Genomic DNA, 60948 nt, shown 5'->3' with positions numbered 1-60948 from the left:
CAAAAATGCGTGTGGTCACAGTGAGACGCGCTGTGTAAGGTCATGCCTTTTATTGGACCAACTTCTGTTGGTGAGAGAGCCATGCAGTGGACATAGTATTTGCTCTGGCCTGAGGGAGGGTGGAGATGAGGCCGGGGAGCTGCCAGCGCCACCCCCCGGCTGCTCTCTGGGGGATGGGTTTGGAGCCTGCCACGGGAGGGGGGGTGTCAGCAGGTCCTGTGGGGGTGACCCCGCGCTAGGCTTGCGGCCAATAGCGCCGCGTCTTCTTGCGGACTAAAATGGTTGGATTTGTCTTCTTCCGCTCGAAGCCTCACTTCAGCAGGTGGTATCCCTCCGCGTCTCCCCCTCCCCCTCGTGCTCCGATCAGATGTTCGGCTGCCCCATGCGATGTCCGTTCAACTGTCAGGGTAACCGCCACATAACAGGCGAGACGCCGTGGAAAGGCGGCGGCTCTGGGCCGGGACCCCGCAGGGAGAAGGAGAGGCGCTTGGGAAGTAGTTCCGGCGCGGAGCCGGAGAAGGGAAGCTACTGCCGCGCCGCCGCCGGGTGAGTAAAGGCGGCACGAGACAGGGGGCATCGCCGGTGGGTCGCGCTGCTGCAGCTCCTGCTCCTCCAGTTCCCTGCGCGCGGCGGGCACTGCGGGCGGCAGCGGCTCCTCCCAGGGGCGGGCTGGGGGCGGGGCGACTGCACTCGCGTTTCCTCCTTCGGCGCCATTTTGTAGCGCAGAGAATCCGCAAATAAAGAGCGGGCGGCAGAGCGGGGTGGGGGAGGCGGCGACCGCGGAGGCCCCGGGTCTGGGCGCTGAGGCGGGTGCGGAAGGTGCCGCCCTTGATGTGACGGGCCAGGCCCGGGCAGTCGGTGCGCGGGGACAGCGAGGCCTCCGCGCCGCAAGCGGGAGGTGAGTGACCGAGCGGCCTCCCCCTCTGCCGGGGTGCCGCCGCCTCCTCCTTCTCCTCCGCGCGGGATGTGGCCGCTGGAGCGGGGGCGGTGGGCACCAGGCACCAGGGTGTCCCCGCCCTGCTGCTCTTGGGGCTGGGGGCTCCGAGCCCGGCGGCTCCGGCCGTTACCTACGGGGGCAGGGGCAGCAGCACCTAGAGCCATTTTGTGTGAGGCGCAGGCGAGAGCCCGGCTGGGTGCGTGAGTCACGGCCCGGCCCCGGGGGCGTCCATTGTCCCCACCCGCCGGCTGGGGAGGCCCCGTTTTCTCTTGTAGGTTGCGGCGAAAGCGGTCAGGAAGGGGCGGGCGGAGCCCGGGCGGGATTAGGAGCCGTTCGAGGGCTCTGTCCCCCTTCCACCGGCAATGAGCCGTGTCCCCGCCGCAGGGAGAGGCCTGTGCGCTCCGCTGTCAAATGGCCCGTCTTGCTGCGGGGGCGCCTGCGGGAGAACTGAACGGTTTCCAAGGCCTGTTCAGTGTGGCGGCAGGGTTCGCTGGTTACATGTAGAGGCGCAGCTCACTTGCGTTCCCGGCCTGCGGAGGCTGATGCACATGCTTAGCTTTACGCACTGTGCGTGGGTTCCGGGAAGGCAGCGGGACTAGTCACCGTGCCTAAAGTTAAGTATGTGAAGAAATCTTTGCAGATCCGGGGCCTTGTTTTGTATTTTTTGTTTGTTTGGTTTTGGAGACACTGATACCTGTAGTGGTGGTTTCTACACAAACTATAACATAAAAATTAGCTGCCAGGTATTAAAAAAAAATGCCCGTAAAGCAATGTTTTAACTAAAACAATTGCAATTAACTGCATAATTTTATCTCTGTATCTTTTATATCCCGTAAAATATTACAGTACTGATGACATAATATTGTAAAGTGGCCTGTAAGATAAAATAGAACATGATGATCCTCCGGCATGAGCCTTTTAGTTCATGTGTCAAATATGGCAAAGTAACAGCTGCTATAATCAGCTTGTAATAATAAGTTTTAAGAATTTACATAGAAATTTAAATAAAAACCCATCCTGTGTTCCAACTATCTGTGTTAATGTGTTACAAATAGGTGAAATATTAAGGTATCTTGATATTACTGAGAGTAAAAGGTTGGAAACTTGACAAGCTACCATTTGTCTCCAGAATGAATTTTGGGGTTAAGATGTACATTTTAGTATGATAGCGAATAAATTATACCATATATAAACACTGAATTTGTGTTTATTTCAATAGGACATATTGAAGATTATTCTTTAAAAGAATGTTCATTGTTTATTCTTATAGAAAATGGCATATGGTCATGCTCTTACAGAAAATTACCATCACCTTAGCAGTGAGCTTGAATGTTCTTTCAGTTGAGAGCCAATTGAGGGGAGGCATCTTAGGTATTGCACAGTATTTAAAGTTGCTTATTCTTTGTGCTTTGCTTTTAAACAAAATAACTTATTTTTTAGTAATCATAGTCTATGTACTGTGGTCAGTGTCTTGGAGATGGTGGTCCATTATCCATCTTACTATTGGAATGTTAATGGCATTTAAAATAATAAAAATTGATAAAATAACAAACAAGACCCCTTAGGCCTTGAACTTGCAAATAATTAAGAATGCAATAACTTTACACATTGAGTAAGAGTACCTCATGCTTAAGTGTTTATAGGATTGTTGCTTTACTGATTTATTTATTTATTTTCCCCATATCCAGGTACATATACTGACAAAATAATAAGCAATTTAAAACAGCCAATCAGCATTCAAAGACATAAAACAAATTTAGGTTGGCTTCTGACACTCCTTCATGCTGCTGTAGAGGTGCCAGTAGTTTTGAGGAATTACTTAATGCATCTCAAAATGTTGACTAGTGGGGTACTGCTATCAATCTGCTCTGTATATCTAAACCTCTCAAGTTTAAATTGCTAAGTTACTGTGAAGTATTGCTGATGCAGAAAGTCTTCCATGTTTCAGTAATAGGGTGAAATATATATATAATGTGTACAAAAAAACTATTAAGAGAAAGTTAGCTATTTAGGTTGCAAAGTCAACCTCTAAGTTAAGAAATGCCGGATGTACAGTTGCTCATGCAACATGAATTCAGCCCCTTGTGCATCCATCCTGTGCACTGAATAATATTCCCCCCCGGGAGTAAGGGGGGGAATACACATGATCAGATTAAAGGTTATATCATTATGCATATACACAAGGGGGAGAATTAAGATTGCACAGGAAATTTAAATCTGGTATTTCCCAACGTTTGAGCCACGTGGCTTTGCAACCTAAATAACTGTTTTAATGTAGACTTTTAATATAATTTTTGTAGTCTTAAAGGAAAAAGTGTTAACATGATGCATATAGCATCATTGGCATGCATCATTATTCATATAGCAGCGTGGTTTGAACTCTGATCCTTCATTGCCTCAGGACTCTTACTACAGTAGTTGGCAGCAGGAGAAACAACTTGGTTGATTAGCTGCTGGTAGCTTTTGCTGGGGTGGAGGTGGCCTGGCCTGGCTCTGATCGGTACATTGCCCCTAAAGCAGAGGTGGGCCACATCCAGCCCGCGGGACCGTCCTGCCTGGCCCTTCAGCTCCCAGCCAGGGAGGCTAGCCCCCGGACCCTTCCCTGCTGTCCTCCCTTCCCCACAGCCACGCGGGCAGCGCTCTGGGCGGCGCATCTGGCTCCGGCTGAGCGGCACGGCTGCCAGACATGCTGCTCTGAGCGGCATGGTAAGGGGGCCGGGGGGTAGGATAAGGGGCAGGAGGTTCCGGGGGGCAGTCAGGGGACAGGGAGCAGGGGGGGTTGGATGGGGTGGAGGTTCTGGGGTGTGGTGGTCAAGGGATGGGGAATGGGGGGGTTGGATAGGTGTGGGAGTCCTGGGGGGGCCTGTTGGGGGCAGGGGTGTGAATAGGGGGCGGGGCAGTCAGGGGACAGGGAGCGGAGGGGTTGGATAGGGGGTGGGGTCCTGGGGGAGTGGTTAGGGTCGGGGGGGTCTCGGGAAGGGGGTGGTCAGGGGACAAGGAGCGGGGGGGGGGGAGGTTGGATGGGTCGGAGGTTCTGAGGGGGGGCAGTCAGGATGGAAAGTGGGAGGGTGTGGGGGTCAGGCCGTTTGGGGAGGCACAGCCTTCCTACCCGGCTCTCCATACAATTTTGCTACCCCACTGTGGCCCGAGGGCCAAAAAGTTTGCCCATCGCTGCCCTAAAGCCTTGTGCTTGGTCCAGAGAGAGATGGTTGTAGGAATGGAGCCCAGCTGTGCTTCCACCACTGCTTTTGCAGCTCCAAGGTGTATCTGCTACTGCAGCTTTGGTATAGCAACTAGGACCTGTTTTAGAATGTTCACGTTTTGTTGGTTTGGCATGCTGCTAAGATTTTCGTGAGGCAAACAAGTAGCGTATGGGAAAGAGTTGTCTAACAGATTGTAACTTCTCATGCATTTCATGAGACAAGCAAAAGGCACATCCCTATCCCCAAGGCTTTCGTCTTGCTGAATTTCAGACGTGCCAAACAATGCAGGTGTGTTAGAATTAATTACAAAAATAAATGAGCCTTTTATAATGGAGTGGTAGGCAACCTAAACATAGGGGGCCACTATCAGTTCCATCCTATGATGTAGAGTAACTTGAGGTCTTTCTGGATGACAACACCTGGAGCAAAAGCGATTAGTAAAACCAAGACTGAGTATTTCCATTACAATTCCATTTTCAGTTGCTTAGCTCTTTCCAAAATTTTCATCTATTGAACTGAAGTCTCAGAGCATGGTTTCTGCACACAAATGGATAGTTTTAGAAAGTTTGAGCAAAAAGGCTTTGGTGGCTTTTCAAAAGGGGGGGGGAGGGACGCAGTGGCAAATGCTTCCCTTTTTAAACGTTTGAATAGCAGTATCTCCACTTGTTCTGAGGAAAAGTGTCTTTATTTTACCAGGCGGAGAGGTTGGAAAATTGCACTTTGTACATGCACTGTACTTCAGGTGCAACTTTTAAGTACTTTTTGCCACTGTTCTATGCATGGCTAACATAGCAGTGTGGTGTATGTACAATTATGGAGCCCTCTTTCATTGAGCGAGTATAGCTTTGCACATCTGAAAACAGTACATCGCCAGTGCAGTTTTTAAAAATACGAAAAACGTTAAGCCCTTGCCTTACTCGGTGCTCATCTAGAACGTTTTGCAGTGTCTAGCCTATATGTTTGGTTTAAAAAAAATCATTTAAAAACTACATCTAGGAGTATTATGCTTGCAAATGGTGAATAAAAATCAGTTTAAAAAAAATTAATGGATTTTTTTTATTTAAATTAAGTACAGGCTTATTTAAAAAACCTGTTTAACATAAAATTTGAAATTGACCACCTATGTTAAGACCTAAACTTTCTATAATCTATTAATCACTTAAATTAAATACAGAACAGAACATTAAGCAGCACATGTCAGGTTGTAAAGAAAATGAAACCACTGAGCTAGTGAAAGTCAATAGCTAAGCACCTGGAACTAGAGTTTGATGAAATGCTAAACCAACTTTTGACATCAGTAGCCTCATCTGCAGAGAGAATATTCTGTTCATTTCAGTTTATTCAACTAGTTCAGTTTAATGACTAGCTCACTGAAAGTTAAGAAACCAATTGGGATTTGAAAAATACATTTTCCTCTTCCAATCTATGCATAAAAAGTAGGTGTGAGGATGAGATTATGATCTACTAGTTCTAAAATATTGAATGACATGGTGACTAGAAATGATCAGTTCAGTTCACTAACTACATATAATCAGTTTTAAATGCAAAGCATGTTTTGATAAATTTGCTAAATACATAACAAATTTAAGAATTTTATTTAATGAAAAACATTAAAATGCTCTTCATGCATTTTGATTTTTGGATTTCTATCCAAATAGAGCTTGACACGTCACAAGAAAAATTAAGCACCTAGTAAATAAGAAATGCATTATTCACCATTTTCTAAACATACATTTATTCAAATTCTTAATTTTTACTTAAGTTAAGCTATATAATTGCTTAAATGTGTATGGATCATGTATCCTAGTTAGCAAAGTGCCAAATTTAGCACAAAGGCTATATTTAGTTGCAAAACAACATGTTTTAATAGGTTGATTCTCCTTGACTGGTAACTTTCTTTAGGAAAATAACTGTAGTACAAATGCAAAACATGATTAAAATCAATGACTTAAATCAAGGTTTCCTGCTTGTCAATGTAAATCATGATTAAAATCAGTGATTTTTAATCAATCCACCCTGCTTGCAAACTAGGTAATGCCAAAGTTAAGGTTTGCTGCTTGTGTGTATACATCACACCATGGTCTTAAGATAGTTTCTCAAATTCTATATTACTACATTTTGTAATGTAAGGTATTTCAGAAGATTGGAGGGCTGTGCTGGATACTTGTATATCTTGTATGTTAATGACTTGAGGACTCTGTTGTTTGGCACTTCAGTGATTAAAAAATGCCACATCTGTTTAAGGTGTGGAAGTGTATACTGTAATTCAAGAAAGTGTAATCTAACCTAATGTAATTACTGTATTGTGACACATGCACAATGGAGCAGAATTTAGGCTGTGCAGGCACCCTAAACTTTGGTAATAACCATGCAACCTCCAGTGTTCTAAGTTGCTGCAGTATACTTCCCATCCATCCAAAACTTTAACTTCTTATTTCTGTACTCTTAAGAGAAGTCTCCAGCATTCATTGCCATCTTCACATCCCCTACAACACTGTCAGTAACACTCCCAAAGTTATTCACTTCCATCACCAATAGAAGCAAAAAGCAGTATGCATCCCAGATTATCAAACTTTGATTCTAAGGCAAAACATTAATAGTGATCTCTGCAGTGTGAAAGTAAAATAACATTACATAGGTGTGGTCTGGGACATAACTCTGACACATAATATCAATAATAAGGTTTATTTGGGAGTGTAGTTGGCCAAACAAGGCATTTGAACAACTGAAGAAACTCACATTAATTCCATTAAAAATAAACTATTAGTTTCTGATAGCCACTGTGGAAAACTTGACGACAAACAGAAAATTCCTTCATGACCTCTTTCTTAAATGTTCTGACTGAAACTCTTCAAAAATACAGTGTATTTCTGATGATCAGTGCAGATATTTTTGGCAGTTGTGTACCATAAATTCATTTTATTAGGAAGTGCACTTTCTGTATTTGAATTATATTTGTTCTTAAAAAATAGTGTGGAATGGAGGGAGAGAAGAAGCTTCATGATGATTTTGCAAGGCTTAATTAAGTATCTTGAAAATGTTCCACAAGGGTGCGTGATAACTGATTACTTGTCCGTCTTCTCTCCCCCCCCCCCCCCAAAAAAAATTTGCTCACGGCAAGTGGGTGGATACAGTTTAAAAACTCAATTTTTTGTAACTGATCACTCAAAAGAAGCATTTGCTCTTTGAAAGTCTGAGATTTTAAAAAAAAAATTAAACTTTCTCCTGTGAAACAAAACAAAAGGAAACTTATGGTTTTCTTTGCTGCTGTCTGGGAGAAAGGCATATCTTTTAGAGCACTAGAAAAGAAGTGAGATTTAAGCTCTTAAAAACACTAAAATCAACAGAATTAAATCTGTATTATATTATGAATTTAAAAATAGTCCATGCATTTGTAACTGTATAAAACCACATTACTGGAACTGGACTAGTATTTTACTTAAGTATATTTATTGGTAGGTATAACTTACCTATACACTTGACCACAGGACCACTTTCTTTTAAAGAAACAACCATTCATTACTTTTGGGCCAGGTCTACATTACAGACCTATATCGGTATAACTGTGTCGTTCAGGGGTGTGAAAAACCCACCCCCTGAGCGATGTAGTAATACCAACCTAAGCCCCAGCATAGACAGCGCCATGTTGGTATAGGTGGATTAACTATGTTGATAGGAGAGGTCTCCCGTCGGCTTAGTGCGTCTTCATTGAAGTGCTACCGTGGTGTAGCTGTGCCGATGCAGCATCTTAAGCATAGACTTGCCCTTAATGATCTTTTTGCCTTTTCTGAGTGTAAGTGTTCCTTATTGCTCATAACATGCTGATAAATCTGGTCCTGAGGACAGCTAAGAAGGCTGTTGCTTCTACCTCTTAGATGGAAACTAATCATTGGTACCTCTCTCGTGTGTGTGGGGGGGGGGGGGGGGAAGGTCAAAATCCAAGTTGCTCTTATCATAAGTTATGCCTTTGTTAGATGTGTTTTACGTATGTAGGTATACCAGTATGACACTGGCAGAGCTCTCCTGGTGTGGATTATAGTGGTAAAGGTGCGTTCCATAGTTTATTCTCTGGGCTTGTCTACACAGTACGTTAGTGAGCACCAATGGGGATGTAAATTCTTGTGTGCAGCAAGTGTGTCGTGAACTGTGCTGGTGCACTCTAAAAGTTCCCTAATTGGCGTTGCCATAGTACTGTTTGAAACTTAGTCTGTGTCAGCAAGGTTGCACACAGTGTGTGACACGCTGCTGCACATGAGAATTTACACTCTCGTGTGCACTAATGCACTGTGTAGACAAGCCCTCTCTACTTGTATAGCTTGATCTACTGGGGAAAAGTAGAGTTTAGCCAGGTAGGGATCATGTCTCAATACCCTGGACCAGTGGTTCTCAACCCATGGGCCGCTTACGGCCCAATCAGCAGACAGCTGCAGCCCATGTGACATCCTCGGGGCCATACAGGTAGTATATATAGTGTGTGGATACAGCCCACATAACACAGAGAGCTGTATTTTTGGCCCACAATGGTAAATAGGTTGAGAACTGCCTGGACTGACACAGCTATTTCAGCAAAAGTCTGTAGTACAGACATAGCCATAGACTTTATTTCATAATAGACTAGAGCCCATTTTAATGAATACCAGATTATAGGACAAACATGTTAACACTTCCAGTGTTATAATAAAATGCAATGATTAGAGAAACTGGGTGCCTTAGAGGTTCACCTTGGGCAAGTGATTTGATGACCCTCTTTCCTTAGCCATTCAACTCTAAAACTTTTAAAAGGCACATTATCTGTGAGAACTGAACTGTGCACCTGAGATGAATTACTATCTAAACAAGTTCCCTTTACTTCCCACCCTCCGCACTTAAAACAATAATACATACTAAAGAAATAAAAGTAAAATCAGATGAACATACTTTCTGGGAACCAAGCAATTTTTTTTAGTAAAACTCTCCGGTATCTATTAGATCAGTCTTGCAAAACTAATGAAAACCTATTAGCCAAAATATGGTTGCTTTTTCTGTGCATCAGTAGTATAATGGACAAGTTAATGATACTTACTGATGCAGTCTTGAAAAGTTTCCCTGGGAAAACAGAACTGTTGCACCATTATTTCCTTTTTATTAAACACTCTTGGGGAATGTTTTTCTGTTGCTGCCCTTTAACTAGGGGTCTTTGAGAACAGAATCTCAGTGTTTGGCAAAGGAGCTCTTGCACTCCACTTTTTTTTTTTTTTTTTTATAAACAAAGTAGAGCTGCTTCCAACTGCATAGCATCTTTCCTGCTCCACAAATGCTTTTCTGGTGGCTATACTTCTTTCCCTTCCATCTAAATCACAGCAGCTTTCTAGTTTTGAAGCTTTCCTTCAGAGGGAGGAGGGGATCAGTCTTTCTTTTTTGTTCTTTAAAAGACTTATTTGGCCTGTGGAAAGCTGGAGTCTCTCTCTGTCCCCTTTTCCCTGTCCCCCCAGGTTAGAATTGGTTAAAATTTCAACCTATTGTTAAAACTTGTGTCAAAAAAAATAATCATGGGAGGTACTTAGAGGTTATTTAATGTTGAAGTGTTGCAGAGAGGTTCGAGCATAACAGATTGGGGTATCCTAGTTAAATTGAAAATTTTAGTTTTGTTTTATCCTTCAACTGTGTGTGTGTTTGTTCATAAACTACTTCCCCTGAGTTGAGTCAGTGTGGAATTAGTGGCTTTTCTCCGGCAAATTGATTTGAAACAAAGGGAGTCTATAACCCTTTTAAATCATCAGCCACTTTCCAAACAGGCTAAGGCCTTGGCTACACTGGCGCTGTACAGCGCTGCAACTTGCTGCACTCAGGGGTGTGAAAACACCCTCCACCCCCCCCCCCCGAGCACAGCGAGTGCAGCGCTGTAAAGCGCCAGTGTGATCAGAGCCTGCAGCGCTGCACGCTCACTCGCAGCACTGCAAGCTACTCCCCTCGGAGAGGTGGCGTACTTACAGCGCTGCGAGAGAGCTCCTGCAGTGCTGGCGGCGCGACTACACTCACGCTTCACAGCGCTGCCGCGGCAGCGCTGTGAATTCCAGAGTGTAGCCAAGGCCTTAATGTTACTCAGGAGCTACTTCAGTGTTTCTCAGATGCAACCACCAGGGGCTTTTCGTGCAGCCACAGCCTCCTGGATGGTGATTGGGGTGGGAGGGAGGGAGACAAAACAGGGGCCTTTCCTCTGGCACTGTCAGCAGGGCTTGGGCCCTGCCCCCACCTGGAGCCATAAACACCTGAGAAGCAGGCAGCCAGTGTGAGTACCCCACCTTCCTGGGGGTGGTAGGGCACGGGCTTCTGGCTTTCAGCTTCAGCCCTGGGAGGAAGGCAGTGGGCTCCATCCCCTGGCTGCAGGGTTTCAGGCCTCAGCCACGTGGCAGCGGGTGCTGGCCCTGGGCCCACCCCTCCATCATTCCTGGTCCCTGCTGTGTCCTCCAGCCCTGCACTTTGGTGGCGCAGCTGCAGGCCTCTGGTCCCCAGGCTCCAGCTGCAGGCTCACCCCCCACCCCATTGCCCTAGCCTCTGCTGCCTCCCTTGGACCCCCATCCATTCCACCAAGCCCCTGCTGCCTCCCTTGGCTCCTTATACATCTCCCCAAAAACCAAGAACATGCAAGGCACCTTATTTGTTTCTATTCTGTTGAGGTCCAGTAAATAGAAACAACTACATTAATTTTTATTACTGAGTCTGCAAACAAACCTACATAAATAAATGGCAGTGAATTGGATATTCATATTTGACAATTTTTCCTAAAATCTTAATTTAACTTTCGAAAAACAAATAAAGTGGCCTCCAGCAAGAGGTGGTGGCCGCACTCTGAGGCCACCAAAATTTTTTTGTGATAAACCCTGTTTAACTAGATTGGCCTGTGACTGACTTACCATTGCAGTAGTAGACTGCCAAAGAAATTAATATTGTGCATAAATTAAAATATAAAAGACCTGAAACTGCTATCTTTGCTGTTTATGACCTTCTATTGAGCTCCTGTATTTCTTCTAAAACACTATAACCAACCAAAAAGTTTTAAGTAAGTGATCCTCTATTTTGGCAGTGGTTTTTCCATTGCCTCTTATGGTATTTGACCTTTGCCTATTAGGTTTTGTTATGCCTGTCATTACACCTGTCGCTACAAGGCATGACCCGTTAGAGAGAGAGAGACTTCTTCTGAGGACTTTGCATTTCATAAACATTGGTAGCAGTACTACAGAATAAAGTTGCAAACTGTCTCACTAGGAGAGTAAACTGTGCATATGTATGGCGGAAATAAGTATTAACCTCCAGAGAATACTCTTCCAGTTATCACCAGGGTTAATAGCAAAATTATAGATGTTTGCTTAAATATGTAAGCGTCTATGTAGAGTTTTCAAACTACACTTGTGAAAATAGAAATGAGAATAAACACAAGACAATTTCCAATTTTATCAGACCATTCTTTTGTTAGTCACAGTAAAAATAACTGTAATACCAGTATCAATAGTATCACCAAAATAAAATGTTACTTGAATTCTACCTCCTGATGTTTGTGCTGGAAGAGTGACCAGCATGGTTATGGTGGCTTGTTGTCAAACAGATGTTGTGTACTTCAGCATCTGACCTCACTGATGGTTTTTTTTTTTATATCAAGGCTGGGAATGCAAAGATGGGCTAACTTTCTGAACTCAGTAACTGGACCAAATCAGACTAAGTAATGTTTGTTTTTCTTCCTCAGTTCACAATGACTAATGAAGAACCTCTCCCAAAGAAGGTAAGTTTGAAATTTTTTCACGTTTTTTTCCCCTTGTTTTGTTGGTAGCAGTGACAGTTACATTGGTTTTTTTGTTTTTGTTTTTACTTTGCAGGTTCGCCTTAGTGAAACAGACTTTAAGGTTTTGGGTAGAGATGAACTGATCCTAAGGTAAAGTAATAAATGGGTTTCTACTGTATAAACAAACTTTTTTAAATGGGACTTCTCTCAAATCCTAATGGGAAATGTACCACTCTGTCCAAACTGCTTTTCATAAAGCCCACCATGTAGCAATACTTGTAATTTGATAGTTGACAGTGGCCAAGATTTTCAAAGTGATTTGATGTTTTTGTGTCCAACTCGAAACATATTAAAAGGGTTTGATTTCTCATATTGCTGCTCTCCACCCTCTGAAAATCAGGCCTCTTTAAAGGTGTCTCAGCTTAAATACCCAGAACTGAGGCACCTGAAATCACTAGTCACTCTTGAAAGCATTTGTCAGTATCTGTAAATATGTCCTTGAAGTTATCAGGGTTTAAAAAAAAAAATCCACTTTAATTGTAAATAGCATATTAGTATTGGTGAGTAGGGAGAGTTAAGCAGCTGGAAACTATGTAATTTAAGCTTTTTATTTAAAAACAAATTTCTGGCGGTCTTCACACCCCATAAGGATTTGTTGAATGTGGATCAAATATAAACTGATGCAGTGCTGTCTTCCTGAGCCTGCATACGTTTTTCTGTACCTCAGCTGCTTAATATTTTTCCCAAGTAGCAGCTGAGTGAGATTGGCAAAATTGATCCGTTTCACTACTGCTATTGGGAGTTCTTTAGCCAGCACTGAAACCAACAATCTTGTGTTTTTTCCTCTACTGTTATGGAAAGCTGTCTGAATAGTTTCAGTGTATTTGTTCCGAAGGAGGGAACATCAAAATCAGACTGGAGAGAGCAGAAGAGACTGACTATATGGGGAAGAGAAAGAAGTCCCTTTCCCCAGCCATTAAGTGGGAGTATTTCAGATTGGTCAGGTGTTCTCAGATTCTGGCTAATAGGTTTTTGTAATTGTAAAAGTTGCAACAGTTTAACTTAAATCTGTTCACTTATCCCAGTGTCAGGCCCTGTGATGAGCACAATCCAGTTGTAAACAAATTTAACTGTGTCCACACAGTTGGGATTTTGTGTCAATACAGGGATGAAGGTTGGTTTAAGTAAATAGATTTAAAAAACAATTTTAGTTAAATCATTGCAGATATTGTATGTAGATCAGCCCTAATGAAGGGAATTCACCCTGGGTTGGAATACCCTCCCCCCTTCAAGCAGCTGGAAGTCGTAGGGTTGGGTTTTTCACCAGGCTGTTACTGCTGAACCTTGCTGGTGACTGCACCCCACCACAACCACCTGGTGTATTGTATGGCCTTCATCCAGTGATTTTTTTTCAAGCCTGTATCTCACTGTTAGATGGCAAATGACTTCAGAGTTGTCTTTGGACACAGGAATATGCATAAGTGGTGTCTCACAACCTTGAAGTATGAATGTTTATATATGTTGGGACACCCCCCCCCCCCCTTTAAAATACTGGAATATTTATGGCAATATTCGTGTTTACATATCTCGTATGTAGGGATTGCATAGACTTACTTTCCTTGGTTATATATTTTGACAACTTAAAATGTTTCAGTATCTTCTGTGGTGTCTATGTGGGGAATCTTGCAGTCTATATATGTTGTGCACAGATAACACTGGTCTACAATTTTTGAGAAGTCGTCTGCTTCAGAGATAAAATGTGCTATTTATTATGTATTTTGATGTGCTGAATTCAAATATGACAAAACAACTGATTGGCTACTGTTTCTAAGATATTTAAGTTTTTACATTTTATGTCTATGTATATTGTGTAGATAGTAGAGTTTTAATCATAAATTGTAAACCTAGGTCTTTTCATGTGTTTATGGTTGCTTTACATGATATTTCACCTGTCCTGTTTATGTAACACTTTAAAAATCAGCAAAAGGGTTATATAAATAAAATTTATTATGAAACAAAAGGCAAAAAACTATTCTGTACATAGTTTAGTCCTATTCAGCGTCTACTCGGCGCTTCTTGGCTTGTCTCTTGTATTCATTAAATGGGGCATCTCTTGTCACTGTCCAGCAATAGTCTGCAAGCATTGATGGGCTTCATTTGCCCTGATAGCGTTTCTCCATTGATGCAATGTCCTGGTGAAATCGCTCGCCGTGCTCGTTGCTCACTGCTCCGCAGTTCGGTGGAAAAAAATCTAGATGAGAGTGCAAAAAATGTGTCTTTAGTGACATGTTGCAACCAAGGCTTTTGTATGCCTTGAGGAGGTTTTCCACCAACAACCTGTAGTTGTCTGCCTTGTTGTTTCCGAGAAAATTTATTGCCACTAACTGGAAGGCTTTCCATGCCGTCTTTTCCTTGCCACGCAGTGCATAGTCAAATGCATCATCTCGAAGAAGTTCACGAATCTGAGGACCAACAAAGACACCTTCCTTTATCTTAGCTTCACTTAACCTTGGAAATTTTCCACGGAGGTACTTGAAAGCTGCTTGTGTTTTGTCAATGGCCTTGACAAAGTTCTTCATCAGACCCAGCTTGATGTGTAAGGGTGGTAATAAAATCTTCCTTGATTGAACAAGTGGTGGATGCTGAACACTTTTCCTCCCAGGCTCCAATGACTGTCGGAGTGGCCAATCTTTCTTGATGTAGTGGGAATCTCTTGCACTACTATCCCATTCACAGAGAAAACAGCAGTACTTTGTGTATCCAGTCTGCAGACCAAGCAAGAGAGCAACAAGCTTCAAATCGCCACAAAGCTGCCACTGATGTTGGTCATAGTTTATGCACCTCAAAAGTTGTTTCATGTTGTCATAGGTTTCCTTCATATGGACTGCATGACCAACTGGAATTGATGGCAAAACATTGCCATTATGCAGTAAAACAGCTTTAAGACTAGTCTTCGATGAATCAATGAACAGTCTCCACTCATCTGGATCGTGAACGATGTTGAGGGCTGCCATCACACCATCGATCTTGTTGCAGGCTACAAGATCACCTTCCATGAAGAAGAATGGGACAAGATCCTTTTGCCGGTCACGGAACATGGAAACCCTAACATCACCTGCCAGGAGGTTCCACTGCTGTAGTCTGGAGCCCAACAGCTCTGCCTTACTCTTGGGTAGTTCCAAATCCCTGACAAGGTCATTCAGTTCACCTTGTGTTATGAGGTGTGGTTCAGAGGAGGAGGATGGGAGAAAATGTGGGTCCTGTGACATTGACGGTTCAGGACCAGAAGTTTCATCCTCTTCCTCTTCCTCGTCTGACTCAAGTGAGAATGATTCTGGTGCATCAGGAACCGGCAGTCCTTCTCCGTGGGGTACTGGGCGTAAAGCTGATGGAATGTTTGGATAATGCACAGTCCACTTTTTCTTCTTTGACACACCTTTCCCAACTGGAGGCACCATGCAGAAGTAACAATTGCTGGTATGATCTGTTGGCTCTCTCCAAATCATTGGCACTGCAAAAGGCATAGATTTCCTTTTCCTGTTCAACCACTGGCGAAGATTTGTTGCACAAGTGTCGCAGCATATGTGTGGGGCCCACCTCTTGTCCTGATCTCCAATTTTGCAGCCAAAATAAAGGTGATAGGCTTTCTTAACCATAGTGATTATACTGCGCTTTTGTGATGCAAAAGTCACTTCACCACAAACATAGCAGAAGTTATCTGCACTGTTCACACAAGTACGAGGCATCTCTGCTCACTTTGGCTAAACAGAAATGTGTCCCTTTGCAAAATCAAACACTGACAAATGAGAGCATGACACTGTATGATTTCTAGAGCTGATATAGGGCAATTTGTTCAGCAGAGTGATGTAAGCTTCGTTATGATTGCATCATCCATGACTTCTAGGAATAACATGATGCAATTCATATCATGTATGACGCAATACCAGCTTCAGATTGCATCACTCATTGTTTTGCCTAAAAAGCAAGTACTGTTCAAACCCAGTCATAGATTTATTCATAGATCCAGTCAAAGATGTATTTTAGTAATTTCTGGTTTAAATTGAGATCCCTTCCCTTTATAACTCACTTATCCTCCGCCATTCCCAAGTCAAGGGTCGTATATACTGACCCAATAGCATAGCTTGAAAACTAGAGCCAATCAACAATTTTAAGCATCATTTTTGTTCTCAGTGACCCAGAATTAGTAAAGTTTGACTACATTTATTTCAGAAGCATTTTGGCTGTAGAGCAGTGTAATCAGTGCGTTTGTGGGTAATTTTTGCTGTTTTCTAATGGGGTCTAAAAGATGTACACATTAAGTAGACAAACTTCACATCCTGGCACTGGTTACATCAGTGAGTAAACAAATATTAACTTGAAGTTCAACAAATACTGTCTCTTTCCAACTTTTTTCAAACTGGTTATGTGAGTACTTTTTTTAAATAGATATAGCTAAACCTAGGGGAACCCAAATTCATTATAGCTCTGCATGACAGCAGCTGCTGTCTTTCGCGCGCCCCCCCTCCCCCTTCTTCTTCCACTTTATCCAGTAGCTAACTACTATAGGAATGACATCCCCTTGCTTATACAGACTGCTCAAGAGAAGACTATGGTTCCAACATTTATCATGGAATCCTGCCTTTAAATCTGCTTTGCTTGCCCCCACACGTCATTCCTAACACTGTTGCCACTCTACAAATGGCTTCTGTAGAGCATGTATGTAAACCACTTGTGACCTGCATGAGGCTGCAAATGTGCTGTTTCACAGCAATCACGTGCTTATTCATTCTCACTCCTTTTGACTGTTCTGTACTAAATATAACTGGTAAAAAGAGAAACGTGAAGGTGAGCTACCAGAACAGACAAAATTATAAAGGGCTTCTGGGAATCTCATGGGCACACTGATCTGCAGCAGATTTTCATTTTTTTGGAATAGTATTTCACTGCAGTGAACTTCCACTTATCTCCTGCACCCACTCCTTTCCTTCTAGTAGTGTCATCTAGAGGTTTCAGATTTCTAACTTAAGCTTTTCAAAGATTGGAATTCTATTACAAGTCCCATTTCTAACCGCCTGTACTGATAAAACAATGAGGAGAAGCTGTGATAAAAAGGAGAGGAGTGACTGACAGAGTGGAAAGCATATTAAGTAACTAGTCAGTAAAAATTGAATAGGGGGTAAATAATCCAGAAAAACAATTATGCTCTAATGTTCACAAGATTAAAATGTTTGTTTACATTTGAAGTGACAATTTATAAGATTCTACTTCTAGCAAGGTTGTAAACTCATAACTTAAACGTGTGTTAACTTCAAATTCTAACAATCCCTTATTTCTCTCCTTGATCTTCCATTTTAACATCCCCACCCCCCGGAAAAGTTAATTTTTTTGCCAGCAGCTCAAAACAATCAAGATAACCCTTAGATGTCTCTTCCCCACAAATTGCAAAACAAAAAATCTGTCAATCTACCATTTCACTAGCCTGGACTACATGGTTTTTAATAGCGATACACACATTAACTTTATTCTCAATCATGCTTAGAGCAAACAAATTGTGTGAACTGATAACTTTTATAGTTTTGAAAGGCTGTGTCAGGATTGCCCAATTCTATTGCAGAAATTTCAACAAACAGATAAAGGCTTATAACCCCCAAGCTTGTGTGCCCAATACTTTGCCCACTTTAAAGGGCACTAACAATACCATTGCCTATATTGTGTCTGCTTGTGTCATGAAAAGGGATGGTCTGCTTGACTCGTTCACAAATGTTTTTAAATTGAATTTAACAGACATATGAAATTGTACTTTTGTCACTGAAGGGCCTTTTTGAAGATTGATGGAATCCTTTGGGCTTCTGAGGATGAATTTTGTGTGTGTATGTGTGGACAGAATTCTGTTGATGGTCTGGTAGGATATTATGTTAACCTTTTATCTACTGTTGATATAGTAGTTCCAAAACACTCCTTTCTTGACTTTATATTCACAGGTCACTGTGGTGTTCTAATTCACTTTACTAGTTATAAGTAATCTAGTTCACTTCCCTGTAGTAGTGGAAGGAGAGATTTACCTTGTACAGTAACTGGAGTATTTTTGAGGATGTCCCTATAGATACTCCACCTCAGGTGTGCATGTGTCTTTGGGAGATTTTTTTTTGTGGCAGTGTCTCTTCGGCATGTGCTCTAGACATCGTACCAAGGAGATACAGAACTGTTTGGGTGAAACACTCTTGGTTCCTTTTCTACCATAAAGTCCTGCAGAAGGAGGGTGGGTACTGGAGCAGCCATAGGGGGACCCATCTCTAAGAACTTAATGTACAAGGTACGTAACCTCTCTTTCTTTGAGTAGTGTCCCTATTGGTGCTTCACTCCAGAGCAGCATTCCTGGAAAGAGGAGCAAGCTTCAGAGCTTGATCTAAAACTGTAATAAGACTGCTGTGTCAACAGCAGCATCTGACTGCCTGGAGGTGTATACCAGAACAAAGTATTTGGAAACTGTGTGAACTGATGCTCAAGCTGCAGCTTTGCCAATTTCTGCAACTGGTACACTTTTCAACTATGTATGTGTCTCCCAGACAGTGGATGCACTGTGAATGTCATTTGCTATCTGCAGTAGATTCCAAGCATGTGAGGCAGTGCTTGAGTCCCATGGACCCTGGTATACCACACTGATAACAACCCTTGAGTAGAGTCTCCTGATGGGAGGCAGGCGTGGGGGGAAGAAGAGAAATGAGGTGTTTAATGGAGGAAAAAACCCTAAAACAAAATAGAGCTATAAAGTAAAAGGAAACAATGTCAACCTGAAGCAGGCATGCTAGATGCTCTGTTGCAGGACAGTTGAGAAGTAACGAAGGGTGGTGGTTTGCCCTCTTGGGCACAGCTCTGTATCACCTCCGTATGGGCATGAGGAAATCTAGTGTACACCCATGGGCCGAAGAGGCACTGCTACCAAAAATCTCAGATTAAAGGCACATGGAGTGCATGCATACCTGAAGTGGAACATACAAAGGGAGGCTACTCAGAGAAGTCCTATTGAAAACTCCTCACTGTATAGGAGAAGGTAGGTATCTTCATCATAGCATCTTCAAAGTTCTGATCAGCAGCACCTTTCCAGAAGATGAACAGCCTGGCTAACTGAGGATGTTTTTAGTCTAGCAACAGTCACAGGTTTATTATTTAGAATGATTTAAAATTACTTGCAGATAAAACCACTTGGATTTGGACTAAGCTGTCTTCGTAGTGACAAAACCGTGCATGATTGGCACCATCTTTCCTACTTGAGCTTTGACAGATTTGGACATAGATTCTGAGGGAGCTGCAGGGTACAAGCCTACAGGTTGGGTCCATAACTTGTCTAATAAAGGCAAGTGGGAATACGCTAGGCTATTGTTGAAGGGAAGGCATTGATGAGCAACTCCAAGAAGACTAGGATGTTGCTTAAGAAAGCTTCTTGTCATTATTCTCAACTGTTGCTCTGCCCAATTAATCTTTTTTGGGAATGGTGGTTAGAAGGTTGTGATGGAACAGTTCTGGCAGAACCAAAGGTAATGATCTCCTTGACCCCAGTCATTGTTTTTTAAAGTCGTGGGAATAGTGTCAGCTGTGGTGGTTCCACTCCTAGTAGTGGATTAAAATTAGATGTCAATGCTACTTTTTATGGAAATGTCAGTTAACAGTATTAAAGCCCATAAAGTGTGTGTTTGCCATTGGAGCCTACCAATGGGAAGGGAACGAGAGCCCCAGAGATTGTGTGGAACAAATTATTCCCCTACCTGGATGACTCTATTGTGCATAATTTTATTACCCCTCTTATTTTATGTATTAAAACCAGTAGGAAGCCTAGTGAGGAAGTATGGGCTGTAGTGTCAATCATTTAAGATAAGTTATGTTTGCAGGCTGTGGAAAGCAACAAGAAGAAATGCCAGAGATCTTTACAGTACACTTTTTTTTTAAAAAAGGAAGTTGAAAAATTGTGTTTAAAAAAAATGAAAAGGTTTCAGGTCTCGAAAACATGTCCTTCAATGAGAGACTGAGGTCCTTCAGTCTATTAACCTTCTTTAATAAAATCTACAATTCGATATCTCTGATTTAAGTCCAGAAAGGATCATTAAATCATCTAGTCCAGCAGTTCTCAAACTGTGGGTCAGGACCCCAAAGTGGCTCGTGACCCAATTTTAATGGGATCACCAGGCTGCATTAGAGTTGCTGGGGCTCAGGGCTGAAGCTGAAATCAGCCCTGCTGCCCAGTGCTGAAGCCTTCAAGCTGTGGCACCCCCCCCAGGATGGCAGGGCTTTGGCCCCCCTGCCTGGGGTGGTAGGGCTTGGCTTTGGTTCCCTTTCCTGGGGTCATGCAGTAATTTTGGTTGTCAGAAGGGGGTCGCGGTGCAATCAAGTTTGAGAAACCCTGATTTAGTCTGACCTCTTGTATAACAGGCCACAGAATTTCACCCAGTTACTCCTGTATTGAGCTCAGTAACATGTTTCACTAAAGCATATCTTTAGGAGAGGCATCCAGTCTTTATTTGAAGACCTAAACAGGGAGAAGATCCTGATGGCTAGAGAGCACATTAATCTTAGATAGTCCTAAGAAGATCCAATGACTGGATCAGATGGGGAAATAAGATGCAGGCTTTCTAACAGTGAGCATAATGAAATATTGGAACAGATTTCATTTGTGGATTTCAGGTGTGGTAGGTTCTCCTCACTTGATCTCTTCAAATCAAAGTTTGACATCTTTTTAAAAAAAAAAAAAAAAAAAACCACCACACCTCTAGCTTTCACAAAAGTTAAGATCAGTGGAGGAATTATTGGGTGGAATTCTATTCTGTGTGTTTATGCAGGAGATCAGGTTAGATCAGGAGGTTCTCAAATTGGGGATCACAAGTATATGCACAAAGCAGAGAGTAACTGGTTTAAACTATATAATTTAAATCTAGTGTTTTGGAAAATTACACACACCTTTCCACTTCAATGTAGTGTATTTACTTCAAAAAGTATTGTAAACATAGAATGCAGAAATCTTTGTTCCTAAATACAAATATATATTGTGTTATCACCACTTTAAGGAAATTGGGCTCTCGGGATTGTAATATCATGCACGCAGGTTTGTCGTCTTGAGACTAAAAAGGTGGGACAACAGAGGGCTTGATTGTTCAGCTGCTGAAAAGCTGCACTAAACTAGACCAATCAAAACACTGAAATCAGCCCCCTCTTCTCCCCCCACCCCCCCAAAGTAATTTGTCAAACACACACATAGGGTGGTACTGCGGGGGAGAGGCGCTTGTGTGGCCTAAAGCCCCCCCAAAATTTGCTGTCCTTCTCCCTCCCTCCCCCCCCCCAGCACAAAGGCCAAGCATTACGCAGAAGTAAAGGTGGCATGATACAGGCAGCGCCACCCTTACTTTTGCAGTTCTGCACTGCTGTTGGTGGCGGCACTGTCTTCAGAGCTGGGCGCCCAGCCAGCAGTCGCCGCTCTCTAGCTGCCCTGCTCTTGAGGCAGCACCTGCAGCCAGCAGCAGCACAGAAGTAAGAGTGGCAATAGGGCACTAGCAAGTGAAAAGTGATACTGTATTTGTTAATACCACATTTCACAGTCTCCCAGCTAGCTAGCAAGTCTTTCTCTGAAGTGATGGACAAAGTTTCTTCTCTTCTCCCCCTCCCACCCTCCAGAATTAAACAGTAACTATTTTTTTTAAAAACTTCTCTGCTTAGAACAATGAAACATTTTTATTGAAGTCTTAATTTAAAAGTGGTGAGAAAAGGTAAATTCATTTTAACATTTAAAATAGTGTTAAATATAAATGTTTAATTTATATGGGGGGGAGGGGTCTCACTCAGCGGTTCGCTGTCTGAAAGGGGTTGCCAATACAAAAAGTTTGAGAACTACTGGATTAGATTGTTGACTATTATTAGCCTTAAAAATCTGTCAAACCCTCCTCAGAGGGTACTTGTGCCATTTGTCTAGTGGATAAGGTGCTGTGCTGGAAATCAGGTTTTGTTCCCAGTTCTGTGTCTGACTTGCTGTGTGAGCTTGGGTAACCTGTTTCCCCTACCACCCATTTGTCTATCACGTCTGTTTAGATTGTAAACTCTTAATAGCAAGGATTCTTAACGGAGTTTGTACTGTGCTTAGGACAATTGGGCCCTGATATCTGTTGAAGCCTTTAAGTACCACTGTAATACAAATACTTAATGATGCATGAGAACAGAATCCAGCTCATTTTTCTAGCTTTGCTCTGTATTAACAGGGACAACAAATAGTAACTTTTGTCATGAAAGCAAGCAGATACAGACAGCTATTACACAAGATCTGTTTAATAAGAATGGTTCATTTTTAGTCATACTTCTCAGTAAAACTGCACTTTAAGCCAGTTTCCTAGTAATGGTCAGTCTTCCTAGCCTTTAAACCATCAATTTTCATGAAAAGTGCTGTTAGTTAACACCTATTAAATGTGCTGTTCTGTCTCAAGTTTAACGTTTCAGGAAGTAGCATTTCACTGCAGTGCCTGCTGCAGATGAGTGTTTCTCTGGGGTTATGGAATAGATGCTATTATAGGAACATATGTCAAAGGCAGGAGTTAAAGCACAGTAAATAACCTCAGTGCAGGATTTTCACTCCTGGATATTGTGCATTCCTGGCTCTTCGGATTTTTGCCCCTCTGTGGCACCTGTAGGCTGGCTGTATGGCAGAGCTTTTCCCTACTCAGAACATTCTAACCCCAGGTATCTCAGAGGCTTGAACATTTGAGCTAGTTCCTTTTTGACTGGTCAAGAAAGGAACTTCCTATATGAGCTGTCTGATGACATATGAAGGTTGTGTGCAATAAAATGTTCCCTTGAGTCTGTTTACACAGTAGATAAGTATATTCCACTTATTAGCAACTGCCAAATAATAGCAACTTTTTACTGGCAACTGAGGTGATAAGTGGAAGGCAGGTTTCTGAATCAACAGCCAAGGAAGGAAACCAAGGGCTGCAGCCCCGGAAGGAATGCTCTGAGAAAATCTGCTTGCAGGCAGGGCGGCAGGAGAGGGAGGCTGCAGCCCATGTGCCAGGGCTTTCTGTGGGGAGCAAGGGGACTGGGAGCCAGTGGGGCTGCACTGTACCTCTCCCTGTGCTCTCTGGGGTTGGGGATAAGCACATCCAAGTGCTTCCTTGCCTGTATGTAGTCCTCTGGCAGGGCACAGCTTGGCGAATGCAAGGAGAGAGGTACCATGTGATTCTGACATCTGGGCTGCAACCCCCTGCCCCTGCAGCCCCATGCCTCCTGTGTGCAGGTGGGTGTGCCACACTACAGCCCCAGCAGGAAGCACTAGGATGGATTGAGCACCAGCTGTAGGCAGGGAAGGCATGTCCTAGCACTTCCTTCCCCGGCTTCAGGTGGCAACTTAAAAAAACAAAAAACCAAAAAACAACCCAGCATGCTGTTGCCAATATCCGAATCCTCTTAACATTGTGTTAAAGGGATGGGATTGGTTCCTGTCAACATATTGCCATTAACTGGAAGTTGCTAATATCAGGATTGCTATTAGCAGAATCTATAGTACTTCCAAGACATAAGAAAGAGTTGGGAGACCTGGTTGGGGGAACACCATGCCTTCTGGAGCAAAGCTTTCTGAAACGGAGCGAACATCTGAAGCAAAACTCTTAGGGCTTGTCTACACTGGCACTTTACAGCACTGTAACTTTCTTGCTCAGGGGTGTGAAAAAAGACCCCCCTGAGCACTGCAAGTTTCAGTGCTGTAACGTGCCAGTATAGACGGTGGGAGGGCTGTGGTGTGTTGTGTGTGGTTTTTTTTTTTTTTTTTTTTTCTTAAGAGTGCTGGGAAAACCCTCTTCCAACGCTGTGCTGCGACTACACAAGCCATGTTAAAGTGTTGCGGTGGCAGCGCTTTAACGTTGCGCATGAAGATGTACCCTCAGTCTCCTGGGATAGGTCCTGGCCATCCAAATAGAAGAGAGAAATCACATTTGTCTGGATCGGTATGAGATTATTAGACCACTTGTGGCAAGTTAAGAGTTGTGTGAGATGGCTGTTCACTTCCAAGTTCAATAGGTATAGGATCCTCAAGGAGGTTTCCCAACTCCTGAAATTTTGGTAGGAGCCTACAAAAGGGTCAGCAGTTGTGAATGCAAACTATCTGCCACAGAGTTTGAATGTTAAGATGTGCCTAACGCTGTTACAGTAGAGCAGTTGTGAAATTGTTAACACACAGGTTGTCAGTTTGCATGTAAATTGGTGATTTCTTGCAAGGAACAAGCTAGAGTATTCTGGAGCCTCTTGAAAAATTAGGCTGGAGCAAGCTCGGTATTCAGACTTTGAGTTAAACTACAGGAGTGCTAGAGGGCCCCCCCAAAAAAACCCCACACATCTTAAGAGCCAAGGGAATTTCCTAAATGTATAGCGGGCACAAGACCCAAGAATGAATCCTGTATGGTATTTTCAGAGAAATAATAATTTAAGGTAAGTAATTTTGTTCTTGAAAATTGATATTTAAGCCTCAGAACTTAGTAGAAATTCCAAAGGAAACCTTGAATAAAAAGCTGTCCATAAAATAGAACAGATTGAAAATGCTCCTATAAATTAGGAGATAGCAACTTTTAACAGAAATATTATTTACTGGGTGCATACATGTTATTCCTAGGAGTCAGGTGCTCTCATGAGTAAATAAAGATTTATATTTGGACAAGTCACTCTTTCACTATAACTGAATTTTATCTCAAATTAGACTTTTTTCAGACCTTTAAACAAAATGGAAAAATGTCTCTTTAGGCAAGGAATAATTGCAAGAATATTCTTATTTAAGCAAAATTCTGAAGTTGTGGTGTCTCGTGGTCATTACTAAAATATTAGTCTTATTGTATACCTTGCCATTTGATAAAGACCTCTTGAAGTCTGCTGTTAAGTCAGTTGGGAGCTCATTGCTTTGAAAATCTAGGTAGTTTATTTAGTAGTCTAATTTTTTCCTTGTTCTTAAGATTTTGACCTGGATGCCCAAATGCCTCTTCCCACCCCCCACACACAAATTTTGTTTGCATCAGAATGGTGTAAATCTAGTCTCTCTTCTTGAATAAATGGATTAAGTATTACATGGCTAGAGTATTCAAAAGATGGCCAATTCTAATAACTGCTTCTGTGCCAATAACTTAACCATTTGTCTCCCATTCATTGGATTTTTCAGACGACAATCCTGGCTTGAACAAGCCAAGAAAACTTCCCAACTTCTCACCTTTATTAATTTTGACTGTCTGAATTTCTTGATGGATTCTAAATCTGCTTGTATGTTGTGCGTTTGTGATGTCTTCACTTTTCTTTTTATTTTGTTTGATAGTTTTGCATTTGGGAACACAATATTTAAGTGAACAAGTAAAGTGTTCCATATATTCATGGCTAAATAGTAAACGTGAATGGTCCAAAGTTTTGTCCAGAATAACGCAAACAACCTTCTAAGACTTCTAGTATGTCACCTTTTTTAGAAAGCAGTGATTTTTCTTTTTATCCTTTTTTCTCTTTAGTTCAGAAGCAGAATTAAACTTGACTTTCAGCCATGAAAGTCAACTTTTCCATCTTTTTAACTAGCATATAGAGGATCTAATGTATATACCTGCATGTTTCCCTTGTGACCTATTCTGGTTATGGTACAAATGTGTATTATGTTAGTGTTTAAATTAAGATGCCTCAATCTAATGAATCAAGGTTCAGAAATGTTTGTTTTCCTCCCTCAATAGGTGGAAGCAATATGAAGCATATGTACAGGCTCTGGAGGGCAAATACACCGATCTTAATTGTAAGTTAGTCCAGTTTCAAAGTCAAAGTTACACATCTGTTTTAAGTACAGTGTCTCAAGTGATTTATATGTCTTGTTAAAAAATTTCAGTAGGGAATAATAATCTGGACAGAAGGGGTTACCTGGCTGGTGCACTGGCCAGGATGGTTTAGTATAGGCCACAAGACCTGCATCTTCTAGAGCAGATCCATCTCTCTTCCCGCACGCGTGCCCCCCCGGTACGTTCAATCAATTGTCTTCCATTGAAGATCTTCCAGTGGCTTCTTCATCTATCAGTAAATGGTCTATTTTTGTTTGGGCACTTTAAAATTAGAAGGTGTCCAGACTAGGGGGGGAAAAAATACATGCCCCTTTTGAGACAGACTTTGGCAATCTGGGCCATTCAGACCCATCATATTATCCTGTGAAAGAGAGGCTGTTTTACTCTACACTACTCTTCAAGGTGGCTTTGCTCCCTCAACCTGTCTTTATCATGCTTGCTTTGAGAGAGACTGACATCGAATTGGTTTCATGCTCGCTGTGGTTTTGTACATGCAACAAACTGAAATGAGTGTATACCATGGGTTTTCCTCTGTGCTGGGACCACTCTAGCCCTGTAGAAATGCATTAAATGGACTAGATATGTAACTTTCACTCTAATGCTCCTGCCAGCTTCAGGTGCAGGAGCATTAGTACCAGCACTAATAGTCAGGGACTAAAACTAGTACAGATTTTATACAAACAATAGTTTATTTTTTTTAAATCATCCCCAAAGCTAGTTAAGTTTTTCCTTGGTGTGCATTAAAAGAGAGCTCAAGTAGTCTAAAATAACATTACTAAATAACAGTTCTAGCATCTTAGCATATGTCAACTAAAATGACATGAGCAAAACAAAAAAGTTCTATCTGGTGTCTGATGGTGCTTCCATTAAAGCCAGACATTGGCGAATGTTCTGTTACAAGGTCAGTAGAAACAAAAATTGAGTCCCTAACTTACATTTCCAACATATCTAATATAAATGTTTTAACATGGTGTGTTTGGTTGGAATGAAACTTTTAAATGTGATTGGATTGCCATCTCTGAAGTTTTGTAATGTCAAAATGTGACTGTGGGGTTTTGACATTCCAGTTTGAGTATTGTCTAAAAACAATGCTGCTTAGAAATTGAGCACAGTTCTCACCTGTACTGGTCTCTTTCTGAAGACCTTTCCCTCCCTTAATACCAGTGCAGCTCCTTGGATGGTAGCAGCAGAGTTGGAGTGCTAGTGAAGAAGAGGCCCCGGCAGTGGCTGGTTTACACTAGCGCTCTTGCAGTTGCTACTACTGGTATTTAACATGATAGAAAGTTTTCAAAAAAGGACTAGTAGAAACTGCCTAACAGGGACTGTCACAAATGTAAAATGGACTTTAGAGTAATTCCAGTATCTAAACCTTGATGTTTTTGACTTAGTTTTTCTTTAATCTATTTTAAAGGCAACCAGTTTATGCTTTCTAAAGTACTCAGTCTTTGAACTAGTCTGTTGTAAACTAGGCTATTGAAGTTTATGCTTTCTGTATTTTATCATTAATATTAGCTAATGATGTAACTGGATTGAGGGAGTCTGAAGAGAAGCTGAAGCAACAACAGCAAGAGTCTGCCCGAAGAGAGAATATCCTGGTGATGAGGCTGGCAACGAAGGAACAGGAAATGCAAGAGTGTACTGTAAGTATTTAATTTTGATCAATGTCTTAATGTTACAGGAATGTGTTTTCAGCTGAGCATGTACTGCATATTGTTCGTATCTTGTGGGGAAAAATAGGATCAGAATCTAAAGAGTAATGATGGAAGAATATACATTTTAACTTAAACTATATATTAAAAAAGAAAATGGACTAATGCAACAGGTTAGCAGCAGCAAAAGTACAGAATTGTTTATGAACGTAACAGTACTTGAATTAGTGCCACTCATCAGGAGAGGAATGTCTTTGCTATAGTTTATCGAATATATAAATGTCAAATAACTTCTTCACTCTGGATATGGGAGCAGAAGTCAGTGGCATTTTATCCTTAAGCGCCAAGAGTCAACGTCTACTGCTGGAGCTTCTGGTCGGACATAATTCATATTGGTGTTGGGTTGCTGGTTTTTGTTATCCTTCCCACGGATTCAGATGGGTAGAGAATGCAGTAATTTTAGGAAAGGAGGCTTTGATTTTTTTCTGATCAGAATTCTTTTGAAATTTAGCAGCTCAATTTTTCTTTTCCCTCAGAGTTACACTTCTGTTGCTCCTCTTTTTATATTTAATGATTTTTTTCTTTTTACTCCTCTCTTTCTCCCCCCCCCTTACTTTTCTGATTTTCTTTTTTTCTATCTTTAATTTGGCCTCTGGGGATTCCTCTTTCCTTGTTTGGGATTCTCTTGGAATTCTGTATTTTCTCCTTTTACATGTTTCTTCCATATCACCTCTACTTTTCTTATCTAGTCAAGTATTTGTTTCTTCAGTGAGCAACTCATGAGAGAGAGAGAGAGAGAGAGAGAGAGATGTAAAATGCTTCCTAATCCTAGGGGTTAAGTGTGCCATCCATCCACAGTGCACTCCTAGGATCTGCTTGCATGGGGAACAAAGACCTAAACTCTGCTGAGAACAGTTTCACAACCCCCTTCCCTTTCTCCAACCTTCCTTCCTCCTCCTCCTCCTCCTTCAGGATCACAGAGGTGCCAGAAGTAGTAGTGTGAAACGGATTATCAGGCTTACACCACTGATGCAGAGCCACCATTGAAACATTGTCGCAGTTCTCTACTCATGCTGTGAACGTTAAGAAATGAGGAGAGGGTTTTTTAATTTTTTTTCCTTTTCCCCCATACTCTTATTTACAAATTAATGACTTCAACAATTTTATTTTTCTTGTAAAGAACGTTATTTTCGGTTCAGAGAGATTTTTGAAATATGTAATTTTATCTTGTTAGATAGTCCAATTAAACTGTTTCTGAAATGAGTCTGTAAAACATAGATCAATTGTTGAATTCAAGTGTGTGTATATGGCATACCACTGAGCTTGAAAGACTTAATTATCCAGTAGCTGTAGATATGAGATTACACATTTTGACTATCATGTAAATCCTTGTAATGATGCATCCTTACCTTGAGTACTGCTCCTTTGTGTCAGGGTGCAGTATTGCCAGGGGTCCTCGTCTTTGGCTGTGGGTTATCATTTTCTTGGCCCTGAGATGGCCTTGCTCTTCTTCTTTGGCCTGGCTGTCCTGCCAGCTTACACAAAAGTTCACTCCCCTTCTGGGGTAAGAAAAGGTCCAACTAAAAGTCCCAAACAAATGCTCAGATTTATGGTTCTTCTGCCTTCTCAGGCTCTACCAAAGTACTCTGCTTCTTGGCCCCTTCTTCTGGCCCCTGTGGAGCTTCTTGGTTTTCGTGTCTTGGTTCTGCCCCAGGATTCCCCTACTGCCTCCCTTCCCCAGGGACTTGGGCAGCTTCACTTAAGGCCCATGAGGAGTAGGGAGATCTCTCTCACGGCTCAGCCACCAGAGTCTACTCTGCTTCCTGTGGGTCTCTTAGCCCCTCTTCCCCTTCTGGAACACTGGCCCCAAGACAGTGTCCCTGGATGCCTGGCCCCTTCCAGGAGCTCACCATAGGAGTTAGCTCTACAGTAGAGCTCCGCTCTCTAACCACAGCCAGCCCCAAGCTACTGGGCTTCCCATGGAGGAGTATCCCATCTCCTCTACAGCATCTCTCCTTAAATACAGCTGAGAATGCAGTACAGGAAGTCCTTCCTGATTCTCTGCAGCTGGGTCACTGATTAAATTGCCATATCACCATCAGCTGGGGTTAGCTGGTAGGTCAGGACAGGGCTGAGCCTTAAAGAGACAGCCGGCCTGTGACAATCCTGTGAGGTTTTCTTGGAGTGTCATTAAATTGTTTGCAGATAGGACACGTACACCTAAAGAAGATTCTCTTACAGAATTTTTTTTCATATTTTTAAGATGGAAATTTATTTTAACTTCAGGGTGTCAAAAAATACAAATTGCAGCTTGATTTTTGTCCCTTTAAAAAAAAACCCGTTTACATGTTGGAACATGTCCTTTATGAATCTCCTCTTTCCGGGATGGTTAAAAGGATGGACTATCAGCCTCTAAGTGAAGATACAGAAAAGATACAATGTAAGATATATACCTTTTGAGTATGTGGGCTTTTTTTAAAAAAAATAAAAATAAAAATAAAAATTGGAGAGGCTAGTTTTTTTTTTTTTTTTTTTTTAAACTCTTTCAGAATTGATTTTGCAATGCAGTCTTTGAGGAAGCTTGGTATATGTTTTAAATGGTGGTGGTAGAAACCTGTTTTTGTAACATTGGAAGTGAAGTATTTTCATAAACAAAGTACAGTACTGGCAGCATTATATATGAGAGGGGAACAAACCTAAGTGAAAAATGGGTTGAACATTGGGGGTTTTGTAAACAAACAAAATAAGTTAATGAGGTCTCACTGTTTAGTGGAAAGATGAAGCCCGTTTAGTGAAACGTTCTATGTGAAATAATGTACTGTGGATTAGGTAATTTGGTAAAAATACAAAATGACACCACAGGGCATTCCCTAATTTTTGGCTGATTAACTTTGCAACTGTAATGTTCTTTTAGTGTAGTTTTGTATGTAATATGTTTATATAGAGGGGAATATGTAATAAACATGTTCTTAGAAAGAATCTTTGAAAAAAGGCTTTGTAATAAATTGGTTGACAAGTTGAAGTTTGTTTGAAAGACCTCCTGTAAACAATTAAAATAAAATTGGTATTCTAGTTGAAGTCCAAGTGAAACAGTGGATATCTTAAAGTTACATAATTAAAATAAAATCTAATCAGTCAGAATTTAAACTGGTTTCAGGGACTAAACCTGCCCCTGGGTCTTCACTGCTGTTTTCAATGGTAGTGGTCTTTCAGTCAGATGTTTTTTTGTGGTTTTTTTTTTTTTTTTTGTTCCCTGTTGCTATGTGAAAGACTCACTCAAATAGCATAAACTGACTATACAAAGAGAACAGTCAAGCTAACTGGACATGCAGTTCTGTCAAATGCACAAAATAAAAAAACCAAACAAATATTTTTCTATCATGTATACAAAGCGGCCTCAATCCTGCAGGCAGATCCTTGTGCCTGGTGCAGTTTCCTTCACTTCAGTGAAACTTTACTTAGGTACAAGGATTTGCCCGTTCATACCTACCTGCAGTATTGGGGTGTGTAAGTGACCACGGCAGTTTAAAAATTACACTTCTGTTTGATTTTTAAGTTGATGTTTTTTTCAGCCTGTGAAACTCTTAATTTACTTTATTGCTGTAATCAAGAAACATGAGAGAGGCTTAGGAAGCATATTAAACTGAATTTAGTATAAACAGATTCTGCCTGTGCTAAGGAGATGTAATTTTAACAAGTAGATGGATTTAGAATTCAAATCCTTCTGTTTAGCACCCCTTTTAAAGTAAAATATATAAAGACGTGGTTTTTAAGTTGAAAGAATTCACACTTCCAAAAATGCATTTGAATGAATCATATTTAAATATGGTAACAGTGGTTCTATAAGTAATTCATGTGCTAAAGGAAAATAGGTAAATTGAAAGTAAATACAAATCTAACCATTATTCTACAAGGATTTCATTACTGGATTGCAGATTCTGCAAGAGAACCTAAATCCAAACAAAAACCCTTGTTTTTTTGTTGTTGAAGTATAGCTTAAATTCGTTTAAAACAAGATAACTAAGTTTCATACTCGGTAACAAAACACAGATTTTCAACCTTAGCTTTCTGATTTTATTTTTAAATAATAAGAATACTGCAAATGATACAAACCAGCATCAAAGGTGCTTGTTTGTGGTCTTCAAAAACACATCAGGATTTCAGACAAACAATTTGGAAATAGTAAGAACCACTATTTATTTGTTGACATTAATGTCATCACTCTGATTTGGCCTACATTACAGCTATATGGAAACTATTCAATTTCTAATTTGACTCTGTGAAAACTCAGTGTGTTTTTGATACTCTTCCTACTTGTAGTCACCTTTCAAAAGAATGCAAACAGTACAAAAGTAGAGGATTATAGTAACCTAAATGCTATTCTTATTATGCAAACCTAAATTGAGGTGGTATGAAGAATCAATTAGATTTGGGAGAGAGGAGCAAAATTTGTAGCCTTCAAATTTAAAGTAAGTTGAGTTATTTTTTTCTATTCTGGGTTCATTTTCCTACTGATTATACTTTAGTTAATACTGCTATCTGCATGTGAATTTAACAGTTAAAATATGGAAGAAAAATGAGCTTCTTTTAACTCCATCAGCAGAACAATGTGGTTTCTTTTAACTCTGTCCATTCTGTAATCATTGAAGCTTTTAAAATTATAAATAAGTAACAATTTTTCTCTTGTTTTATGCAGAATCAGATTCAGTACCTCAAGCAAGTCCAGCAGCCTAGTGTTGCCCAACTGAGATCAACAATGGTGGACCCAGCCATCAACTTGTTTTTCCTAAAAATGAAAGGTGAACTGGAACAGACTAAAGACAAACTGGAACAAGCCCAAAATGAACTGAGTGCCTGGAAATTTACGCCTGATAGGTAAACAAAACAAATACTCCCCAGTCAAGACTTCCCTGACAGTCTCACTGCGAGAATGCTATGGTGGGACAGCCAAGTACTCGTTTCCACACCAAGACTCAGACGTTTTGAGCCAAAAAGCCACATTCTTATACTGTCCAGCTTGTAATGCTTAATGTAAAACTTACCAGATGAACCTTGTGTTTCAGCTTTTTTCTCCCCCTTTGCTTCAGAGGCCTGATGGCGTCGGACTATTCTGAAGAAGTGGCCGCCTCTGAAAATTTTTTCCTTTCTAGAACATGTAGACACGTGCAAAGTGGTTCTGTTTGAAGAAATAGAGGGAGAAACAGAAGTCTTAAGTCTGTGGCACACTGTGTCTACAGACAGTTTGGAGGAGAGAGAACCTAGAGATTTTAAATCATGAATTGAACATGTAAAATTCCAGTAAAATGTAAAAATGGAATATGCTTCGCTCTTAACCTTGAGCCTAGTGACTTAGAGACACTGTAAGTCAGTTTTGCCAATAAGACTGTGGACTTCCTGCTTGTTCACTGAACTGCTGGGTCAAAACTCAATGAGGTGAATTTTGCATTAAAGAGTTTATTTGCTAACCAGCTTTAAATAGCCATGAGAGAGTGCTATTTCATATCGCATCAGTGGTAGTGTACACTTTTGACTGACTGTTTAGCATTTGGGCTATATAGCATTTCACTGAGCCTTAAGTCAATATGATTTTAAATAATGGATTGTTCTCTGGATGGTTGATAATACTGTGGACTCAAAAATAGGACTGTATAAAATACAGGTACTATCTAATTGCAGGTTTTAAATTGTTTGAAGCAATATATTTGATCACAACTAGAGTGTATGATGAGGAAAACTAGTTGTGATAAGTATTTCACTGCATGTTTCCATGCAGAAATTAGAATTTTTCAAACTTCTATTCTGAGAACTGATCTCAAATGCTCCATATATAAGGCACACATAATGGCAACTGTCTTCAGTGTTGGTGTGGGGTATTTTTTGTTTCATTGTATGCCTGTTTTTGTATTGCACTTCTATATAAAATGTGCCTTGAAAGAGTTGTTAATATAGAGCTTAAGGAACTTGACTGGTCATACTATTGTACTGTGAAACTTTTGGGGTAATGAACGAGAATGTTACCTTTTAAGATGTCTCGTTCTCTGAAAAAAGAGGGAAGACCATATTCTTAAAAAATAATAATTTAAATGCATGCATCCTTCTGGCTGGAATCAATCAAGGAGCTTTGCTACTCTATTGATGCCTTTTTGTAATGTTGTCCCAAGTTATTTGCAAGAATAGTAATATGGGACAGCTCAGAGTGCATGTTTGAGATGTGTAAGTGTGCAGAGAAATGTGAAATTATGTGGACTGGTATAGTGCTCATGTATTTTTAGCCGATCAGTTTGTCATCAGAACATTAATGTTCTAGATATAAAGTCAATCGGGCACTATTTCAGGACTCCGTCCAACACTGTGGAAAGTTCAGTGTAACCACATCATTTAAAAAACAAACAAACAAACCTACCTAAAAACCCCAAATCTACCAGGTTCAGTTTTATAAAAGGTAATGTATTCTAAGGTGGGTAGACAATAACTGCTTATTGTTCAAAATGTAGTTTTCATTAAGATCACTTAAATTTTAATTCAGCTCACTTAAAGTATCTTAAAGTGTTGTGTGCTTCAGATAATTAATGTGGGAGAGAAAGAGTAGTGTGCTTGTGTGTAGGCTTATTGTTACCTAAGCAATGGATTTACATCAAAAGAAAACCTTCAAAATTTTAACTTAAAAAAAAAAAATTATACATCTATTGAACCTACTTTGCTGTGGCAGTATTATGTAAGGTTTTAGTGGTCTAGCATCAAAACAAAGGTAAGACTTGCATTAGTGAACAATTTTTGTGTTAATATGTTACTAAATTTGAAATTACTATTTACTATAATATGCAGTCAAAAAAGCCAGCCATGCTGATTGCTTGGTTAACTTGGAGTTTATAAATCAGTTAATTTATTTAGATAAAGGATGCAAAACTGTCCTCTGGATCAAAATATGTTGTGTGACACTGAGGTGACAGATGTTTCTTACCACTTTGTCTTAATTTCAAGCAGAAGTATTTAGAAATTTTTTTTTTGGCTAACTTTTATATAGTCTTGAGGGGGGAGGTTATGTTGTGTTTAAATGTAAGTGATAAAAGAGAACTGAACAATATTCCCTAATTCAAATTCTATGTAATCTGAGTCTAATCATGGTGCAAGTATATAAATACATATTAGATATGTGCAGGAAATAGAATGCAAGGAATCAACAATGTATTTCTAGTCTGTTTAATTATTTAGGGAACTTTTTTATTTGTCATTGGGTTCATGATTTTATTTTCGTTGGTAAAGGGATAATGAGTCAGACTGCTCAAGCTATAAAGGGTTTATAGAAATTTTCATTTATCGTTTCACTAGGAACTGTTTCCCATTATCGTCCCGTCCTTGTGTATAACCGCTCTTATTTCATGGCACCTCATCTCATGTTTGAAAGAGTTGATGTTCTCCTTCAAAATCTTAAATTGTTCTGAACTAACACAACACATGTCTGCTCTAATACCACTGCAAGCCCAAGTTTAGCATCAAGCCTGGGACTTCATTGTAGTAGGTGCATACAACATTATCCTTGCTGACAGATGTTTAGAGGGGGAAAGAAGGGAGTGGTTTTATTAAGCCATTTAAATCACCATTTAAACATTCAGTACATAATACGCATTTTTGTTTAAATAAAATGTCAGCAGAAACTTCACTTACAGAAAGCTTACTGCTACAGATGTTTAGTCTTTTGAAATTTAACTGCTTCCATTTTTACAGGTTTTATAGTATGTGTTCTCACATACATTTGTTAAACATACAGTTGCAAAACCTGGTTCTGTGACTTTAATCAGAGTTATTCTAAGATTTACTGCCTTTGTTATTCTTGCATGTATTACCTTTATTACATAATTCAACATGCAAGGTAGGTTTGTTCAAACTCAGTAGTACAAAATGTTTAGACAATCTTGAGGGGAAAAGTTAAATTGCATTATAGGTAACTGTGCAAATTCCTATACGGGTAATAAAAGCAAAAGGTTTGTTGTGGCAGGAACAGACATGGTGAAGAAATTAGCAGGCATTCTAGAATGGTGCAAAGCTTCTGAGGTTGTTAATGGTGCATACTAATACATGCAACAGTTGGCAATGGCTGTTATGAAGACATTACATGATTATAAACTTTTGAAATCTATAGTGGTAATAAATACAGAATAAAAGTTTACCAGTAGCAGGAACTTGGAACTGGCTAAATCATTGCCTATCTGCCTAAAAGCTTTTGCAATATCCGTCACGTTGGTTAAGTCCAAAGTGGTCCTAGTTTACACAGAATAAATAAGCATCCCGTAGAAAATTTTTATCTTAAATTGTATTACTTGTATTGTATTAGGTCAGCACAACTCTAAGCTTCAAGGACTTGGCATTGGACATCACATCAAGATAAAGAACAGGTTGCTGTATTAAGCACATTTGCAGGCTTCCAGGACTTTACGCAACCAGATTCCTTCTGGAGCAGCCCATCTGAAAGATGTGGGAGAGTCAGTTGGAAGACTTTAAATGGGACAGAGTTGGCAGAACTTTTAAAAATCTGAAGTGTTAAAAGCTTGAATGCTTAAGCAGTAGCTAATTGAGAGATGATCTGAAGTGACTTTTGGCTGGGCACCAGTTTTGCTGTGGTTGTGAAGCATACTAGCAATTTTTTCTTTTTCTTTTTTAATATGCAAAATTTCATTCTGCCCTTGTGACTTTATTATACAGTCTCAAGCTGACCTCCTCAGGCTTGTTACCTAATAAAAGTCCTGAAGTTCAATCACAAACCTCATTAATTCTGTTTTTCTAGGGCTTTCATTTCCTGTGGAAAAAGAGGACTGCTTCATTATATATGTTGCTGAACCTCAAGGAAGGCAAAATATTTGGTTACTTTCCTAGCTTTGGCAGACCAACAGTGTTAGAGGGCTTTAGCTATCAATTTTATTTTGTGATGAAATAAACATTATTGCCTATATATTAATTTGCATACTAGTTCCTATAATGCTCTACATTGCAGTTTTAACATGAAGATTTAAGATATGCATGTGTTCCTGATTTTGCAAAAAGCAGAATATCAAATCTGCTTTTTCCCTATGAAATACTTTTTGGTCTGATGTTTCCTGGCTTTTGATCACCAGACACTCTTAAAGGGACACTGTCAACTTTCAAATCTGGTTAAACTTAAAAAAAAAAAAAAAAAAAAAAAAAAAAGCTGCTTATACTTGCTCCTGGATCCCCCTGCTGCCTTGTATTTTTCAGCTAGGGAGGGAGAGGGAGAGGGTGAGGGGGAGAGAGAGAGAGAGAGAGCGTGCTGACTGTAGCTATTGGGGAAACAACAAAGCAATGTATATAGTGTCGTCAAAAGTACAAAATTGGAAAAATATAAATATTTAATCATTCAGGTACATTAAGAAGTTTTCATGCTGATCAAAAAAAAATCATTAAATTCAATATTCTCCAAACCTGACAGTTTAAAAAAAAAAAAAAAACTGAATAGCTAGTAAAATATTTTTAGTACATAAAGTGAAGGAGCACTTTTAATGTTTGTAACTCACTGTCTGATTACCAGGCACATACTTAACCTTTTTTTTTCTTCCTTTGAGAATGGACAAATGCCAAATTGTGTCTTGATAGTCCAGATGTCAGTAATCAAAAACATTGTGGCCATTCATATTTACAGTAGTAGAATTTGCCTTTCGCTTTTACGGAACAGCGACAGAAGATCAACAGACATTGGAACAGCACGTGGTAACTATAGGGAGACTTTCTGCTATGACAATTACCTTGAGGCACAATGTTCCTTAAATTGTGACATGCAGAAATCGCATCTCCTATCTCTGTTATAATTGTAATTGAGGAAGATTACAGAAGGTTTTATCTTCATTTTGTGATAGATGGCTCTTTCCTTTGCAGCCAAACAGGCAAAAAGTTAATGGCGAAGTGTCGAATGCTTATCCAGGAGAATCAAGAGCTTGGAAGGCAGCTGTCCCAAGGACGCATTGCACAGCTTGAGGCAGAGCTGGCTTTACAGAAGAAATATAGTGAGGAACTAAAAAGCAGTCAGGATGGTAAGGGCTTTTTTAAGAAAATGGAAATTGCCTTGCATTTGCACTGGCTTAATTATTTAATCTACTGGTCGTGTGGATATTGTAAATTATCCCGTTACTGAGCACATGAGACACTTCTTTCCCTTCCCAGAATCAAAGGGACAATGTCAGGTTAAACATAACTTAAAAATTCTTACCTGTGGTGCTGGTTGCCTTAGATTATTAAAACAAAAAAATTAAGGCTAACTTTGCCGCATACGCTGGGGTGAGAGTCACTTTAAGGTGGAGAATGAAACTATTTCACTTTTTGGGTCTGAACACAATATTTTGCACTCTTTGGACTGCAAATACTACTGAACTGTTAAATCTAAAACTCTTATTTTTTTATTTCATGCAAATATTGATGGGATGTTTTATAGTCTCACTTCATTTGCTAAAAACAGCCTTTTAATAATACCTAAAATCAATAGAAATGTTCACAGGAATCTTTTTACATTTCAGTGACTATTTTTTACACAAATGTTCTGCAATAGTCACAATCCAAATATTGCAGCATTTATTAGTGCCTCTGAACCTGCAAGTGAAACTGTCTGTGAACTGACTTCTTTCCCCATAGCTGAAATGGAAGAAAAAATCCTAGCCTACTAAATTTCCAGCCTTAATGGTTCAGAGTTTGTAACATAGGTCAGAAAACTTCTTTTAAACTTATTGTCCTGAGTGTGACCCTTAGACTTTTTTTATAAAATATTTAAAAAAGAAAGTTTGGGAATTAAGTCTGACACTGTCCCTGAATCCAGTTGCAAAAAAGGAAAGCTAGAAGTTCAACAGGACTATGCAGATTTTATTTGACTTTACAACCTGTAGCTGGTTAATGGCTTGTGACATGATGCACTTGTTTTTGAAGATAGGATTATCTGTTTCCTTTGTGAGGAAGCTCGTAGAATGGTAGAATGTCTAGAAGAATTAGGGAAAACAGTTCTTACAATTGTGGCATCAATTTGCAATATGTTACTGGAATGAAGACTACTTTTTCGGTTCCCCAAATTAATGTGTTAAATCACCCAAGTGACTTTTTTTCCTTCTAAATTTATCAAGTTGGTAATTGAATCAAAGGAAGCAAATGTTCTTTCAAAAATTGCCTCTGCAGATATCTATTCTTGAATATGATGCAGTATTACAAGCTTCAGAATGATTTATAATCTCACTTAAAAACATTTGCCTCTGTAGGGAAGGTGTGCTCAAACCCCCAATGGTTGCTTTTAAAAGGCCTGAGATCTTAACCAGCCCACAATTCTGTTCTCTTCCACCCATGACCATTCATTTTTATTTTTTTTTTAAAGTTCCCTTTATAGCTGCAAATAGTATGAGTTAGAGTTCTGAAAAGTCCACCTTTTCGAGCTACTTTGTTTATAAAACATCAAAATAAAGTAATATAGATTGCATGTTTTGCTTTGTCATCTTCGAGTTAATGTGCAGTTTAATGTAAAAAGTGACCAAAAATTGCACTGTGGGATTCCATATTTCTCTTATTGACCTGGTCAGACTTGCTCAATTTGCCAATACAATTTTTTCTTTCCCTGACTCCCAGTATTGCAGCCCCAATCCAGGCTATGAGAGGCAAGCTGTTTTTTCTTTTGTTATACATCCATACTAAAAATTCTACAGTTGGAACTTGGTTAACAATTCTGTTAATGATGTGCAAATCAGACTGGAATCTATCTCTCTCCTGTTGTACTTGTTATGCAGGGCTGAAAAGAGGAAAAGTAATTAAAGCACTTATTGTTAGTAAACTAATGATTCTGAATACCTACAAGTAGCCCATATGTTGCATCAGAATGTGCTTTGTCCCTTTTTTTTATGATTGCTGCTAACCTATTGTGTACCTGGAAGTGAAGATCACTTGCAGTATATTTCCTACTAATACTTTGAGTTCAGCTATTTCCCAGCACCTATTTCTACACCCTCCCTTTGTCCAAGAATGGATTTCTCCACACAAACCCCCACCCTCACCCAATAGCTGTTTTTGAAAAAGTATGTAGATGGCAGTTTGGAATTTAGATTTTCCTCCGTATAAAACATTGCAACATCACACATTTCGCAGATGCAGCAGCTGAAAATACAGAACTCTAGGAACTTGAGCATACAAACCTTTAGTAATAACTCTATCTACTCAGGGTTTTTATGTACTGTTTTAGGGTGCAGATGTGTGAGCTATTAAGTGTGTGCTCCAAATGTGTTTTCTCTATATAGAATTGAATGACTTCATCATCCAGCTTGATGAGGAGGTAGAGGGTATGCAGAGTACCATTCTAGTTCTCCAGCAGCAGTTGAAGGAGACTCGCCAGCAATTGGCTCAGTTCCAGCAGCAGCAGTCCCAGGCCTCAGCCCCAGGTACCAGCAGGACTCCATCTTCTGAGCCTACAGACCAGGGAGAGGCCATGGGTAAAGACTGCAGCCGTCTGGCTAATGGACCGAGCAACGGCAGCTCTTCCCATCAGAGGACGTCTGGGCCTGGATTTTATAGGGAGGGTAGTGGCACAGAAGATGACTTCCCAGCGTCTCCAGGGAATGGTAATAAGCTCTCCAACCACTCTGAAGATAGAACTGTCAGAGGCGGTTGTAGCTACATAAACCAACTAAGTACTGGGTATGAAAGTGTAGACTCTCCCACTGGCAGTGAAAACTCACTCACTCACCACTCAAATGACACAGACTCCAATCATGATCCTCAAGAAGAGAAAACAGTGAGCATGAAAGGTAACAGAACTGTGGGTTCTCGTCATGTTCAGAATGGTTTGGACTCCAATGTAAATGTCCAGGGTTCAGTTTTGTAACATTTTTTTTTCTGCAACACTTTTATACAGTGTCATTTAAATTGGGAGAGGATACTGTCCAGAAACCGTTTAAATTAGTGCATACTTGTCACAGTTTTGCCTTTTTGTGGGTTTTTTTGCTTCAATACCTCTGCCACTTTGGAAATTTTAACAGTTAATTACGTTGAATGTTGCTAAAAGGACATTTGTGTAGGCTCAAGTTATTTTTATATGAGTTAATGTGAAGTTGAAAATGGAAATTATTTCCACAAAGTATAACATAAATGATGTCTGTACAAATCTGTGTATATCTAGAACCTGTGCTGTGTAAGGGCATTCTTACTCATATTGTTATATTTACACCACATTCAAAATTTGTCATACTAGCTGTGGGTTTATGACTGCCAAGCTTGCCCAGTACAGTAGTTTTATCACTAAAAGATGGACTTGTTGAAGGAGTCCTGTAGTAGTTCCAGTGTTAATTACAGTTTTTTCCACCATACATCTGTGCATTTCTCCTTAGGTGACCGAATGTTAAGAAGTTTGTGTGCATAGTTACTCAGTTTTAAGAACTGTTGTATCCTGTTTATGCATATGCTCTGTGACTCCAATATTATCTTACCTGTACTGACCAAACCTAAATAAAGACTTTTAATAATGTAATTTATTTTAGTCTGCATTGGTTTCATATGATGTATTTGTATACAATGCATTTTTATTGTACGTGTTTTCTGTTGGATTATTTGCCCACTACCAATCTACATAGTAAAAAATCATGCTGAAGACTCAAGTTTGAGACCTGTGGCATTTTGTTTTTAATAAATAAAAATAAGTTCTTGTAGTTTAATTTCAGGTTGGCTTGGTGGCTGGGGTGTGTGTGCTTATCTTGTAAATTCATTTTGTTGTCACCAAACGAAGAAATGATAATACCATGTGTGAAGAATTGATATTGCAGACTTCATGGTGTCATATCTGATTCTTAGCAAGTTATAAATGTTTTGTGCGTAAATTCACAAGGAATTAAACTATAAAAGATGAAGAAATTAAGTTATTCCTGGTTTTGTTATAATTAACTTAACCTTAATCTTGAGTTAAAGCAAATCTGAAACTGTTTAAAAATATCACACTTTATATAGTCAGATAAGTGTGTGTTTAGTTACAAGTTCTTCAGCACGTGAGTTTCTGGTGACACAATCTGCTTTACCAATTTAAAGGTGGCCGTGTGAAAACAAGGAGATAAGTTATCTAGTGTCAATGCATTTCTAGTTAAAGGTAAAATTAAAGCAATTTTAAAAGGTATGGCACTCACTTATCTGGTGGGTTTAGGGTTAAGTTAGAGTTAAGAACCAAAGTGATTTAGCCAGATAACTTTATAAAAATGCCATTTTTATAAACACAATTATCAATCTGCTACTTGACGGTTTTATGTTGCTTGTGCATAGCTGAGGCAAAAAAAGAGAAATACTGCTGCCAGCTTTGCAGCCTACTTGTGGAAGCACTTGCACTTCTGTTGCTGTAAAGCAGTACTTGTAAGCCATGTAGATTTTTGGAAACCATCTTTTAACTAATTGCTGTTAAAAGAAACTGTCCAGTATCCATTTTACTAAATTCTTATAAGAATAAATGTTTTGATATTTTGTTTGGTACTGTAATCTAGAGAAGAATGTGGAGTCCGTGGTATACTAAAGTGTCTGCAATAGCAATATCAAGAGATGAGGGGATGGAGATAACATGTTATGAAACAAAACCATTGATGTAATAAACTGTAGGTCTCCTGTTAGACATCAACATGAAATATAGTAGATCTTAATAAATGAGTTAAAAGTAGTTTCAGATTCACCTGCATTGAATCCTCAAGATATTTTTGTGGTTTGATAGGCAATTTTTTTATCGCTTGTATCTGCACATTTCACAGCAACTAGGGAAACTACAGGTGAATGATAAAATTTGATGGCACTGCACAGTGCCATCAAATGTTCAGAGTAAATATATGAAAAATACCTTTTCTCTAATCTTCAAATTACAGCAATATGCTAATTTTAATAAGTGATTTTCAAATGTGATTTTTTTTTTTAAATTGACTTTGTTCCTTATGTAGTTATCTACTTTGCCAAATAATGCATTCTGATACTGAATATCTACTTTGCCAAATAATGCATTCTGATACTGAATATTAAAAACATTGTTTCATTTAAATTGCCGGTTTACATTATAAATCTTTTTAATATAAAATGACTTCCCATTTTAATATGTTTTTAAATTAACTTTATTAAAAAGATAGCATGGAGTAGTTTGATAGCATTTAGGCTCTCTCCATTCTAAAGCAGATAATACTAATTTTTATAAAACTTGTAAGTTGCATTAGTAAAAAACTTTTTCTATGCCAAGGGTAAACCAATTGCTGTTCAAATACCTGTTAAACAAAACTCTTTCCCTCTCTATTCTCCACTTGCTATATGTTAATTGTGTTCCAATATCCAGAGTTTAAAAAAATTTAAAATTAATATCTAGCCTATATATTTGAAAAAATCAGCAGTTCTGCAATCCTTATGTTGGTTAATGGGAGAAAAGTTTGATCTGTTTTGCAAAATGGCTTGCTTATTGGAACATATTTGTCAGAATGCAGCACAACTCGGAGGAAATACAGCAATGTAAAAGGTAGACTGGCTAAATAGCTGGAATATTAAGTATGTGTGGATATATAAATGGTCATAACTATCAAATTTAATGAATTCATCAACATACACATGAAGTCACATCTTAAGTGTAGACATTGTGTAATCTCACTGCATTTGTCATAAATGTTGGGGGTGAAAACCTAGCCCCACTCAAGTCAGTGGCAAAACTCCCATTTACTTCTGTGCGGTCCAGATTTCACTCTAGATGTTGGAATATACAACTATTTTTATTCTACATCCTTGGATTGCCAAACAGTATAACTGGCTCAGATGGAGCCATTGACACATTGGTATGCTGTCCTAGCAAATCCTAAAGTGGCGACCTAGATGCTATGGTACTACACATACTAAATAATGGGATTACAAAACAAAAGTGCCCTCCAATTGGATTTTCTGAAATGATGCTTCATGTAGCATCCCTAGCAGAAGCCAAGTATAACCTGCTGGCTTATACATTGCTTGATGTATTTATGGGGCATAATTGACATCTAGATTCTGCAGAATCTGAAATCTTTCACTATTTAAAAACAAAATATCTCATGTTGACTAACAACCTTCTGATGTGATCTGAACTTGAGGCAGTGTTTGTTTCTGCAAACAACTTTAAGGGTGTAGAGGTATGAGCTCTTTTGTATATTGATGCTAGTGGGCTTCACAGTTAACTTCCCAATAACACACAGGTCAAACTACTTAATATCTGATTATTTAGCTGCTAAAGGAAAATGTGTTGGAATGAAGCAGTGGTGGGGAGGGAATGAATGGGGGTTGGAATTTGAGTAGATGCATGGAAGAAAATCCAGAGGGAAAAACATAAAGCCTGAAAAGATCGATAAGGAAGAGAACAGAAATAGCGGGTTCAACATAACGGTGCACTCAGTATCACTGAACACACTGAAACCATATTCCTGATCACTTGAAGGCTCAGATTTTCCAGTTCACTAAGGCCACTTGGTGTTGCTATAAATAATAGAATCCAAAATGTAGTGCCGGAAAGGACCTTGAAGTCATCTAGTCTTTTCCCCTGTGCTGAGGCAGAATTAAGAATACTTAGACCAGGGGCTCTTAAACTGGGGGGGTTGTGACCCCTCAGGTGCGTCACAAGGTCATTGGGGGTTGCAGGCTGTCAGCCTCCACCCCCAAACCCCACTTTGCCTCCAGCATTTATAATAGTGTTAAATACGAAGTGTTTTTAATTTGGGGGGGGGGGGGGTGCACTCATAGGTTTGCTGTGTGAAAGGGGTCACCAGTACAAAAATTTGAGGAACACTGACTTAAACCATCCCTGACAGTGTTTGTCTAAATCTGGTGATGCTCAAACTTTTTTTGGGGGGAACCCCTTTTGAAAATATTTCAGGCTGTAATGACCCTCATGCCATGCCACTGTTACTTCTGCACTGCTGCTGGCAGCAGCGCTGCCTTCAGAGCAGGGTACCTAGCCAGCAGCCACTGCTCTCTGACTCCCCAGCTCTGAAGGCAGTGCAGAAGTAAGGGTGGCAATACTGTGATCCCCTTCTACACTATGCTTGTGTGACCCCTCTTTTGGGTGAATACCCCCTGTTCTTAAAACCTCCAATAATGGAGATTCAACAACCTCCCTGGGTTACTGGTTTCAGTCCTTAACTATCTGTAGTTAAGATATTTTCTGATATCTAACCTAAAACCCCTTTGCTGCAAATTAAGGGGAATTCTTCTACTCCTACCTTCAGTGGACATGGAGAACAATTGATCACTGTCCTCTTTCTAATGACTTTTTACATGTTTGAAGATGTAACATGTCTTCTTTCTCCCGTGCCATCTAAACTAAATGTCCAATTCTTTCCATTTTTATTGGTAGGTCATGCTTTCTAGTCCTTTTATCACTTTTGTTGTTCTCCTGTGGATTTTTGACAATTCATCTCTCTCAAAGTGCAGTGCCCAAAATTAGGCACAATACTCCAGTTGAGGTCTCACTCCTGCTGAATACAGAAGAACAATTACCTCCACCATTTACATATGACACTCCTGTTAATGCATCCCAGAATGACATTTGCCTTTTTTGCAGCAGAATCACACTTACATACTTAATTTGTGACCCACTCTACCCCTACAGATCCTTTTCTGCAGTACTGCTTAACCAGTTATTTCCCATTTTTCATTTGCTAAGCAGTGCAAAATAGGTGTAAATCAGCTGATGCCTCAGAAGGGAGAATTCCCTATGTAGGGAAAATCCCTGCTGGTGGAGAGACCATATTGACTTTGCATCTTATATCAGCCTCCATCTTCATTGGTGCTAGGGGGTGAGGCATAACTCAGCTCTGCTACACCCAATCCTCCATTGGCATACAGGACTTAGGCAAGTTCAGAGAACAACCGTTCCTGCTCTAACTTGCCTGGCAACTGAGGTTCTGAAGGGCTGCAACTGGCTCGCTTTGGCTACTACCTCCACTATGTTCAAGTACAGCTCAGCCATAGTGGAGAATGGAGACCAACATCTTTATCCCTCTCCAAACTTAATTTACTCTTGATTTAATCTAGTCCAGTATTTCTCATCTGTTGGACTGTGAGGCACTGAAAAAAATTATTACAAACTAAAAGCAAGGAATCGTGCACCCTGCTTCTGTGCACATCCTTACCCTCCTTCAAGGTAAGTATGCTTTGTCAACCCCTTGGAATACTCTCATGAATCATAGGGTTAGCATTGATATTGTTCTTTTATAGTAAACATAAGGGCATGGGGTGGGGGGGGGGAAGGAAATTATGTTGAAAAAGGGGCCACCAACCTAAAAAGGTTTAGAAACAGTGGTCTAGTTCAAGCACTGAGGCTAGATGTAGAAATTACTGGTTAAAGTTCTATGTCCTGTGCTATACCTAAAAGGTGAGACTAGATTATCAAAATTGTTCCTTGTGGCTGAAGAGCCTACCAAATCTAAGAAATTCAACACTACCACCATAAGACTGACTTTGAGACAAACCAAACTATAATGGAAATTTATAAATCAATTCTCCCTCTCCCCTTGATTTTTTTTTTAAAGGTAACTTACCAATAAATAAATACAAAAACACTAAAAAAGGGCAAGGCTATCTCTCTAGATAGGTATTTATGTGGCCCCCATCACTTTATTATCTGATTATTTTGTGCCACACATGTTTCATGATGGTTCAGTATGACCCTATATTTACAATATTAAATGGAATAAATTTGATTGTCAAGTAACATCCCTATGGCTGCTCCACTGCAGATTTTCATAGTAGTGCCTGTTTGGCCTGCACTTTCACTCCAGCCATCCTTGTGAGGATATATAGAGCTGCGTAGATGAACTGCCCCGAGTTCCTTCTCAATCACCCACCTGAGACAGAGCATCTAGTGTGCCACTTAGCTTATACCGTAACCATACATTCTGAGTGTTAATTTATATTAGTTTTACACCTCTTTGGATTTAAGGGGTCCCTTTCCCCACCCCCTCCTGCCTGAGGGGCTTTCTCAGGGTTTGCATCGCTGAGGTGTGCAGAGATCCCTGGGATTCAACATAAGAATAAGAATGGCCATACTGGGTCAGACCAAAAGTCCATCGAGCCTAGTATCCTGTCTACTGACAGTGACCAATGCCAGGTGTCCCAGAGTGAGTGAACCTAACAGGTAATGATCAAGTGATCTCTCTCCTGCCATCCATCTCCACCCTCTGACATACAGAGGCTAGGGACACCATTCCTTACCCAACCTGGCTAATAGCCATTAATGGACTTAACCTCCATGAATTTATCTAGTTCTCTTTTAAAACCTGTTATAGTCCTAGCCTTCACAATCTCCTCAGGCAAGGAGTTCCACAGGTTGACTGTGCGCTGTGTGAAGAACTTCCTTTTATTTGTTTTAAACCTGCTGCCCATTAATTTCATTTGGTGGCCCCAATTCTTATATTATGGGAACAAGTAAATAACTTTTCCTTATTTATTTTCTCCACACCACTCATGATTTTATATACCTCTATCATATCCCCCCTTAGACTCCTCTTTTCCAAGCTGAAAAGTCCTAGCCTCTTTAATCTCTCCTCATATGGGACCCGTTCCAAATCCCTCATCATTTTAGTTGCCTTTCTCTGAACCTTTTCTAATGCCAGTATATCTTTTTTGAGATGTGGAGACCACATCTGTATGCAGTATTCAAGATGTGGGCGTACCATACAAGGACAATAAGATATTCTCTGTCTTATTCTCTATCCCTTTTGTAATGATTCCTAATGTCCTGTTTGCTTTTTTGACTGCCGCTGCACACTGCGTGGACATCTTCAGAGAACTATCCACGATGACTCCAAGATCTCTTTCCTGATTAGTTGTAGCTAAATTAGCCCCCATCATATTGTATGTATAGTTGGGGTTATTTTTTCCAATGTGCATTACTTTACATTTATCCACATTAAATTTCATTTGCCATTTTGTTGCCCAATCACTTAGTTTTGTGAGATCTTTTTGAAGTTCTTCACAGTCTGCTTTGGTCTTAACTATCTTGAGCAGTTTAGTATCATCTGCAAACTTTGCCACCTCACTGTTTACCCCTTTCTCCAGAACGTTTATGAATAAGTTGAATAGGATTGGTCCTAGGACTGACCCTTGGGGAACACCACTAGTTACCCCTCTCCATTCTGAAAATTTACCATTTATTCCTACCTTTTGTTCCCTATCTTTTAACCAGTTCTCAATCCATGAAAGGATCTTCCCTCTTATCCCATGACAACTTAATTTACATAAGAGCCTTTGGTGAGGGACCTTGTCAAAGGCTTTCTGGAAATCTAAGTACACCATGTCCACTGGATCCCCTTTATCCACATGTTTGTTGACCCCTTCAAAGAACTCTAATAGATTAGTAAAACATGATTTCCCTTTACAGAAATCATGTTGACTTTTGCCCAACAATTTATGTTCTTCTATGTGTCTGACCATTTTATTCTTTACTATTGTTTCAACTAATTTGCCCGGTACTGACGTTAGACTTACCGGTCTGTAATTGCTGGGATCACCTCTAGAGCCCTTTTTAAATATTGGCATTACATTAGCTATCTTCCAGTTATTGGGTACAGAAGCTGATTTAAAGGACAAGTTACAAACCATAGTTAATAGTTCCGCAATTTCACATTTGAGTTCTTTCAGAACTCTTGGGTGAATGGCATCTGGTCCGGGTGACTTGTTACTGTTAAGTTTATCAATTAATTCCAACACCTCCTCTAGTGACACTTCAATCTGTGACAATTCCTCAGATTTGTCACCTACAAAGGACAGCTCAGGTTTGGGAATCTCCCTAACATCCTCAGCTGTGAAGACTGAAGCAAAGAATTCATTTAGTTTCTCCACAATGACTTTATCGTCTTTAAGTGCTCCTTTTGTATCTTGATCGTCCAGGGGCCCCACTCGTTGTTTAGCAGGCTTCCTGCTTCTGATGTACTTAAAAAAACATTTTGTTATTACCTTTTGAGTTTTTGGCTAGCTTTCTTCAAACTCCTTTTTGGCTTTTCTTATTACATTTTTACACTTAATTTGGCAGTGTTTATGCTCCTCTCTATTTACCTCACTAGGATTTGACTTCCACTTTTTAAAAGATGCCTTTTTATCTCTCACTGCTTCTTTTACATGGTTGTTAAGCCACGGTGGCTCTTTTTTAGTTCTTTTACTGTGTTTTTTAATTTGGGGTATACATTTAAGTTGGGCCTCTATTATGGTGTCTTTGAAAAGTGTCCATGCAGCTGGCAGGGATTTCAGTCTAGGCACTGTACCTTTTAATTTCTGTTTAATTAACCTCCTCATTTTTGCATAGTTCCCCTTTCTGAAATTAAATGCCACAGTGTTGGGTGTTGGGCTCTTGAGGTGTTCTTCCCACCACAGGAATGTTAGATGTTATATTATGGTCACTATTTCCAAGCAGTCCTGTTATAGTTACCTCTTGGACCAGATCTTGTGCTCCACTCAGGACTAAATTGAGAATTGCTTCTCCCCTGGGCCAAATTCTTTAGTTGTGGAGCATGTCAATGAACATGACAGATGACATCACACAAGGTCTATACCTTATGATAAAGACCAACAGCAATTCAACCAATTGCATCCCAAGAGCTATTCTTCAGCAACCCTGCAATTTTGGATTGCAAATTACCAAATGCTGATGATGAAATACAACCACACCCATTGTGAAAAATCCAATCATTTTATTGAGCACCTCCCTGCAGAACACTGTGACCAGGTCAAGTCCATAATAGCTAAGCTTCAACTCCTAGCAAAAGCCTCATTGTGGGCTACAGCTGTCTGGGTTTCCTAGGGAGGTCCAAAATACTGTTAAAGACTTTCCTTTTGATAGATTTAAACTCTTTTCCAAGTCCACCAAAGAATCTCTCCATACTTTGAAGGATTCCAGGGCCACTCTCAGGTCCCTGGGCATATACATGCCTGCAAACAAAAGAAAATCTACCAGGCCACAAATAGCACAGAGAGCTCATCTGGTTCAGGTCTTTACATACAAAGGCCAACTGAACTATCAAAGAGGCCGCCGAGATCTCAAATGAAAAGACTACAACTGCTACCATGACCCATCTGTCCAAGTGATAATGTTGATAGTTTGGCCAAGGGTCCAGAACATCCCCACCTCCAGAATCTTCAGCAGCACCATCCTGCTGATATCCCTCCCTTTGGAGACCATCTCTCCCATTTCGAACCTGCACAGGAGCAGATTATATTTTGCAGGCCATCACATCTGGTTACTTCATTAATTTCACCTCCATCCTCCCTACCCACACCCTCATCCCCATCCCTTTTCAGGAGTCTATATGGCTGGGGGGCTATGCTCGGGGGGCTCTTTTTGATTCATTACTTTGATGCAGGATTTCCGTGCAAATTTATCATCTTGTATATGACAGGGCTAAATCGTGCACGTAGCTCGGGCCTCAACGTCGTGAAATGGCTACAAATGCAATAAAAAACAAGCTATTCAAAAGTTTAACAAACGGAGGGAAACGTCAAAGACGCTCCTCACCCGGGGCACCATTTGGTTTGTGGCTGGTCCCGAGCACCACGGAAGCCCCGGCCAGAGCAGCGTCACTGAGCTGCCCTACAGGCAGGCAGGGAGCCCCCATCACCCGGCTCCAGCCGCCCTGCGCCACCGCGGAGGCCTGGGGCGCCAGGCTGGGGTTGGGCGGGTGCGACCCGAGCAGCGTGTGGAGCAGGCGGGCGCCCCTAGGCTGGGCAGCCCCGGGGCGGTCTCTTCCCGGGCTGGGCGGAGGCGGATCGCTGGGCCCGGTCCCGCTCCAGTGCCAGCCCCGCCCCCGCGCTGGGCCTGGGCGGGGCGGGGCGGCGGCGCAGGCGCCTTGTTCGCGACCTCGGGACAGCGAGCGGCCTCCTGCTGCGCTCAGTACGGGCCGGACCCGCCACCGCCAGCACCACCGCCATGCTGTGCCGCCTGGCTTCCCGGGGCAGGTGAGGGCCCGCCCGGCGCGGGGGGCCTGGGACGCCCGGCCAAGAGCACGGAGGGAGGCGCGGGAGCCGGGGGGGCCGCAGGTGTCTCAATGTCAGTCTGACCCGCCCTCGGGGGCCGTCCAGGGGTCGGGTTATTAATCGAGTGTGTTAGCCCCGCTCTGCCCCTCCCCCACCTGCTCCTTACCCCTTTATCCTGCTCCCCATTATCCCCCCTGCTCTGCCCCCTCCCCCACCTGCTCCTTACCCTGTTACTCTGTTTCCCCCACCCCCTTATCCCCCCGCTCTGCCCCTCCCCCACCTGCTCCTTACCCTGTGACTCTGCTTCCCCCACCCCGTTATCCCCCCTGCTCTGCCCCCTCCCCCACCTGCTCCTTACCCTGTTACTCTGTTTCCCCCACCCCCTTATCCCCCCGCTCTGCCCCTCCCCCACCTGCTCCTTACCCTGTGACTCTGCTTCCCCCACCCCGTTATCCCCCCTGCTCTGCCCCCTCCCGCACCTGCTCCTTATCCCGTGACTCTGCTTCCCCCACCCCCTTATCCCCCCGCTCTGCCCCTCCCCCACCTGCTCCTTACCCTGTGACTCTGCTTCCCCCACCCCGTTATCCCCCCGCTCTGCCCCTCCCCCACCTGCTCCTTACCCCGTTACTCTGCTTCCCCCACCCCATTATCCCCCCTGCTCTGCCCCTCCCCCACCTGCTCCTTACCCTGTGACTCTGCTTCCCCCACCCCGTTATCCCCCTGCTCTGCCCCCTCCCCCACCTGCTCCTTACCCCTTTACCCTGCTCCCCATTATCTCCCCTGCTCTGCCCCCTCCCCCACCTGCTCCTTACCCCTTTACCCTGCTCCCCATTATCCCCCTGCTCTGCCCCTCCCCCACCTGCTCCTTACCCCGTTACTCTGCTTCCCCCACCCCGTTATCCCCCCGCTCTGCCCCTCCCCCACCTGCTCCTTACTCCGTGACTCTGCTTCCCCCACCCCGTTATCCCCCCTGCTCTGCCCCTCCCCCACCTGCTCCTTACCCTGTGACTCTGCTTCCCCCACCCCGTTATCCCCCTGCTCTGCCCCCTCCCCCACCTGCTCCTTACCCCTTTACCCTGCTCCCCATTATCTCCCCTGCTCTGCCCCCTCCCCCACCTGCTCCTTACCCCTTTACCCTGCTCCCCATTATCCCCCTGCTCTGCCCCTCCCCCACCTGCTCCTTACCCCGTTACTCTGCTTCCCCCACCCCGTTATCCCCCCGCTCTGCCCCTCCCCCACCTGCTCCTTACTCCGTGACTCTGCTTCCCCCACCCCGTTATCCCCCCGCTCTGCCCCTCCCCCACCTGCTTCTTACCCCGTTACCCTGCTCCCCCATTATCCCCCCGCTCTGCCCCCTCCCACCAGCTCCTTAGCCTGTGACTCTGCCTCCCCCACCCCGTTATCCCCCCTGCTCCTCCCCATCTGCTCCTTACTCCTTTACTCTGCTTCCCCCACTCTGTTATCCCCCTGCTCTGCTCCTCCCCATCTGCTCCTTTCCCTAATACTCTGTGCCCCCTTGTCCCCCCGCTCTGCCCCCTCTCCCATCTGCTCCTTACCCTTTTACTCTGCTCCACCTACCCCATTATTCCCCTACTCTGCCCCCTGTACCCCAGCTGCCCCCTTACTTCATTACTCCCACTCTCTTTTCCGCCTTTCCCTATTACCTCCTAATCCCGTCTGCTCCCTGCTCTGCTCCCCCCACCTCATTACATCCCCACGCTCTGCCCCCCCCCCATATCTTAGCTGCCCTCCACTCTTCTCTTCTTACCCCATATCCCCCCGCCGTGGCACGGGACCAGACTAGTGGGGAGCCAGAGGTTTGTTCATACAGTTATTTCCAGGCCCACTTCACTTCTCTTCCCAGCATGGTGGGAAGTTCCCTGGCCTGGGGCCTTTGCCCCTCAGCTCAGATACCCTGGCTGGCAAGGCGCAGGGGAAGGGTTCGGTTTTGTTTTCTGGCTGTGGTTAGATTATAATTTTTAATTCTCAGCAGCTTCATTCTGCTCTGGGGCTGCAAATGCTTCTACAGCTGTATGGGCTTCTTGAACTAAATGGGGCTACTTATGTGAGTAAATTTAAGCAAATGCTTAGGTGTTCAGAGACTTGAGCCCTTCATACTGCAAAGCCCCCAGGAACAGCTCTTGTATCCTTTGTGTGAACTGTTTAGCATCAGAGAGCAAGGGTGGGTGAGATGATAGCTTTTATTGAACCAACTTCTGTTGGTGAAACAAGCTTTTGAACTTACCTAGAGCTCTTCTTCAGGTCCTCAAAAGCTTGTCTCTCTCACCCACAGAAGTTGGTCCAATACAGTACAAGATATTACCTCACCCACCTTGTGTCTCTAATGTCCTGGAACCAACATGACTACAACAACACTGTTTAGCATAAGGGAGCTGGATGTTGCCAACTCATAATTTTATCACTATTTGTGTTGTAGCTGGTGTTTTTCCTGAAGCCTTAGCTGTTGGAACCAAGAGATTGCACAAGAATCTTGGCTTTTGTTAAAAAGAGAGGTTTCTAGCTTCCATAGTTGCAGTGAAAAGGTTGCTTGGGGCTGCCAATACTGTTAATAACTTCTTTGTACGTCTGGACCTTAATTACATAGAGAAGAATTCTACCAATGTTACTCACATTGAGAAGTACCTTATGCCACAAGTAATCACAATGAAAGTAATGGGACAACTTGAGAAGTGTCGCAGATTAGGGCAACTGTACCCCTGTTCCCCTCTGTGGGCCAGCAAGGCCACCCACGCTCAGGCATTCAGCTGCCTAGCTGTTACCTCATTAGGGTGGAAATCTACTCTCCCTTCTGACTGGGGTATTTCCAGGCTGAGCAGTTCCCTGCCTTCATTGTGTCAAGTATCAGGGGGTAGCCGTGTTAGTCTGTATCTACAAAACCAACAAGGAGTCTGGTGGCACCTTAAAGACTAACAGATTTATTTGGGCATAAGCTTTCGTGGGTAAAGAAGTGAGGTTTTTACCCACGAAAGCTTATGCCCAAATAAATCTGTTAGTCTTTAAGGTGCCACCAGACTCCTTGTTGCCTTCATTGTGTTACTCCTAGCAAAGGCAGTTTATCTAAACAGCCCTGCTTAGTTTCTCTTCAATGACATAACAGTGCAGTTGCTACAGTGTTAAGTTACCACACAGTTCTTCCTATGCAGGCCTATTTTTATTCTTGGGGTAAAAGCATGACCGAGAAAACACATGAAAAACAATAAAAGAACCAAGTTATCTGCTAGCCAGTTTACCGGAGATTTTCCCCCCAGTTTTGGCCAGTGAGTCCTTCAGACTCCCAAGGAGGTCTCTTTTGTAGTCACAAATTCATGGCAATTTCAGCTCTGAACTAGCACACTCATGAACAGTGGAGTTCATCTTTCATGCAGTTTGGGGAGCAGGTAAATAGTAGACACTGGGACTCTTTTCCCAGGGCATAGCTTCAGAAGGATGGATTTAAGGTGGATAATTTGCATTCCTTTTACCCCCAGGTATTTCCTAGGAAATCCACTTTACATGCGTTGTCCCCAAATGTCCTTTGAAGTTCCTAACATTTCCCCCAAGTTTTACCTTAGTCTCCTAGAAAAGTTACAAACAATACTACAACAACACATAAACAATTACAGATTTTTAATACATTGGACCCCACAAGTATTAAATCTAATTCATTAAAGTTTAACTCCATTCAGTGAAGTTAATCTTAACTCCATAAGGTTTGTCCAAGATATTATCAGTCTGTCACATAAGAGACTAATCAGCATAAAAGTGGCAGGATCTGGGACATGAGACCATTGTGTAACTGTATTTGCTTTTTTAAAAATAATTTAATATTGAATGCTCAATAAGATGAGTGTATTTTTTCTTTTTCTCAGGAGTCGTACTCAGCTAATTGCAGCTTTGGGATGTTCAGCCTCCAGGCAAAAACACACTCTTCCTGACTTGCCTTATGACTATGGTGCCCTGCAACCCCACATCACTGCAGAAATCATGCAGCTACACCACAGCAAACATCATGCTACTTATGTGAATAATCTGAATATTGCAGAGGAGAAATATAAAGAGGCATTGGCAAAAGGTATGTGTGGGCGCTGTTAACAGAAGGGAAGAAAGCTACTACAATCTTATCTTGTAGTTACTGCACGTGACTGGTAGTCAGGAGATATGGGTCTTATTCCTAGCTTTGCTACAGTCTTACTGTCATGATCTTAGAAAACTCACTTAACTAAGACACTTAACTGAGATACCTATAAAAGGGTGATACTAGAGTATCCGCCTTCCTCTCAGGCGTGTTAGACTTAACTTCTTAGTGGCCTCAAACTTAAGGTTTTCCAAAAAACTCTATAGAAGTGCATAATATTAATAATACTTTAGATACATAGCAATATTACACATTTTTGCTTGCCAAAGTAAACATATTTAAAAAGTTCTACATTGGTTTCCTGTAATGTCAGTGCTGCATGTCTTCTATTTCAGAAAGTTGGCAGCAATAATCTTATATACTCTTAGCACTGTTTTCAAATATGTTTCAGTTTAATCGTATTGAGAAGTTCATCTTGTTCTGTCAGAGTACTGGACTGGTAAAAATGAGTGAACCTCCCGTTAGCCAGGCAGATCAATTTTTGTTGGTGCTGGTGACATGTTTCTAAAGAACACCTGATTTTTAAGATGTGTTCTGTCTAGAGAGTCACCTCTGCTACTATAGTTGGTTAACACTTTACAGGAATAGTTGGCAGCACTTTTACTGCTGTGCATAGAATTGGAGAAGTGCCAAGAAACTGGTGACGGACAACAGTGGGAAACCCACAGAGGATGCAGCCAGCTACCGCCCCATCTCTCTCAACCACCACCAAGCTCATGGAACAGGTGCTGCTCCACCATCTGTCTGATATTATCAAAGACATCCTCCCAGCGGACCAGGCAGGATTTCACTGGAAGAGGAACTGCTGTGACCAAGTAGCTTCACTTATTGGCCACATTGAGGCAGGATTCCATAGTAAGTTGAAGACAGGGATCACCTTGTTGATCTGTCCTCGGCATACAACACTGTCTGGAAACAGGGCCTTCTCCTCAAATCTCCCGCATCATTCACTGTTGGTGAACAATCCATCTCTTGGCAGCAATGACTGTGAACTGCTGCTTTTAAGGTACACCTTAATAGCCAGATCAATAGACCAAGAACTCTTAACTCGGGCATCCCTCAGGACTCTGTCCTGGCCCCAATACTTTTTAATCTATATACCAGCGACGGAGTCAAGGAAATTTATTTATGCGGATGACATTGCCCTAGCTGTTCAGCATACAAGCTTAACCTGAGATTTTAGCAGAATGGCTGATTATTTCCAATGCTGGAAACTTAGGCCTAACCCAAAAAAACCCATGGTAACTGCTTTCCATCTGAATAATAAAATGGCTAATACCAAACTTGATGTGCAGGTCTGCGGTGAGAGCGTCAGACACGAGGTTAATCCAAAGTATTTTAGCATTACACTGGACCAGAGATTGACCTTTCAACAACACCTCAAGAACACCTGCGATAAAGTTAGGTCTTATGTTGCGCTTATCAGAAAATTGACTGGAACATCATGGGGCTTCAGTCCACGAAATTTACGAACCACAATAATTGCCTTGGTATATTCTGCAGCTGAATATTGTGCGCCAGTGTGGTCTCACAGCAGTCGCTCTAAACTCCTTGACACTCAACTCAGTAATGATACACGCATAATGTCAGAGATGCTCAAATCGACTCCAGTTGACTAGCTCCCGGTCCTATTGCACATCTAGCCTCCACAGATTAGAAGAGCTGTTCAGACATCTCGCTTTCTTAATCATGTCAATGCAATCACGACAATCCCGCTGCACCATGACCTGCAGAATTTGCCAAAGATTAAAATCCCACAACCCTCTATGGAACTGTACCAAGACCCTTACATCCAACTTCGATGCTGAGGCTCAATGGAGAGTCACATGGAGCATTTCGACCACTCAAAACAAACAGCTTGTTGTTGATCCTGTTGAGGAACCACTGGATTTTGTTTTATGTTGGAAAGACTGGTGCAGATTGAATCACATCAGGACATCTTATGGGAGATGTGGACAAACCTCCTTTAAATGGAAAATGAGGCAAACACCTGTATGCAACTGTGGTCAACAGGCACAAATGATGGAGCACCTCATCTCTGAGTGTCTTCATCTTTTTTTTTTTTGCCAGGAACTTGAAGGTCATTCACCAGCTCACTGCTGCAGCAGCGTGCTGGCTGTCACACTTAGATAAAAATTTATAGTCGTTGTTACCTACCCAACCCATATGAAAGAAGACAACTTTACCCACTACTGTACAGTATCATTTGATGGTCATGTATCAGCATGTGCAATTCATTTCCAAAAATAACTAGGTGATTTAGATGCACTTTAAGGGTCAGTGGGATTTACGCACATAAATCAGGGTATTTCTGAAAATCGCTTGGTATTTAACTAACTAGGTCATTCATTTCAAATCCATTTTCTTCAAATGCCATGTTGTCTATAGTAGAAGCGTGAATTTAGTTCCCTCTTTTATCTGGATTAGACAATGCGTTTTCCCTTCAGTAGTGGTCAGAGGAAAGCTTTGTTGCAGAGAAGAATTAGAGAAAATAGGATTAAGGAGGGAAAAGAACCAGACATACTGCTTATTGCACAAAAGCATAGTAATTAAAGAAATGCAGGATTGTTGTCTCCATTGGTGGCTCCCAGATAAGCAGATACCTGTCTGCAGCATTGTAAACTGTTCCTGATATGGTGTATTAATGGTACAGACCAAGTACTGCACTTAGATACGTACACACAGCTTCCACTGACTTCACTTTGAATTGCATGTGTGTATCAGAAGACAGGGTTTATCCCTTTTTAAAAAGTCTTTCAGATGTATTCTGTACACCCTGAATGTTCACTACTGTGTAGTGTTGTTTTTTGTTAACATACAGCAGTGTTAGTAAATAGTTGCTTGTACAGCTTTAAATGCCAATAAACTCAATACTTCCAGTAGCATGAATTTTGTCCTTCAGAGTTCAGTTTTGTAAACATTGCTAGGAAAGAGCAAAGTCTCCATTTTTGTCATCTAGTTTAAAAATAACCCCCCAACAACATAAGCAATATGTGAAAGCATGCCTTTCTGAGAATGAAAACTTAAATTAGAATGAAACTTCCTCATATTTAAAGAAAAATGTCTTAGTAATGCATTTCAATATTGGACCACATACTGTAGTATTTTTAAAGCGGTGTTAATCTGTAGGTGTGTGCTATCTTGTACTCTGTTAATTAGTATTTTAAGTATAGCTCATGTAATGTATGTATGTATGTTTGTTTAGAGAACATTGCTTTTCAGAGTTTTGTATTCATTTGAAAAATATTAAATTAACAAGGTACCCAAAGAGATTTACGGCCCAGTTCAGGAAAGTGGTTAAATGCGTGCTGCTTGCTTTCCTGAACTGGGTCCTTACTACAGAAAATAAGAATATTTTTACTTCGATAAGTTTATTTTTTTTTCCAATTTAGACCCTGATTCTATAACTGGCCCCTCACAATTTCAGGGATTTGCCAGTTGCGGGATCAGATCCTTGGACAACTAATTCTTTAGGGTGTACACCATGTCTTCATATGCAGTTATACAATGTCTTCCAAATGCAGGTCTATGGTTATTAACTGCAGTTTTATAGTGACTTGTCTCTGGCTTATAGTACATTCACTTTTTGCTTCTCACACAGTAACATGTAGCACTGTTAATGGGTTGCAAAATCAGCGTAACGATAGTCTATCAAGTGGCTGTTTGGGTTTTGATCTTGGTGTTCTAAACAGGGTTTTGAATGGCTAGGGTGAGGAAAATGTGGACTGAGAACTTCCAGTGCCCCTGTGTACAACTGTGGCTTTTCAGGCTTTGTCTTCACCAGGGGAAAAAAGGAGTGTTCTTACCTTAGGTTAGTTAACATGTGATAACCAGCATGAGGTAAAATTCTAGTGAAGACAAAGCAGTTTGTAGTTTTAACCTGGATTAGCAGGTTAAGGTAAACCTCAGGCTCCCCCACAGTCTTTATCTTGACCTGCTAACACGTGTGAAAACTACAAACTGTCTTGTCTACACTAGGATTTTATCTCATATTACCATCTGTTAGCTAACGTAAGGTAAGAATATACCTGGTTTTCCTACCTCTGTGTGTGTGTGTGTGTGTGTGTACGTACGCGCGTGCAGGCACGCACGCACACAAAACACCATAGGCAAAGTGCCAATTACCTTCTCTTCCACTCACCTCTCCTCAATGCCATCCTAGGCATTCCTTGCAGTGCTTTAGCCCCATTGTTGGATAAAGTGTAGCAGGACTGGTCTGGCAACACCAGAGATCCCACCCTCTCAGATTAACATCAAAAGGCAAAGGTAGTGTGTTCTCAACCTATAAGGTGAAAGGCACCCCTAACTGAGTAAGAAGAGAGGATCAGGAAGAAGGTTGAGGAAGTGGACTTAAGAGGTGCTGGGAGTTATCCCTCCACCCTGACCTGTGCCATTTTCAAGCTGTGAGCTTCCATATTTCACTTGTGCTGGGCTGACCAATTTTCTTAGGAAAGCAGAAGTGTAAAAGGCTGTACAAATCCTCAGAGGTGCTGTCGGTACTATTTGTAATAACTACTGTGTTTCAGTTTGATGATGATGATTTCCTAGCTCATATAAATAGGAGCAGAAATACTGAACAAAGTGCCCGGTCTAGATGGGTTGTTCTGACTATGACCCTGATTGAAAATACATTGACAACATATTAGCCTAAAATCCTTTTAATGCCTCTGTCTTTCTTTTTATGTAAAGAAAAAAAATATTTAAAAATAACAAATTTCTATACAGCTATAAAATAACACATAAGAACCTGTAGAAAATCTGTGTTTTAACTTTTACATCTTAAGTAAATTTGCTATTTTTATCAGACTAGTAACTGTTATATTAATGTGCATTGACTGTCTTCTGCAAAGAAATGAAACACACTGGATATCTTATAGTATGCTTTAGTGTTATTCAATTAAGAGGATTTAACAAAAGACTGCACTCTTGATTTAATCAGAACAGTTGTGGTTCACAGTGTGGTGTTCATTAACAATTGAATCAGAGATTCTTCTTAGTTTTTTGCATACAGGTTTCCAAAAAAGATCATGTACTAAATGTCCTGTAGTCTGTATAGTTCAAGCTAAATCAGCTGGAAAAATACAAAGTGAAGAATATCCTGCATATCCCTCCCCAAGTGGGTCCCAGACAGGATTAATCCAGAAAAGCTCCAGACCCTGCCAGGCAGCCCCAGACAGGACAATGTTCTGTCCCATCGCCCCACCAATGGTGGTGGCAGTGTTACCTGCCACCACATGGGAGGCAGCCACTCAACGCTGGATCCTCCTAAATGCCACCTTGGAAGCTTTAGACATTTACCGGCCCCGACACACTTTAAAGTCCCAGCCTTCCTTCTCAATTGTACCAGGGGGGCCATCCTCCAACTCGCTCTCCTCAGGCATACGGTGTCCTTGTCCTCTTCTCTTCATTCATTGACTTTCACGATTCGACGGTCTCTACCTGGGCCTTTTCCTTCCACAGGGAGGATGGACGAGAACACCACTTGCTCCTCAAACTCCTTTATCCTTCTTCCCAGAGCCACGTAGTCTGCAGTGATACGCTCAAGGTCAATGTTGGCAGTATCATTGGTGCCCACGTGGAGAAGCAGGAAGGAGTAGCGATCTGAGGGCTTGATGAGTCTCCCTCCATCACATCGTGAATCCTAGCTCCTGGCAAGCAGCACACTTCTCGGTTTTCCTGGTCGGGACAGCAGATAGATGACTCAATCTCCCCGAGGAGGGAATCCCCGACCACCACCACCCACCTCCTTCTCTTGGGTGCGGTAGTCGTGGAACCCCCATCCCTAGGACAAGGCATCTCATGCCTTCCAATTGGTGGAGTCTCCTTCTGCTCCCTTCCCTCAGATGTATCATCTAGTCCACTCTCCGCATTAGTACCTGTGGAGAGAACATGAAAATGATTGCTCACCTGTATCTGCATTGCTCCTCTTTCTTCTTCATCCCCTTCCCTTGCCCTATCCCATCCCCCTTCCTTTCCCACTTCCTCTTCCCCCTCAGCACACAGGAGGGGAGAACGACTGGCACTGAGACCCAGGAGGTGATGTCCAGCTGCAGAGTCAGCAAGCTGGGGCAGCATCCTCCCTCACCCGGGCAGCTCTGCGCTCACAGAAACTGGGGAGGGATGGGGCAGTGGCACCTTGCCTCTTGTTTGTTTGAGGGGGGCAATGTACTCCCAACACTCAAACTACACCCCTGGGTGTCCCCATCCCCTTATGTGGTGACTTACCTCTCCACCAGCTGCTCGAGGCACCGGAAATGACATGCACGTGCTGCTGGGGAGGGGTGCATGATCGCTCTTGAGGCTTCCCTGTCATTTTCTGCGGGGAAGCAAAGAAATCTGCATGGGGTATGAATTCAGAAAACCCTTGTGAATTCGGTACATTTTACAACCTAAAGCATTTGTATGTTACCTCCTTCTGCTCATCTTGCCAAATGGTAGAACACCAATAAACACCTGTGCAGGAATGTACATGGTCTTTTGATGCAGAGTTGATAA

At 41.5% G+C, this 60948-nt stretch overlaps 2 protein-coding genes across 5 annotated transcripts in view; both read left to right on the top strand.

The window, feature by feature from the left end:
• The first annotated feature begins 470 nt into the window (after positions 1-470).
• On the top strand, positions 471-40973 carry WTAP (WT1 associated protein). Of its 4 annotated transcripts, none has more exons than XM_065400554.1 (8): positions 471-546; positions 11861-11896; positions 11991-12046; positions 25615-25673; positions 27226-27353; positions 32059-32237; positions 37248-37402; positions 39632-40973. In XM_065400554.1, the coding sequence occupies exons 2-8, from the start codon at positions 11867-11869 to the stop codon at positions 40213-40215; spliced, it is 1191 nt and encodes a 396-aa protein (XP_065256626.1). In that variant the 5' UTR covers positions 471-546; positions 11861-11866; the 3' UTR covers positions 40216-40973. The 4 variants fall into 4 exon arrangements, 3 of the variants coding, with proteins under 3 accessions (XP_065256626.1, XP_065256625.1, XP_065256627.1); XR_010561286.1 differs by lacking the exons at positions 471-546; positions 37248-37402; positions 39632-40973 and adding exons at positions 824-898; positions 32450-32795; positions 35695-36307; XM_065400553.1 differs by lacking the exon at positions 471-546 and adding an exon at positions 824-898.
• Positions 40974-50199: 9226 nt separating this feature from the next.
• Positions 50200-60948, top strand: part of SOD2 (superoxide dismutase 2) — a 17625-nt gene continuing 6876 nt past the window's right edge. The window contains exons 1-2 of the mRNA XM_065400410.1: positions 50200-50300; positions 54188-54390. Coding sequence (XP_065256482.1) covers positions 50272-50300; positions 54188-54390 — 232 coding nt within the window. The 5' untranslated portion in view covers positions 50200-50271. The remainder of the gene's footprint in view (positions 50301-54187; positions 54391-60948) is intronic.

Source organism: Emys orbicularis, chromosome 3, assembly GCF_028017835.1.
Source record: "Emys orbicularis isolate rEmyOrb1 chromosome 3, rEmyOrb1.hap1, whole genome shotgun sequence".
Classification (NCBI taxonomy): domain Eukaryota; kingdom Metazoa; phylum Chordata; order Testudines; family Emydidae; genus Emys; species Emys orbicularis.
Note: the sequence above shows the minus strand (reverse complement) of the source record. Positions and strands in the feature narration are given on the sequence as shown.

What these genes read in the sequence shown, in the direction of transcription:
- WTAP (XM_065400554.1), top strand. Translation starts at nt 11,867, where the DNA reads ATGACTAATGAAGAACCTCTCCCAAAGAAG. An exon ending in CAAATACACCGATCTTAATT is followed by an intron (nt 25,674 to 27,225) that starts GTAAGTTAGTCC and finishes CATTAATATTAG; the next exon opens with CTAATGATGTAACTGGATTG. An exon ending in ACTAAAAAGCAGTCAGGATG is followed by an intron (nt 37,403 to 39,631) that starts GTAAGGGCTTTT and finishes TTCTCTATATAG; the next exon opens with AATTGAATGACTTCATCATC.